Source organism: Talpa occidentalis, unplaced genomic scaffold, assembly GCF_014898055.3.
Source record: "Talpa occidentalis isolate TD23 unplaced genomic scaffold, MPIMG_talOcc4v2.1 talOcc4.10, whole genome shotgun sequence".
NCBI lineage: Eukaryota > Metazoa > Chordata > Mammalia > Eulipotyphla > Talpidae > Talpa > Talpa occidentalis.
Window position 1 is genome coordinate 104,138,286 of NW_023600993.1, and position 69,271 is coordinate 104,207,556.

The window sequence follows — 69,271 nt, forward strand, 5'->3', positions numbered from 1 at the left end:
CAGCTGCAAACGCCCCAGACACCTCCACCCACCAGACGTTGCCCTCCCACGGGCCAGCCAGGCCCATAAAACCCAGGGGCTGAGGTCAAACCAGTCATTTCTACCATCAACTGTTTGGGTTAGTTGTTAAAAAATGTCAATCAGACATTAAAGGTGGTTCTATTCCAAAAAATGAATATCTTTCTGTAGTGGACACTGGGGGGGGGTCCCTCACTCAAACCCTGGGATCCCCACTGCCAAGCCTTGCTGCTAATGGCTGCACCTGGAAATGTTTTCAGGTGGGTTTGTGGGACCCCCTCACTACTCCCCTCCTTAAGTGCCAAAGAGAGAACATCTGGGAGTCAATCTCCCAGTGCAACTTGTACCCCAGAGCTCCCCAAGTGCCCTTGGGAGCAGCTGATGTCAAGACTCTGCCTAACCCCCACCCCCACCCCCTGCACATCTCCACTGTCCTCTTCCCAACTCCCTGGCACTGCCTCCACCCCCCAGGTGCCTGCCTCAGTGCTTCCTGTGGAAGAGACCCTCCCCCCCGCCCCATCAAGCCCTGTCCCTGCTGGAGGACAAGTCCCAAGACTTCAGAAGAGGTACAGCGTTGTGCATCCTCTCACTCCCAAGGGGAAAGCCCCGGGTGGTCACTGGCACTGGGTGGTCACTAGAGGGCCACTAGCTGCGGCTGGAACCAGCGCCCTTACCCCCCTTTTATTGGTACTGTCTGCCCGAATTCTCACTGGGCTCCCCAAAGAAGTGAAAAAGCCTGTTCCAAAGAATTGTAAAATTTATTGTATAAGTATTGCAGCTTTTCAGAATGTCATCATTGCCACTAATGATTATTGATACACAACAAGCGATTTCATCAGGCCTGCGATCGGCATCCAGACACAGTCCTGGGCGCGGCGGCGCGGGGCCCCACGCCGGGTTGGCGCGAGTTTAGGGTGAACAGAAGGCGGGGTGCGGGGGGCGTCCACGCCAGGCGACCCCAGGGGGTCAGGTGGGCAGACAGCGCGGCGCGTCCTCCCGAGCTCCATCCAGCAAGATGCGGAGCGCAGGGCGGCGTTGGAGGGTGGGAAAGCCTCGTCCTCGGGATGCTGGATGGATCTGGAAGCTTTGTGTTGCACGTAAAAAAACCCCAAACTCTGAAACGTACAATTCACAGAGAAGACAGACAAGGAAGGGGAGTGGATGCGGTTTGCGGCCCGCCCCGGGACTTGCTGGTCCTGGGGAGAGGTCGCCGGCAGCCCTTTGCAAAAACGACCGGGCTTCTGGGGGCGCATTGGGGCGCGTTTGGCTTAGCGCAGTCGCTGGCTCTGTCTGCTACACCCCGGCTTCCTGGGAGGGGCGGGGAGGAAGTAGGATTGACAAGCAGGGAAACAAAGTGGATCAGAGAAAGCCCTGCCAGGGCCCCCTCATGAGCAGAACCTGGTCCCCCTCCAACCAGCCACGCTGAGGCCCGCCTTCACTCTTTGGAAAAGGGGGCCTCTTGGGGGGTGCACAGGGCTTTCAGAAATAGCGGCATGATAGCCAACTCCCAGAGGCAAGAATGCACCCCAGCGCTCTGGGGTCCAGTGGCAAAACCCAGCTCAGCTCTGGCAGAAGTTTCCAGAACATTCCCATCAGCTTTTGTGAGATGGCCTGCTCCCGGTGAGAGGCCGCTGGGCCCTGGCCTTCTGCAACTGTCATGCACTGAGCACGAAGCTGGGGGTGCTGCAGCCCCGGGGCCTTGGCACTGGGTGGTCACTAGAGGGCCACTAGCTACGGCCGGAACCAGCGCCCTGCACACACAGGCCACGGGCGAAGCTATGAGACGCAGCTCAGCTCCAGAGGACACAGTGGTCGGCTCGGGCCGGCTTCTCACACAAATGAGGTTCTAGGTTTTCGACCCAGATGGCTGAAGCACAGTACCTGCCGAGAGCTGGGGCGAGAGGAGGTGGCCGGGCAGGGCGCGAGGGCCGTGGGGACGTCTGAAAGGAGCCAGGGCCCCCTGTCCACCACGCGTGGTGAGCAGGTCCCGGGGGAGCGAGACACTGTCCAGGAGGACCCCCGCGGGGTGACACGAGGGTCACCGGCTTCCTTAGTAAGGCACTAGGGAGACGCTTCCCAGCTAGGGGAGATCCGTTTTTAAAATTTTATCTATAAATGTGTCCCTGTACCTTTCAGGACAAACTGCATGGATTTATCTGCACGACCTTCTCAAAGCATCCAGAGCTTAGGCTGGAGGCCCCACGGGAGACGGGACGGGTCGGGCACCCGCGCCCTGGCCGCTGGCCGCAGTCACCGGGACGCCCGCCCCTCTGCCGGCCGCTGCCTTCCCCTAAGGTCTGTGCGGTCCAGCGCTTCAAAACTGTCCTCAGGCTTGTGTTTTCAAGTAATAAAGAAAGCTGCTTCCGAACAAGAGTTATTGCCTCTCAGGCCTCTTCGATGCGAGTCCCCAGGAGCATCCTGCTGGAGACAGACCCCCCTGGGGGGGGAAGGTGCTGGGGGCTCGCCCTTCCCGCTGGGAGGATGACCGGCTCCGGCCACTCCCCCGGTGGGTCCCCAGGCCCCACGGTCTCTGTGCACTCGCGTGTGCCTCTCACACCCCTCTGCCTGCACGCCACCCCCCCGGGCCCCAAACCCAGACCTGCGCAAGAGCGGCCGGGGCGCCAGCCTGGGGCGGGGCGAGACGCTCGCGAGGACAGACGCGTGGACGGGCGCACACAGCTGTCCCCACGGGCCGGGGCGGGGGGAGGCCACAGACTCTGCTTCTGAAGCACAAGCACGCGGGGGCGTTGGGCTGGCTCCTCACGGGCCCCTTTGTGTGTTCGGGGCAAAGCTGGACCCGTCAGCTTCGCATCCCTGGTCTTCTGGTGACCGGCCTGTTCCGCGAGGCTCTCTCAAGAGACAGACAGGGCTGAGGTCAAGCTCCTAATACTGCGGGCCTCGGGCAGGCGAGGGAGCAACCTGCCGCCTACAGGACCGTCCTGGTCCCAGGGAGGGAAAATGGTTCCTGCGGCAACAGCTTCGTTGCACTTCTGGGCAGGCCGCCCCGGAGCCAGGCGCCCCGGCGCTTTCCTACTCGTTTGGGATCCAGAAGCTGCTCGGGCCCAGAGGGGGAAATGTTTCCTTCGGAAGGGAATGTTTAAGGAGGTGAGAGACCCATCGCCCGCCCGGCAGGAGCAGCGGCGCCGCGGGGAGCTCCAGACCCCGGGCGCGCGGCCCCGCCTGGCGCTGGCGGGGGAGCCGCCATGTCTCCCTTACAGTCTCGACAGACATGATAGAAGTTTCCATCAAACAAGCACTGACATATTTATATTAAAAAATAGTGCAAAAGCTCAACATTTATATAAATAACTCTAAACCCCTGCTTTGTCATTTTTTTTTTTCTTTACAAGGTAATACACACTTTCTGAGTTGGCACTCAAAAATTGCCATTTTTTTTCTCTGCTAGTTCAGAAAACAACTTTTTTTTAATAGGCCTCTTCTAATACAAAAATACTCCTGCCCTCGCACATACAGTTTCTCTTATTTTATATATATTTATATATAATATTGCAGATCTTTAAACAAAGGTTTTGTGCAAATATGTCTTTAAAGTTAAGTGAAATCATAAACAAACGAAAGAAAAGAAGCATTCACGCACGCAGCTCAACTAGGAACAGAGACTAGTGGAGAAGGGTTTGTTTTCTCTTTTGCCTTCAAGACACAGCTCAACAAAGAAACGTGGTTTCTGCGAGTTTCCTTAGCTTGTGCATCCAGACCAGACAGAACACGTAAATATTTATACAGAGAGGCGGGGAGAGGTTGATGCGCTGCATTTTCGACTCGCCCGTCCTCTCTCTCTTAAGAAGTGCTTGAGTGTTTTGCTTTTTACCCGCTGCCGGCCCAGCCCTGCCCCCGGGATCCTAGAGAGGGTGTCCTTTCTGTTTCTCCTTCTCTTTGCTCCAGGCGGCCGTGGTCTCCAGGGGGGCGATGTGTGCGTGGTGGAGCCGGGTCCCCTCCAGCAAGGGGGGCGGCCCGCCGCTCTGCTGGTGTTGGAAGGAGGAGGACCCGGGGTAGTGCCCGATGACCTCACTGTAGGTGGGGGGCGGCCCCTCCATGCGCCCACCGCCCCCGTAGCACGTGGCGCTGATGCCCGAGTTACTGCTGGGGGGGCAGGGGCCCCCCAGCATGGCGCTGTCCATCAGGTCGCTGTCAAAGATGGTTCTGTTCGGGGGCGCGCGCACCGACTCGCGGTTGAGCTCCAGCTGCTGCTCGGGGTCCCGCAGCTGGAGAGTGCAGGGGCCCTGGTAGGGCGGGGGCTCCTCCCCGTCCGACAGGGAGATGGTGGGCGGCAGGTCGATCTCGTGCTGCAGGTAGGGGTAGGTGGGCTGGAAGCGGTGGAAGCGGTCCCGCTGGGTGAAGGGGGGCACCGCTAGGCGGTCGGTGGGCCGCGGCGGGGCGTACACCTGGGGCTGGCGGGGGCAGAGCAGAGTGAGTTCCTGGAAGCAAGGCCCGGGACACGCCCCTCCCCCCTCGCTGCCCCGGGAAGGGGGCGGGAGAGAGTGGACTCGGCTGAGGTCCGAGCCCGGGCCTGACCTCGGGAGCCCTGCAGCATGGACTTGGTCCCAGAGTAGAAATGGGGGCACTTTCCACCTCGCGTGTTGTGGATACATATTCTGAGCTCCCCCGGGGTCAGGACTGTCCTGGGCAGGGGGTCCCATCAGCCAAGGAAGGGCAGGGTTGTGGCGATTAGCAGCCAACGACCCTCCGGCCTGGTGAAGGGGGCCGGCTGGGCGAGGGGCCTCACTGTCCACCGCCGCCGCCCGGGCAGTGGTGGGGGGAGCAGAACAAACGGGAGGGGACACAAGTGGTGTGGAGGGGAGGCTGTGCCGGTCTCACCTCGGGGATTCCGTTGCCCGACACTGTGCTCTCAGAGGGCCAGAGACATCCTTCCTGCGTGGGGAGGAGAGGGACAGGCAGGGTCAGCGGGGTGGGCAGAGGCGGGGGAGGAAAGGAGCCACTCAGCTGTGACCCCGAGATCTCCAGGTAGAATCAGATCCTGTCCCATCCGGCTGCCCCCGCCAGGCCTGGGTGTTCACACTTTTTAAAGCATCCACCTGATGGGGGAGTCCCCTCTTCTCAAAACCTCCCAGCAGCTTCCTGTGGCCCTGAGAATGCAGCGGATGGCTGGTGAACCGGCCCCGGCTACCACTCTCTGGCTGCGCAGCCTTGGGCGGCGGCTTCTCATTCTCGCTGCAGCTGCCGCATCTGAGCACGCGGATTAATACAGCCCTTAAAGCAGCAGGACATGCAAACACCTGCAGGGCACGTAGCCCTCGGGAGCACCTCGAAGTGCAGGGTGCCCCCCCCCAGTCACATCAACCCACTGCCCAGCTCATCAACCTGGTCAGGTGCACCCCAGGGCCTTTGCACACCCCGTCCTGCCGATGGCCACCTTCTTGCTTTTTAATACCAGTGAACCCTGACACCGTTTTGTGAAAAGTTTGGTCCGCACGAGCCTGCCATCCCCTTATTTCCCTCACGGCTTCTCCCATATCTGTGATCACCTTGTCAACGTATCAACAGTCACGTTGTCACTTAACAGTGGGGATGACGTTCTGAGAAATGAGTGATTAGGTGATTTTGTCCTTGTGCCAACGTCAGGGAGTGTAATTACTCGGGACTGAGATGGTACAGCCTCCTGCGCACCTGGGCCACAGGGCGCGGCCTCCCGGACCCCGACCTCTCAACCACCCGTCACTGCCCAGAACGCAGCCGAGGAACATGGGATTGGCTAGACACGGCTGTCTCGCCCTCTAATCGTGGGCCCCGCTTATGGTGAAGACAGAGAAGAGTTAATAAGCCAAGTCCCCGGTGCAGCTGCTTCACCAGGGACTCACCTGCAGTCACCCACCAGGGTGAGGTATGGAGCCACGGCCTGACGGTCCAGCAGGGCTGCAGTTACCTTGGAGCCGGGGGGGATGGTGCTGGGCCCAACCTGCCCAGGGCGTCCAGGTGGCAGGCTCAGTACGGGGAGTCCCACCCCGACACACCCACCTGCAAGTTCAAGCCACACTAGAGGGCCCCTCATGCCTCCTGCCACCTATGGCCAGTGCCTAGCCTGCTCCACCCCCGGACCTCAGCCTGGGCTGCAGACACCACACCCTCACACTTCGGGGGCCCCCGGCACATCTCCTCCCACCAAGACCCCCATTTCAAGGGGCAGAGATCTGAGGGACAATGGAACCCCACGCTGGGATCAGCTCTTCTGAGGGGACCCAGATCCTGCTGCTATGCAGGGGTGCCCTGGGCCTGGGGTAGAGACGTCTACTTGTAATTTCATAGTTTTACTGACATGTAGCTGAGTAAGCCACACATATCCAAATATGAAAAGTTTGGGCATATGTATATACCACAAACCCCTCACCACAATCAAGATAACGGTGATTACCCCCTAGTTTCCTTGACGGGTCACAGGTAAGCTGACGGCCACCTGCATCCGAGGGGTGCAATTTCTTATGGTGCCACTAGGGGGCTCTCTGGCTCTCAAAACTGTCCCATCGGGCATGACTCGCCTTGTAAGCTCATCAGGGTCTAGCATGTTCCAGGCGTGGGGATGCAGAGCGCAGACACGCATCCTCGCTGTTAACACGGTCATCAAGGGCCATTTTATTACTGATATTAGCAACTGGGCAGTTGCTGCTCACACACAGTAACACGCGCTGCCGCTTGCAGAGTGCTCTCAACTCCCACAGCCCTGCGAGGCAGGCTCGGGTGGGCCGGTGCGGCTGGGAGAGGCAGCAGTGGGACCATCCCCCAGCCGCCGGTCTGCAGACCCTCTTGGGCCCAGGGCCAGTCCGGTGGGGTCCCTGTGTGTGCCAGGAGCAGAGAGGACACCCATCTGCTCCCCCAAGTAGTCAGGAGCTGGGGTGGGGTACAGGCAGCCAAGGCCAGCCTGGACTCAGCCCAGCCCAGGTCCTGCATAACAATGTCCCTACCGGGGACCCCAGGGCACCCACAACCTCATCAGCTGCTTGTCACTGCTGCACCCGAAGGTCACAGCCTCCTCCAGGAAGGCTTTGGAGGAAGAGCTGGATGTCCCCCTACCCCCACGGGCTCTCAGCCCCTCCTGCATCAGACCCTTGTCCAGCCCCCGACATCCTGCTGACTGCAGCTCCAGATGAGCTGCTCCTGCACAGAAGGGGGGTCTGACTCATCTGCTCCTGGTTCAGTGAGGCCTGACCCCTCCCCCTGCAAAGAGCCACACCAGGGGGCATTCCTGACACACCCGTTCCACCCCCAATCCCAACCCCGCTCCCCTGAGCCCCGCAGGATTCTCCCTCCAACATACAGTCCAGCCCACCCACTTTCTCCACCAACTTAGCTGCCAGACAGGCTCGGGGCCCCCTACGCCCCTCTACACCCGGTGAACCACACTTAGACCTCGTGGAAGAGCTCCTTCCTCCTCAGAAGTCGGGGTGGTCTCCTTCACCTGAACCCCACCTGCCGCTCCTCCTTTAAACCCTGTCCCCAGAAAATCCCCTCTCCAGACCAAGCTTCCCGGAGCACAGACGCAGCGTGGAGGCCTCTCTGGGGCTGACCCAGCGTCTGGCCCCACCGACGCGTCACCTCACCTCTGCACCAACCCCCGAGCCTGCATCATTTGCCCCCTTCCTGCTGAACTCACATGGGAGGTATGCCCGTTGGGGGCTCCCGGGCCCCTCCCTCTCAGTGCCTCCCCCCACATTTGGCTTTCCCTGTGGGGCTGCCGGGCTGTGAACCCAGGGCCGTCAGGTCTGTGCCCAGCTTGGGTGAGGCATGCAGTAGGCGCTCAGCTTAAGGGCATACGTTACTGTGCGGCCCCACTTCTGGGGGTCCAAGTGTGACCCCGGCTAGAGTGACAGGAACCCCTGCCCTAGTGGGGGACCCTCAGCTGTGGTCCCTCCTGCAGCAGCAGAAGCAGCAGTGCACGCCTCCCACCACCCCAGCTGAAACTGAACCCCAGGGGGTCACCCTGAAAAGGGACCAGGACAGGACAGCCTCAGCAGGGGGGCTCGGCCCAGGCAGACAGCGGCAGCTCTGGTCTGAGTCCCCTGGGGAGTCACCACGCCTCAACACTCCTCAGACGCACCCCGCCCTGTCTGGCTGGGGCCCCCAGGGAGCTGCCATGCCTGCTTCAGGCCTCCTAAGGCTGCACCGTGTTTACCCATCCAGGCGCCCCTGGGGGCTGTGCAGGTGGCTGGGCAGACAGGGCGGCGGGCGGGGGAGACTGCCACTACCCTCAGGTGTCCAGGAGCCGGGCCCGAACCCTCCGTCTGTCTGGGCAGGGAGTCCCAGGGGTTACCCACGGGGCTGTCGATCCCCCCCCCCCACTAGTGAGGATCCATACTTGGCTGACGCCTCTCCCCGTGGCCGGTGGAGGCGGGAGGAAGGCCAGGCTCACCCGCCGCACACTTGTGGGCACTGAGGCCGGAGGGCAAAGTCACCCACCAGGACGGCGCAGCCGCAGACTGGGGCGTCCGGGTGAAGCAGAGGCTGGGCCAGGGCTGGAAGGAGGAGCGGAAGGGGGCTCTGCCCCTGCCGTGCAAAGCTGCGTGTCCTCAGGCAACTGTTCCCACCTCTCTGAGCCTCGGTGCCTCCCCTGCAAGATGGGCTCCCGGGCCCCCACGGAGCGGGGAGTCGCCAAGGGCAGGCAGGGAGCGGCGGAGGCGCGGTTGCTGGGGCAACAGCTGCAGCAAATAAACAGAGGCGGGCGAGGCCTGCACTCCAGACGCCCTGGGGCCCTCCCGGGCCCTCTGGAGCCCTCCGGACACGCGTGGGGCCTCGGGCTGTGGGTGCCCCGAGTTCCCGGAGATGCTCCTTGCCCTGGCAAGCTGGTGACACCTGGGACTGTGGCCCGGTGCTGGGGAGATGCCCGGACCTGCGCTGGACGGGCTGCCGGCCAGGTCTGAGGGTGCAGCATCAACTCAAGTCACCAGGGGGGCCTTTGTCCAGGTGGCCGGCTGCCTCCACGGCGGAGTCCCTGGCTCAGATGCCCCCAGGTCTGTGGCACGAGGGGAGGGCACCTCCCTTCTGTCTGGGTCACGTTGCAGGATCACGCTACCCTCCCTCCAGCCCAGTGTCCCCAGGCCTCTGCCTGTACTCGGGGCAGCCCCCCTGTCCCGTGAAGCCACCGTCCTGCTCCCCGAACCTCCACCCCATCAAGTCTCGCCTCTCGGGCCCGGCCCCACTCGAGCGCCCCTCCCCACCTGAGCTGGACAGATCATGGACCCCAGACCCAGTCGGCCACAAGCGTGTAAACCATTGACCCTTCCCTGCCGGCCCTCCACCGCCCCCCCCCGCACCAGCTGAGGCCCGCCCTCACCCCTCGGAGGAGGCGCCGGCCACGGTGGGCTCCCGGACCTTCCCACCCCGAGTCTGGGCCCCCGAGCACCTGCTGCCACCAAGGGGGGCACGTACCGAGGAGAGGGCGTCTTCTCTCCGCCTGCCCTGGCTGTGCCGGCCGATGAGGGAGCGCGCAGACAGCTTGTAGTGGCTCAGCAGGCACGTGATCACCACCACCATCACCATCACCACCACCACGATGACCGTGATCTCCACGAACTCCAGCTCCGCTGCGGGGAAGCACACACGTGAGGCCGGCGGCAGGTGCGGGTCGGGGCCCAGCCACCCGCGGCTCCACACCCGCGGCGCGAACACCCCCGCACGCACACCAGCACGAACACCCCCCCACACACACACCAGCACGAACACCCCGACACGCACACCGGCGCAGACGCACCCCAGCCGACATGAACACTGCTCGCATGCACGAGCACAGGCGACACAGGTGACACGCACACCCATCACACGCACGAGCGCAGGCGACACACCCGCCACACGCACACACTCGGCAGGACAGGGGCGTAGGGGCCCCCATTCCAGTGAAGAAGTTTCAGCAAAAGCACGTTCCCGGCGGCCACAGACACCCAGTTCTCATCCTTCCTTTGGCGTCACCGGGTCCCCTGCAAGGTGGCGCCCGGCCAGCACCTTGGCCTGCGGGAGCCGGGCCTTCGCGGACGGCGGCGCGCATCGCGTGGCCCAGCAGCGGCAGGGCGGGGGTCCCGGTGGTGGCCGGCAGTGGGGACAGCCGCCCCCGAGCCCAGGAATGTGCCACCCCAAGCCCTAGGGACAGAGGAGGAGCCCGAGCCCAGGTGCTCCCGGGCGCGGCTCCAGCTGGGGTCACTGGCTCAGCTGCTCCCGCAGGACCGCCACTGGCTGGGCCTGGCCGGCAGGGACGGGAAAGCTGCAGGCAGGGGTGGCCGTGCCAGGACGGCCAAAATCTGCCGGACGCCCCCCTCCTGCCCCACCTGTCCTAGCGGGGGACGTCACTGCCCAGCAGGGGAACTTCTCCACACAGAACCACCCCCCAGAAGCCCCTGGCCTCTGCCTCTGCCGGCACAGCGTCTGCAGGACACCCGCCGTGCCACGCCCCATGTCTGCTTGCTGTCAAGAAATCAGGGTAAGTGCCCCCAGGGGTCACCTGGCAATGTCGGGGGACACTGGTAACCCCCAACCGGGGGTCCTACAGTGTGTACCCTACAGTGTGTACCCTCAGACGCCCCAGGACCAGGACACAGTCCACAGGCCACGGCTGGGCCTTCCTCCGCTCCCCCGTGAGGACACCGGGCCAGAGGCCAAGCGGCAGACCTGGGCTGGCGGCCCTTCTGCCCGCGCTGGCTCATGGGCACGTCCGCACGTCCCTGGAGTGGTCAGGGGGAGAAACTGGCAAGGAGTTCGGTGAGACTGCCCTCGGGTGAGAGGCCCGGGGTCCCGCCTGGCGGGCACGTGGCCAGCCTGGAAGCAGCCGGGTCACCTCACTTTCCCTCCAGGAGGGTGGGGCCCGGGTTGGGTCAAAGCCAAGGCTCCAGGCCCCAGACTGGTTCCTGTGCCCCCCGCCTGCCTCCCACCCATCCCGGCTGGCTCAGGGCCGGCAGCCTGGTCTGATTCCGCGGGCCGAGGCCCCGTCGGTGGAGGCCTGGATAAAGCCGCCCATTCAGAGGACACACAGCTGGCTTTGTGCACGCCCACGCCCCTCCTCTGAGGCCCGCATTCCCCTCCCTCAGCCCGTGCACTCTTCACCCCAGCCCGGCGGTGGCGGTGGGCACCCCGCGGCCCCCTCCCCGGCTGTCCCGGGGCCCTGCCCACACTGGGCCCAGAGGGCAGGCAGTGAGGGGCTGCCTTTGTGCCGGGATGGGGCCCGGTGGCCATCGGGATGTGGCCGGCCACTGCCCTCTTCTGAGTGTCGTCCGGAGCAGCACGAGGGGCGACGGGGGACGGAATGAGGCCCCAGCAGCCCACACAGACATGAAAAAGCCCTCTCCAGCTGCCCTGACCCTGCGGCCCTGCGGGCGGGCCAGGAGCGTGGGAGGGTCTGATTTCTGGGGGCTGTGCCCAGAGAGGAAGACTCGCCCCCAAAAATGGGCCCGGAGCAGCAGAAAGCACGAAGGACCCAGCCTGACCCCTGCAAGGCGGCGACCCCGAAAACTCCCACAGGGTGGGGGGCAATCAGGTTCTGGGCTCCACCCTGGGAGCCAAAAGCCTGGGCATCTGCCAGAGGCTCTGCGAGACCCCGGAAGCCCTCTCCCCTCCCTGCCCACTGCCCGCCCAGTCCCCGTGTTTATGAGGACTCAGGGTGCCTCCCTGTGGAGCTGCGAGTCAGCAGGGGGTGAGCACCTGGGGTGCTGCGGGGTGACTGTGCTTCCTGGGGGCGGCCGGCACCCAGCTACAGCAAAGCAAGGGCGGCCCAAACCCAGAACCTGGGAGAGGGTCAGCGGGCCACGCTGGTTACCCCAGCCCTGCTCAGGCACCGAGGGGCAGGTGGGCCGGGGGTCGAGGGGCACGGGAGAGGCCCCCAGCCCCAGCTGGTTTGCCCCCTCCCCATAAGTCAGAGAAGACCCTGGTCTGGATCTCAAGTCTCCCCCCAGGCCTAAGAGCCAGGGCTTGCCCAACCCCGATGGCTGGGGATCTCTGGCCCTTGGGGAAGGAGGAGGGTGGGGGCCTCTAGCAACTCGTGGCCTTCCAGGGACACGGGCCACCCGGGAACCGCTTCTTCGGGTGAGAATCAAACAAGTGCCTGCTGCGAGGACAGGAACGGGCCCCAGAGGTCACCCCACTCACAGCCTGTGCAGCCTGCTGGCCCACACCAGCGACACCCCTGCCACCCTGGGGCAGCTCAGGCTTCAGCACCCTCACAAGGACACAAGGCGCACCAGCCCCCTCCCTCCAAGTCCCACAACCTCAGCAAAGGCCCCCCGTTGGGGAAAGAGGGCACCATGGCTGCCCTCAAGGGCCTGGGTCAAGTTCAAGGCCCGTGTCCCTAAACTGGCCCCATACCTCTGTCCTCTACAGCACCCACGGATCTGCTGGGACCACGGCAGGGCGGAGCTCACACAGCTGCGCCCCCTGCCCCCATCTTGGCGCTCAGTTATCCTGGAACCACAGGACACAGGTCTGCTCACAAACAAGGGCAGGGGAAGTGGGGGTGGAGCCGCAGCCCACACCCACTGCACCCTCCTGGCAACTCACCGGGACAGCGCTGGGATTCTAACAGGCCTGTGCGCCGAGGTGGGTGGTGCATCACCACCCTGTGGTGCAGGTGAGTTTAGGGAGAAGCTGTCCAAGCACCCTAGGACACCTGGTGCTACCTTCCTCTAGGCACACTGACCTCGGTGAGCCCCAGTTTGGGGAGGGCGTCGTGAATTAGCAGCTATAAAGAGCTCAGAGCAGGGCAGGAGACAGCAGGGCCTGATGTCTCAGTGGCGGCTCCCCCCAGCTGAAGCCCTGGATGCACCTGGCTGCGGGCTGCCTGCAGGCCTGGCGCACTCCGCCTGGCGCTCTCCACCTGGCCTCTGCCCAGTCGCCAGGGTGGCAGCTGGAGCCCAGGAGCTTGGGTCCTGGTCCCTGCCTTTTGTTGCCTTGTCTGCACAGATGCCAGGGGAAGGCCAGGAGGGTCTCGGCCATTTTCCTTCTGAATTTCCCTCTCGCGGTGGGTGATGGACGTGCAGGCTCCTGGGAGCGACCCAGCCCCTCTTCCGCAAGCAAAGTGAGGTCACTCTAATTTAATTAGCGGCCTCTTTCCCGTGAATAATTTCAAAAGAACAGGTCTCCTGGCCCCTGGAGTGGCCTGACCCTTTCGTCTCCTCCAGAGACAGACCAGCCACTGAGGCGGGTCACACGCTCAGCCTAGGCCTGCCGGAGGCAGGGGACAGCACCACCCAACTGCCAGCACACCCCAAATCCTGCGAGCGTCTTCTGAGTTGACCCTCGCCAGCGCTCTGTGACGGAGATGCTGACACCGCCTGCATCGACAGATGCAGAAACAGGCTACAGTGGCCAGGCGCCAGGTCACCGGTGACGGGCCCAGGGGCCAGCGACCACCCACACCCCACGGTGGGAACCAGGAGGCCCCCGAGCATCAGAACCAGAGAGCTTCAAGCAGACGACTCCCGGGTTCCCAGGCTGAGCCGGGCTGCCTGGACACCTCTTGGCGAAGCCCAGGAGACCAGCCTTGTGGCCAGGGGCACCCACCTCCCCCTGTCACTCGGAGGAAAATCACAGGCTGGGAATTAGGAAGCCCTCAGGCCAGGCACTTGGGGAGCCCTGGGTACCCCCATGGCTTTGCGAGCAGACTCCAGTGGCCAGCTGTGCACCCAACGCCTCCCCCTGCCCAGACCGGGGCCCCTCCTCAGCTGCATCACAGGGGTGGGGAGGGGTCTTCCCGGGGCAGGGGGCCAGGCCGGCGGCAAGTTCGGAGCCCGCAGCTGGCAGCTGGACACCGCGGCCCCTTCCTCAGGACACGGCTTTTAACCCAAAACTAGAAGAACAGATGCTGGAAAGGATGCCAACGACTCCGAATAGTCACCAAGCTCTCTCCGGAGGGAGACTTGGGACGGCGCTGCCGGACAGGGGACGCCCGCAGCCTTCAGGTGACAGGGAATCTGTGGTTTCCACCGGCGCCATCAAAGGTCCGGCTGGGCGCGTGGCTTGGGGCCAGGCCGGGTCGGGGGAGCTGAGGGGAAGACGCGCTTCTCCCGCAGGGGCCGAGCCCTGCGCTGAGTTCAGCGGGAGCCCGGGTTCAGATCCGGCGCCCACGCCCGCGCGGGCGAGGGCCGGGGGCGGCGCAGGGGGGTGTTCGTCAGCCGAACCGCAGTGGGGCCTCCCTGACCGCGCAGCTGGAGCGTGGGGTCAGGGCCCACCTGGCTGCTGCCAGCCCCCAGGGGCTTTCCAGACCCGACGACCCCTCGGCCCCCCTTGCGTCTGCTGCGGGGCAGGGGCCGCCGCGATGCGTCCTGGTTAACAAGCAGCCGCGCAGGCGGCCCTGTCTGGCCTCCCGGCCGCACACCGGAGTTAGGAATTGGCACTGTCTGAAATTTATGAAAATCTAATCTTGTTAGGCCTGCCTGGATGAGACCCGCCTGGCGGGCCTCATTGTCATTCCGCGGAGCCCAGCCTGCCTGGGGTTCCAGCCACCTCCATGGCTGCCTCCCCCCAGCCCCCTGCATCTGAGCAAGAACCCAGCTCCGCCCCCTCCCCCCAGGATTTCAAATAAAACCGAACCTGCCGTCAAAGGAAGAACTTTCTGATCGCTCCTGGTGCCGTTTCAAACACCCCCCACTGCACGTTTTTTTTTTTCTTTAGGGCAAGACCATTTATAGGTTAAAAAAAAGAATGGTTTTTCTCCTGAGGTCTCAGAGGTGGGCAGAGAATCTAGGCCAGGTTCCCGGCTTTGAGAGCGGACGGCAGCGTGCGCCGGCCGAGTCCTCCACTGAGCAGGCAGCTGGGCAGCAGTGCCCAGTACCCGACACTGTACCCCGAGAACGGCCCCGTTTTCCGGGGTCCAGGAGAAAACCAGTCCCACGGTGGCTGGCCAGGGGGTGGGGACGGGGCGCCCCGGGCTCCCCGCACTGCTGCTCCGGCTAGAACCCAGGGTTCTGCTGAAGAGCATGGGGGTTGCGCCCCCGCCCAGGTTCCTAGGTTTGGATCCCAGCTTTGGCACTTACTCTGGCCTTGAACAGGAACCCTGACCCCTGAGTCACAGGTGTCTGGGCCTGTGCCAGCTGGATCCTGGAGGCTGGGGAAGGTGGGCACTTCTGAAGGGCAAACGATCCCACATTTTTCAAGGGTGAAGCTCGGATCAGGGGAATCAACCCTGGGACACTGATGTCCACACACTCTTCTCCTGGGGTGTCAAGGGCAGATGCCCAGCTTGACACCCCAACGTGCACTGTCCCTCACCCGGGAGCAGCACTGGAGGCCACTGTCCTCGGCCTGCGAGGTGCTGCGGTACACACGGGAGGGGACAGGATGCCCCCTTGCCTGGAGGCCGCTCCCACCCTCCTGCTCCTTGGTTGCCCACGCACAGGCACACACGTGCACATGCACACCCATGCACACCCATGCACACGCACGTGCCCCCAGCTGGGCTCCTGTGCACGTGGGCACTGCTGGCTGGCTCCCCTCTGGGCTGCGCGGGTCGGGACAGGTCTGCCAAACGCCCGTTCCCTGCCACTGCCTACCAGGGTACCACACTGGTCTGTCCTGGGGTGGAGAGGGGGTGCATTCAGAACCCCAAGCAGCCACGTGGAGCCCAAGGGCACGAACTGGACACTGGGCCCGGATTCGGGGTTTGCGGTTGTGCCATTGACCCCAGCCCTGCTTGAGTGGGGTCTGCTTTTGATGGTGGGTGCCCCGTCCCAGCTGGTGATGGGCTGGGGAATCTAACCTTCCTGTCCCCAAGGGGCAGAACCCCATTCACGGCTGGGTTTCACCCCTGTCTGGAGGTGGCTGCAGCAGGAAGTGCTGGGGACCGGGTGGGAAGCAAGGTCTCCAGGGACAGCGGAGGGCCGTGTAATCATCTCAGAACCTCATGATTAAACGCGCCTTCAATACGGAAAGACAAAGCTGGGCCTTTTATCTTTCTTGCTATTATCCAAATGGAAAGAACTAATGGGATTTTTTTCTTATTGTCACTGACATCGAACATCTTTAAACACCCACTGTCAGCAAAGTATCAATCACCGTTCAGAGCTATTGGCAGATGGAAGCGAATTCGCGGTGAGGGAGCCGTTCCTGTCGATGGCCCCGCTGGAGGCGCGACGGGAAGTTATTTAAAATGAGTCAACTGTGTTTGTTAATTGAGGCGAGTGGAGAACAGAGGCGGAGCGGGCACAGGTGGGCGAGTCTGCCAGGGTAGGTCGATGGCGGGAGCCTGGAGGGCACCTGTGTCAATATCTAACACACGCCAGCCTTCAGCCCGGAAATTCCACCTCCAGGATCGAATCCCACAGCCCGAGTCACAGGTGCTCCCAAAGGACACCCGAATGCGGACACCAGGCAGGGCTGTAAAGGGGGCGATGGAGACCGTCTGCCAGCCATGGGGCCAGGTGACATGGAGGCAGCTGATGGCCCTCAGCACTGCTGGCGTCCTGCGCTGGGTCATTCTGTCGCGGGGCCTGCCCTGTCCACACCCTCCCTGACCTGTCCCCCCACGGAGGCCAGCAGCACCATCACCCTTGATGGCGACCACCTCACTGCCACCCACCAGGCCGTGCGTCCCCTGCGGGGCAGAGCCGCCCCTGGCCCAGCACTGCCGGGTGACGGGCGGATGTCAACAATCACTCAACAGAAATAAAGGGCCTGGAGAGGGACAGAGGACATGGACCGCCGTAGCAAAAGGGGGCAACGAATCACAGGGGTAACGGCGCTCCTTCTGGGACACCGGGTATTGCTATACCATTTGCGTTTTTGTAACGGATCAATCATTTTAATTTTTAAAATCTTCGTGAACGCGCTGCAGAGGTGCGTGGGCGCGTGGCTGAGCATGGCTGACGAGACCCACACTCGCCCCGGCCGCCCCGGAGGCACCATGGGCGCCTGGCAACCAGCAGATGTTTCTCTCAACTAACCACGGATTTCCAAGAGTCGGGTTTTCCCGATGGGAGCCGGGGCAGCGGTGCTGGGAGGGGAGCGAGGCCAGGCTCCGCAGACAAAAAGCCCCGCTAGCCGAATGGGCCCTGTGCACCTGCACTCGGCCACCTCCCGTCGCTCCCGCTCCACGGACCGCAAGCTGGAGCGCCCCGAGGCAGCTGGCGACGGGCCTGGTGGGGTCTCGGCGCTGACCCTGGTGCAGCCCTTCTTCCAGGAGGGCGAGGGGCCCGGCTGCTCTTGGTCTCTCCCAGGGCAAGGTGGGAAGCGGACTGACGGCCAAGGCCAGCTGTCATCGGGGGCGGCAGGAGAAGCTGCTGGGGGCCTGAACAGGCTCCACACCCCCGGGTTCCAGGAGCTGAATTTGATTCAGAAACACCAGGAGTGGGGAAGCACAATGGTCAGCAGGAGCCCTGGCGCTGTCCTGCCCGGTCCCAAATGCCGGCGCCATCAGTGGCCAAGGAAAAGTTGCTTTGTTCTCTGTGTCTCTGCTTCCCCGTGTACAGAAACAGGGTGCTGAGCACCCCACCATGCCATGCAACGAAGCTGGAGGATGAGCACATGCACTGTGCAGACCCAGGCTGGTTACCTGGCCAGAAGCACCAGCTGCCAGACGAGGCAGCCTCTGCCTAGTGCTGGCACCACCACCTCCCACCTTCACTGCTGATGCCTGCAGGTGCCCGCACCTTCTCCAGCCTGCCCGCGAGCCTCTGCTCCTGTGCCTGTGCCCAGGCTGGACCTGCTGTTGCCTGAGACGCCTTCTCTCCCCTGCTGCCCATCCCCAGTGGGCCGACATGGCTTCCCTCCCACAGGACTGGTGGACACCACCTGGGATGTCTGCTAAGATCCCAAGAAAACGCATGCATCCTGGCCTCCCTGGGTCCGGGTGTGGTTCCCACTGTTAGTGTGGCCACTATGCCAGAAGGCCATTCCCTTGTCCTGCAGTGTCCTCAAGCCAGCACACAGCTGCCAAGCCTTCTGCCCCATCTAACCGGTGAACTCCTCTTCATCCCTCAAAGCCCAGTCCTGGTGACCCAGAGCAATTTCTACATCCTACTGTGATGTCAAGCCCAGGCCATCACCATATGGGACTCCCAGCTCCAAGGCAGAGAGTATCCCTTTAGTGGTCTCTCCCCAGTGGCCAGTCAACTGAGGTGCCCTGGCAGCAAAGAAACTAGATTGCGTGGTCAGTGCGTGGTCATACAAGCAGGGAGGAGCCTGGATCCCCTGAGCAGTGCAGGGACTAGAGGTGTAGGCCCGGATACGGGCTTGTTTCCCCACCTTCAGAACCGCGGTGAGATGGTGCCTCTCCCGTGGAATCCCGTGACAAGGCCGGGAAGCATGGCTCCAACGGGCAGGCTGGGGGTGAAGCCCCCAAGTGACAGCTGCTGTGGGTCTGGGGCGACAGACGACTTGGACTGGCAGCTGTCACTGGCCTCCCCAATCCTCCGGGGCGGAAGAAAGGGTCTTTGTGTTAATGGCCTGATGCCTGTGTCCCCCCAAATCCCTACGCTGGGCCTCCCCTGCAGCGGGGCCCTGCTGGAGATGGAGCGCTCAGTAAGTCATCAGGTGACATGAGGCCACAGGGGCCCTTTGGGATTAGAGTCCTTGTAAGAGACACCCTGAACTGCTTTCCCTCTGCGCACACACCGAGGACACCCCGAGAGCCATCCACGGCCAGGCTCCCCAGAAACCGGCCCGGCCACACTTGGACCTTGGACGTCCAGGCTCCAGAACCGTGGGAAATGGACGTCAGTGGCCTCAGCCCCCCAGACGGTGGTCTGAATGCAGCCTAGCCGAGGCAGGGAGAGGGGCTGCCAGCTGGGAGGCAGGACACCGGGCCTGGCTAGGGACAGCCCAGGGCAACACAGATAGCCCCCTGGGGACAGAGGGCAGCCAGCATGCTGCCCCTCCTGCACGTACCAGCCCCGGGCACCACTGGGTGTGTCCCCACAGGTTCCCATCCGCCGCCTACATCCATCTGAGAACTGTTCAGTGCACCCATTCATTCTTTCACTAAAGCAGCACGTGCTTCCTGTGTACCTACTATGTGCTGGGCACTGCAACTGGCGCCATCCACCCACCACACTTTGTGCCAGAGTGATTCAAAATCTGTGCCCTGGAGATGGGGTTATCTGCCAGTGTTGCAGATAACACGGGTGTGGAGAGTGGGGAGAGGGGCGTGCGAGGCAAACCGAGAAGTCAGGGGAGCCCATCAGGACACAGACCGCGACGGGAGCCCTGCGCTCAGCCGCAGACGCCCTGGGGGTGGCTGGCTGGGGTCCTCCCTCCTGCCCCACAGGGCCCAGATGCTCAGAGGGTCCAGCCATGGGAGGGGCACCCCGCACTGCATTCCAGTGAGCTGATTGTCCACATGGGGGGCTCTCCCCAGGCTGGGGCTGGGGGTGTATCCTTCAAGGGCAGAAGGCTGGCCGACATGTCCCCTGTCTCCTGCTTTCTCACACGGGCACTCCCCGAGCCCATCACCTGGCCTCGCTGCTCCCCCGTCCCCCTCCTTCCTGGGCTCCAGGTGCACCTCTTCCACCCCTGGACCTTTGCACACACAGCCTCAACCTGGAGTCTTTGCCATTCATGTCACTACCTCGCGGAGACCTCCAGGGTGCCCCACCCACCCACATGCACTCTGCTCCCCTGTTTGGTCTCCTGTGGCCTTTCTTAGCCACGAGAGACCAAGCCTCGTGGCGAGGAGCCTGGATCATCCGGGTCACTCCTGTCTGGACCTTCGTGTCTCTGCTTTTCTGTCTGCACCACAGCCAGGCTGCAGACTGCACGCCCAAGTGTCAGCGCCGCGAGCGGGCCCTGGACTGGTCAGCTGCCCGCTGATGCCGCTGATAAGCCTCACCAGCAAGAGGCCCCCACAGCAGGCTCGTCTGCCCGGTTCTCACTGTAGCCCTGATGGCTAGAGCCCTGCCTGGCATGGTGCCCGCACTCTGCCCTGGTACATTTGAAGGAGAATTCATGGCTAAGGTCAGGGCCGGGATGCCCATCTCTGCACAGAGGCCACAGGATGAAAAGCAAAGCACCTCCCCAGGGCCAGGCTGGGGTGACACCACGCACCCCAGCAGGCACCCCAGGGCTTCTCTCCTGGAGAGGAAAGCGAGCACACCCACACCCACAGGGGTGAAGAGACTCCCGTTGTTGGGGGGGAGGGCGGTTGGGTGGGAGGTTGGGGGGTTCATGAAGAGTGGGACACGCTAATATCCACGTGTGATAAAACTGCACAGAACTGAACACACACACAATGCACATGCCTGTGTGCACACCTATACACGCATGCACACACTCACTCAAGCCAGAGCATGGACACGGGAAATTTGGAGGCCAGCGGGCACTGGCAAACACCCCTTCGCTGGCTGGGGTCACCCCCTCCAGCTGGAGGATCCCCCCCTTTGGGAAAGAGGCTGGAGGGTCACCCCCTCCAGCGATGAACAATGCCACCCTTGGTGGAAGCTGGGCAATGCGACCAGGGTTCTCCCTGTGATTTCTCACAACTGCATGCGCATCTACAGTTATATAAAAAGTTTTCTTAAAAAAAAAAAAAAACTGAAGTTTTGGGGACCCCATCCTCGGGGTCCCAAGGTCACCCTGGGGCCTGGCCCTGGCTGGCGCGGGAGGGTGGCTCACCGCAGGGGGAGGGTAGGAGCCGAAACAGAAGCTGCTCCCCACTCCCAGCCTCGCCCGCTCGCCCCCCATGTCTCCTGCTCCGAGCATCTGCCAGCTGGCTCTGCAGGCGGCCACACGCACCGTCTCTTGCTGCATCGTCCCACTTGCGGGGCTGGCTCCGGGGTTGGAAAATGAAATTCTAAACGTGCCACTTAGAATTGAGGAACGAAGAATGAGGATTTTAAGTAACCTCCATGCACTGGCTCAGACTGTCCTCCCACCGCCCGCTCCCCGGCCACGAGCAAAGACCCTCCAGCCTCTTTCCCGAAGGGGGGCATCCTCCATGTACAGTCATCGCACCCCCAATGCAAAGCGCTGTGTGCCCGAGGGCAAGTATCAGTATGAGGTCCTCTCAGAGCAGCTGGACCCCTGCTGCCAGGGCGCGTGGCGAGCCGCAGGATCTGAGGGACAGGAGTGTCCCCCACGTACTGCTCCAGTCCACAGGAGCCCGCGCCGGGCTGCAGGTGATCCGCGACGAGGGCCACCATCTGCGCGGAGCTGGGAGGAGCGACGCCTGCAGCCCTTGGGGCTCACACCTACATGCAGCTCAGGCAGCTCTCTGCTAGCAAGACATCCTCGAGGCTGCTGAGCTGGCGAGGGCCAGGAGGAGGCTCATGGGTGGGGTGTCAGGTACACCTCTAAGAGGGTGAGAGAAGCTGGGGGAGACGACTCCTGGTCAAACAAAAGGCAGTGCAAATGTCCTGAGGCACGGACACCTGTCACCTTCAAGGGCAGTGAGAAGACTGATGCTTCAGGAGCCTGGGAGCAGGGATGAGGGAAGTCACTCTTAGGACCAGGCGAACTTGGGGCTCCCCAGGGTGGCTGTCTGTGAGCAGAGGCAGGACAGAGGATGCACGTTTGAAAATGATTCAGGTACTGCCTTCCAAGGGGGTTTCCAAACACAGTCACACGTCGGAAGTGCTGAGGAAGGCCGGCAAGCGGCCCGGGCCCCCGCCCCTCCCGCCCACTGAACGGACCCTTCGGGGGCCCAGGGATCGCGCAGGACCCTGCATTTTTACAAGGGCCGGCTGCAGGGGACCCTCTCTCAGACGTCCTTTCCTTTACCGGGAGAAACTCTTGTTCAAACACGTTCTCACGCTGACGTTCCTGATGGAAAAGCAGAGGCTGGCGTCTCATGTGGAAACCGACTATGGCCGAACCGAGCGTAAGAGGGGAACGCCGGCCACGGAGCCTGGGGAGGCGCCGAGACTGGTGGGTCCGGCCTCTCCCAGAGGCAGCAGCCGGGAAGCCCCCGACTCGGGTCGGATGGCAAAGGATGGACCAGAGAGGAATAGAGCCAGCGGGCACAGCTGGGGGCTGGTGCCTCTACCCCTGTGCGCCCGAGGGCCGTGCCCCTGGCTGCCCTCCACCAGCCCGGGCAGCCCGGCTGGATGACTTGTGCCACCAGACCCACCAGCACGGAAAGTTCCAGCAACCCTGGCTCCACCAGGCTGTGCCGAGAGTGCGCTCTTCCGTCTGCCGCCGCGAGGAGTCGGCAGCATCGCCATGCCTCCGGGAGGAGCGGCCAGTCTGCCCCCAAGGTGGCCTCCCGGAGAGGCTTGGGAGAAGCAGCCTTCTCTGGGGACTCACCCACCTGGGCTCTGGTGCTGTGTGGAGACAGGGTGGCTGCCTGACTGAGAGGGGCATTGTGGCATCTGAGGGGGGGAGGCAGGGATGCCACTGAACTGGCTAAAGAGCATGGGACAGCCCCACCTTAGGGGACCAGTACCCAGGCCAAGAACGCAGACGATTTCATCAGACAAGAGTCCCTTCACCCCCCCACACACAGCACCGTGAACTTGGGCCATAACAAGCCAGTTTTGTCACCTGGTCTGGAGAGAGCCCAGAGGGCCTGGCTGCCTCGAGAGGGCACTCCACATAGCTAAGCTTCCCCTCCGGCTCCCTGAGACTGCATCTTCATTGCCAGCTGTCCAGGTGAAGGGCTTTCCACTGGCCCTGGGCCTGGATCCCCCAGCTACCACCCCCATCAAGTGTGCTGTGATTGATTAGTGATGTCTGCCTTGGGTGCTGGCAGTAGATGGGGGATGTGTTTGCTTCTGACTTGTCCAGCCTGTGCCATTCAGTCAAGCTGAATGCCTTCCAAATCAGCACCTGCCTGGCACCCTCAGGCACTCTGAACCCAGCAAGGGCCTCCTTCCTGCAGGGGCAGCAGAGCTCCCCGCTCCCACTCCTACAGTCTGCAGGTGAAGGGAAGTTGTCCTGAGATACACTAATGACAAGGCTGCTCATACCTGTTGCCTGGCATTTCCCTACACCAGAGCCCCAGGGTTTGGGACCCTCCCAGGCCATTCACTTTAAAAACAAATGCCATGTGAGACACCCGCAGATCTGCTGACAGTGACGAGGAACAACGGGTCCACTGGCCCTTACCCGGGATCCCCAGTGGCACCATCTCCCAGCGTATGCTGGTGACACCCTTGGTGGTATCCCCATGAGCCAGAAACACCCACACTTGCAGTCAATCCTCGTACCATTAAAGCCGAGGAGAGAGACCTGGTCTGTCCCTCCTCCAGGAGCCAGCTGACCCCACCCCTGCCCCCTGAGACTCTGCCCTAGACGGTCCCGGGACTGGCTCCACTTGCCCTAGTCTCAGCACATGTTGTCAAGCCCCCACCCCCAGGCATGGCCACAGGGCCCTGGTTTTGCTCTCCCTGGCATTCCAGCTCCTGGCATGCCAGCTGTCTGCTCCAGGAGGACAGACACGGGTCCCCCCTCGGTCCCCGGCCAGCGCCAGCTCCTTCAACAGCTCCTAGTAGGGGCTCAACTACGGGATGGAGGAACAGGCCGTGGCTGACTCCCCAAACTTGGGGCCCGGGCTCTCTCCACATACCCAGGCACGCTCCCTGCAGCACCACAAAGGCTGTGGTGGGGACAAAGGTCTGGGCAGACCCTGACCGGCATGGCCACTTCTGGACAGTCCCGAGACCAGCTTCGCCATGGATATGGCGCCTGACCTCAGACAAGCTGTTTCTCTGGGTCCATGTTCTCGGCCACACAAGGGAACATGCCACCCAAGCTGCCTGTGACCCTAAGAGCAGACCCCTGCTGGCAGGCGGCAGGGCACGTCAGCTGCTTGCCAGGGTGCCTCCCTCCAGATAAAGAGGTGCTAATAACCGTGATGGGAAAGCAGGGCTCCTTACCCCTGGGTCCCCATGCTCGGAAGATGGAAGCCCCCCTGGTGGGGTGAGTCTCCCTGACCCTTGCAGCCGGACCCTGCACCCACACTTCTCCGTTAAAATTTTTTTTAAGTCTCCGCAAACAGCACCCACTTCCTATCAAGAGTCCGCGTTCCCAGTCGCCAGCAGAAACCAACTCCTCGGCAGAAGCAAAGTTCAGTGGATGAGCTATAAATATTTCTGCTCAGCGCTGCCAGGGAGCTGGCTTTCTGCATGAGCAGGCCCCGCCGAAAAGGAGGGCGCTCACCAGATTTGTTTCGAATTATGAAAATAGATGTTGTCTCCCCACCACATCTGTTTTGCCTGACAAATGAGCTGCGATTCGCCTCCTAAATAAGGCAGCACACCCAGGCCGCCCGCCTGCACTCCGGCTCCTCCAGCTCTTCGGAAAAGAAAGGGAAAAAAAAAAAAGGCCAGGCCTCCAGGATGCAGCTGGAGGAAGGACTTCCCCAGCGGCCTCTCGGGCTCGCACGCCAGGTCTGTGCTCACCTCTCCCCGGCACCCCGGGCGCTGGCGGCACAGGGGGGCGTCCCCTGCTGCTCTTCCTTAGGAAGGAGACAAGGAGACGGCAACTGAAAAACTGCAATAGAGACACCCCCACTCAGGCCAGCGGTGTCTTCTCTGGTGTGCTGAGAAAGGCCGGTTTTGGGGGAAAGAAACATCAACCCGAGGGCCGCTGGGCTCTGCCACACTGGCTTGGTGGCTGGGTTCATAGACTCATTTTCCTTTAATTACTCCAAGGCAGACCCAATTACAGCACAGACCCGTCTGCAGCCCGGGAGCGGAGCCTCAAGGGCCCCGCCTCCCGAGGCCCTTCCTGCAGGGGATGCTGAGTCTGAGGGGGCGCCGGTGATGCCCCGCTGTGATTCTCTCTTTTAAAAATGGCCCCGATCCTAAAGATACTTCATTTTGGGTTTTTGTGTTTAAAGACGGGCGTCAGAGCTACGGGAGTGGGCAGAGCCCCAGGCTCGCCATGCCTGACTGCCCCTTCCAGGGAGGAAGGGCTGTGCTGGCTCTGGGGCCCGGCCTCCAGCTCTGCACTCAGGGTTGGGGGGTGGGAGGGGCGTAATAACCCGTGTCCAGCACTGACCACACCCGCCCGCTGCTTTGGTCTCTTTAGAGGTGAATGAAAGTATCAGGCAGCAACCCCGAGTGTCCTGAGACTGGCAGACGCAAGGTCGGGGTCCCCACCCACGAAGGGTGCAGGTTGGTGGGCTGATCTGCCTGGCCTGGCAAAGCCAGACGCGGCCCAGGGATCCCCGGAGACTTCTGGTCAGCTGCCCCCCTCCCCACCCGTGCCCCGCACCGTGTAAACCCAGAGGGCAGACGGATGCCGCGGGGAGCGTGGAAATTTAGGGTTTGGCATTGACAGCAGTGAGGACAGTTTTCAAAGGGGTGAGGACCGGCTGGGGGCAGAAGCGGGACCCTGTCCCCACCCCTGAACACATAACCGGACAGGGGGCCACTCCATTCCCTCCGTTCACCGGCCTAGGGGACACCCCCTCACACGCACCCACCGCGGGGCCCAACGTGGGCCCGCCGGCCTGGCCGCTGGTGGGGTTCCTGCCGGGGTGGCATCGGGTGGCTGGGGGGGCCACAGACCCTCTGCCCCCACAGCGCGCCCCCTGCCATGCCTGCAAGGATCCCCCCGTCACCATGGCAACGAGGTGAATGAACACATCTATTTCAAATAAGGAACATCTCGAACCCATCAAGTTGCCCTCATGTCTTCATCCTTAAGAAGCCACCTCTGGTGCCTGGGGTGGGAGGCTGGGTCTGTGCCGCCGAAGAGATAAGCAGCAGCACGCGAGCCCCGGGAGTGGGGACGGCGTGCGGGGCGGGGCCCGGCCCCTTCCCGAAGAAAACCTGGAATGTCACTTTCTCTCTCTCTCTCTTTTTTTTTTGGTGATGGTATAAAATTAGCACAGTCAAGTAAATGTGTTATAAACACAAAGACACTGCCAGGAGGCGAAGTGCCTTGGTTGGAGGGAAGGAAGAATCCAGAACCGCTTGGGGGAGGGCGGCCCAGCGCTGGCGGGCAGTGTCTGCAGGTCTTCCCGCCGCGGCCCGAACCCGGAGGGTGAAGCCGGCCGGGAAGGTCCATCTGCGGGGCGTCTAGACACTGTAAAGAGGACAATTAGAGAAAGAAAAGAAGCCGCGAGCCGCCGTCCCCGGCTCCTCCTCGCCGGGCGGCCGCGGCAGCCGCCAGAAGGGCCCAAACAGGCGAAAAATGATGCCACAAGAAAAGCGGGTGTGGGGCTGGGGGGGGGGGACTGGGGGGCTGGGGGTGTGGGGCCGAAAACAGTTTATGAGCGAGTGTTTTGAAATTCTGCTTTAAATAAGCCGGCAAATGAATTCAACCTTGTCAGATCTCGCTCCCGCACGCAGACCAAATATCCCGCTGGCGAGCTGTCTAGACACAGATAACAAAGGACTTTTTACAGCGCCCAGAGACGCGCTGACAAAGTAGCCATTTAAAGATGCAGCGTTGCCTTCTCCGCCTGGAATGATTTGTCAGAGGGACTGAAATGAAAATGCTAAGTTATGGGTCTGGCTCGGGGGTGCCGGCGGCCGGGGAGCAGGGGTGCGGGGGGCTGGCTGCTCGGGAGACATAGAGAAATTATCGTCTCTGATTGGGCTGCGCGCCTGCCCGCCCGGAAAACAGGGCCGGACGTGGCTGACCCGCGGAGGAGGCTCAGCTGCTTGTAAGAAGCCGATGGCTGAAATGGTTCTCACGCCCAAGGGCCACCTCTGTGCAGCCACGTTCCCTAAGGGGGTGCTGAGAGGTGAAAGTGAAAAGCATGGAGAGGAGAGTTTGTCTCCGCTGGCCTCTGGGGGGGCACTGAGAATGTCGGGGGGATAGTTGGGGGTCACTCCCAATCTCGGCTTTTTGCAGGCGGGACCCGACCCCTGGGGTTCAGAGGGCTGTGCCTAATGGGCCGCCCTCCCCACCCCAGGGAAGGACCGTCCTGAGGGTGGACTAACCTAAGGGTGTGTGGCGGGGAGACACTCAGTCACCCCAAGCACCCCCTAAAACCAGGGGCTGTGCCTTTACCTACCCACGTCGGGTCAAAGGATCGAACCGCACTCAGAGCTCAGGGCACGTGCTGAGCTTTCACCAGGTCACCCCTGGGGGGCGGCCAGACAGCGGCAGCTCCCCAACATGGGGGTCTCTGCTCGTTCATTCGGGGTGTCCAGCTTCCAGAGCAAGATCCAAAGCCCAAGTGAGGGGCCAGGCTCAAGCTGGACACAACAGCACCCCACAAACTAAGCACGATAGGCACCAGGACTCCACTGAAGAAACCTGTCCGGGGGGCCACTCGCCGATGACATAGACCCTCAGAGACCTCCCAGCTGTCCTAGCAGGGACCCCAAACCATGCCAAAAGGGGGTACCATGATGACATGTTAGAGCCTAAGGACATAGGGTTCCCCCCGTGCCCCCAGTTTCCATGCCCTCATCTCCCACGGGCAGCTTTGGCGTCTGGAACAGCAGGCTGCAGCCGCCACTGGCCCAGGCGCCCCCAATACTGGGGAGAACTAGCTGCTTCCTGCACTTCCATGGCCTCCTGCACACACCTGGGCCACTGTCCTTAGGTGACCCCATCAGGAGCCCGCTCAGGCCTCGGGAGCCCCCCTTCCCCGCCCCAGAAAGTCTGTCCTGAAGGGAGACAACAGCTCAGGAGCATGAGACCCCGCGGGACAAGACGGGCCCTGTCGGGGCACAGACTGGACACGCCGTCTCCAGTGGAAATGCTGGGGTCCCTGGGCCTTAAAGGAACCAACACAGCAGCCCCCCAAGACAGAAGAGCTGGCTCGGCCATGGCCACCCCACCTCTGCCCAGTCCCCACACTCGCTCTGCCTCCCGACCTCATCTCCGACCCAGAGGGCCTCCGGGAAGGCTCCTGAGGGGGGGCAGATTCTCGCCGTCCAGCACTCCCTGTTCAGGGACTGAAATCCAGTGCCCTAGTCGGGGCGCCTCTGCCCACCCCATGCCCCGCGCCTGTGTCTCGTTTCCTCGTCGAGGTTGTGAGCACTGAGAGGTTGGGCGGGCGCCCAGGGCCCTCTGCCAGCCCTCAGCTTCCCCGTGGCCCTGGAGGCCCGCCCTCTGCTCCCGCCCCGCTGTCCCCGCCTGTCCCCACGGCTCCCGCTCATTCAGCACCCGGGGGGGGGGGAGGACCACTAGACCTTGCGAGCACCCCCATGCCAGACCTCAGACCTGGCAGGGGCCCTGGGAAGCTGGACTCACCTCTTCTAGGACCCCCCCCTTCAGGCTCCAAGGGCCTCCTCTTGGCCCCCAGCCTCAGACCCCCACAGATCGGAGGCCGCCAGCGCGCCTCGTCCCTATGCTCCTGCTGGAATCATCTGCCCTGAGCTAAACTCCCCCCAAAGTCTGGCCCAACGGAGCCCCAGAGGGTGCTGAGCACCATATGCCACCCCAATTCTGGGGGTTCTCTCCAGCACAGCAGAGCTGAGAGGGGCCTTCTGGTGGGCACAGACAGGTGGAGAGGCCAAGCGACTGGCAACAGACACCCAGCAACAGTCACGGGCAGGGCAGAGCCCGTGTGACCCCAGTCCTGGGCGCCCCACCCCCACCCCGCATCCTCACTTTCAGACCCCGTCTTCCTAAATGACACTCCCTGCAAGGGCCCCTGCCCGGGTCTGGAGTCACCAGGGAGGTTCATCCAGGTTCACCCTGGATGTTCCTCCCGACCCCAAGACTCAGAAACATCTGGATCATCATCAGCCAAGAGAGCATGTGCAGGGCACAGGCCGGCCCTTGTGAGGCCCCCCGCTGCTCCTCTCTGTAAGGAACCCCGCCGCCATTCACATCCGCTTCCCAGCTTGGGCAACCGAGGCTCAGGCCTTGCAGGAGACCAAGAGCCGGGCTTAGAACCAGAGCATCAGGCTGGAGGGCCTGCGTTCCCTCCTCGCCAGCGCCAGCCCCGGGCAGCCCACGCCCTAGCTTCCAGCCACTGCCAAGGCCACCTCCATGCTCCCCTCTCCCGGGGATGTGGTTGGTCCTGCCCTTGACCTTGCTGCCATCCTCCGAGCGGGTAGCCTGGGGGAACATCTCTGTGCTCAGGCCTGGCCCAGGCCTGCCTCTGGGCCTTGGACTTGAGCCGGCGCCTGGCCAGACCTACTGGCATGGGCTGAGGGCTTTGATTTGACGGTGTCAGCTGAGCTGCTCCGGATACACGGGCCACATGGGTGCGAACTTGACTTTCACGGGTGTCTGTGTCCAGACGGCCTCTGTCATTCCACACGGAGCCTGCTGCGCTGGCGGGCTGGCCACTCACTGGGCGGGCAGGCAGGGAGACCTGCTGCCTCCGCTAGTGCCGGGACTCCCTCCCCACTCCACCCCCTTTCGGAGAAGATTTCCCCCTGCCTTGGTCCAACCCCATCTCAGGGGCAGCTCCCCAATCCTCATACCTCAGAACAAAGGGAGCGCGAGCATCGAGACCCATGGTCTGGGCTGAGCAGAGGCGCTGTGTGCCGGGCGTGGGCCTGGCCTCCCCAGGCGGAAAGGTTGGGGGCCAGGGGTGGGAGGCAGATATGCCTCTCAGGGCCCCCACACTGTCCACCCTCTGGGGACAGAGAAGGGGCCGGAGCCCAGGGTCAGGACTCTGGCCAGGCTGGTTGGCAAGACTGGGCACACTGTCCTGAATGAAGCATTGGCATCCCTGCAACTAATGCGCAGAAGCCCCTGGAGCAGAGCCGAGTCCAGGCGGGTCTGAGACACCAGTCGCTGACCAGGAGGACCAGTCCAGACACTTCCTGCGTGTTCCAGGCTGAGGTGACAGGAGGAGCGTGCACAGCGGGAACCTGGCCGGGGAGGGGCTGTGGGACCCAGGCCCCTCCTCACCCTCCCTGGGCCTCAGGGGACCCTGTGAACCAGATCTGGGCTCCTCAGACTTGTTCTGCCAGCAGCAGCAAGTTCTGAATGAGAGCCCCGTTCAGGAGCCCGACCCCATCGAGAGGCTGCCCAGCAGCCCGGCCACCGCGCCCAGCGGCCAGCCCACGTCCACACCCCTGCCCTCTCCTCGCTGGCATCAGCCTGTCTGACAGACCAGGAGGGCGAGGCCAGGGAGGGGAAGGCACAGGCCGGCTGCCCGGCTGCAGGGTCAAACGGGCACAGCTGGAGCCTGTGTGTGGCTCCAATCCCACAGCCACCCCGTGGGGAGGCCCCGATGGGCGCTGGACACAGCAGCGGCGGGGACATGTCCTTCCCGCTGGGGGCGGGGGCGCACCTACTCCCAACCACGGCTACCAGCCAGCCCTTTCCGAGCCTTGCCAGCAGATGCCCCGACAGCCTGGAACGTTCCCAGCGGAACAGACCGGCCCCCGTGTGATGGGATCCCAGCACCGGCCTCCAGGCTCTGTCGCTCACAAGTTCTTGGAGTCCTTCTTAAATAAGGGGCACGCGCCTCTTCCGCCGCCAGGAGCCCCAGGCTGGCTTCCCTCGGGGCGTGGGGGCGCTAGTCACCTCGAGGGGTGGGGGCCCGGGCTGGGAAGCCCTCAGAGGGCCGGGGACCCCAGGGAGCAGCACAGCTTCCCCGGGAAGCCCGGGGCGGGCTCTGGACTCGGGGCCGCGGCTCCTGGATCTGCAGTTTCCCGGCCGCCTCGAACCTTCAGGTGGGAACCCGAGGGGAGTCAGAGGTCCTCATTTCCACAGAGGGGTGTCAGCGAGCAAGGGACACGGGGGCTTCCTGGTCTTTGCACTCCTCAGAATCACTGCTGGGGGTCAAGGTCTCTGGGGTTCAACCCGAGTCTAAGCAGAACCAGCCAGGCAGAATCAGGCCCAAAGGGACAGCGCCCGAGCCAGACAGACCCGAGCGGTGGCCCCGCGTCCTCGCTGGCCCGGAGAGCGGCCGGGGCCCCTTCCCGCTCAGGGGCCGGGGCTCACGAACAGGCGCCCGCCCGCGCCCGGGAGTGCTCACACTCCAGCCAGCCTGCAACGCTCCGCTCCGTGGGCTGCAATAAAAATTCCTAGACAGGTAGTCAGAGAGGAGGCAGGCCCAGGATGAGCAGAGCGAGGGCCAGGGAGACGGCGTCCCGCACACACCCGCCCTGCAGGATGGGCGGAGTCTGCACCCGCCCTCCCTGGTTCTCCAGGCCCGGGATGGGGGCTGAGTCTGGGGCCACATGGGGGAAAAGCCTGTCTCCCCCCAGCCAGGCCAGTCTCACCTGTGGGTCCCGGAGGGAGCTGCGGCATCTGCAAAGAGCCCCAGTTCCAGTCTCCCATCTGGAACCTTCAGCCAGTCCCGCCCTCGGCCCACGGTGTGCAAACTGCTATAAAAACAGTCAGGACCAGACAGCTCTCCACACCCCAGCCAGACGGGCGGGAGAACTTCCCCCAGTGCTCTGAGCCCTGGAACTCTCCGGGCAGTAACAGGCGGAGCGGGGATGTGGCCCGGGGGGCAGGAGGTGGGCCCAGAGCTGGACACAGGGCCCGCGCTGCTTCCCGTGGCATCTCCCAGGAGCCAGGCGGGGCGCAGGAGGTGGCCACAGCTCCCTTAGTGGGGCACCGAACTGTTCCAGGCACCGGAAGGTGACTGGACTAAGATTTTTTCCATTACAAAAAAAGAACATAGAGACCTTGCTTAAAACACACCCAAGAACCCAGCAGACGCACAGGTGAGACCAGGGCAGGGCATGGAGGGTCGGAGCCTCAGTGTACCCCAGCCCTGCAAACCACGTGGGGTGAAGGGCTGGCTTCTCCACCACCAGATCACCTGGGAAGAAAGTCTGAGCTGCGTCGCCTGCCGGTCGCCTCTGCAGGAAGGATGAGGCGCCTCCACCACCCTTCCCCGGGGCCCGCAGGGCCACGTGAGCCAGTAGGATGGGGCGAGCCCGCAGGACGGAAGCTGCCACGCTGGAGGCAGCGCGCGGGGGTCCGTAATGGCTTATTAAAGACCCTGGGATCCCTGGGGGCGGGGCTCCCTCACACCACTTTCACTTGCCAATTCCAAATACCCAGGAGAGGAATTAGGATTCCTCGATACTCTAAGTAAATATCCCATCGACCCACTTTGACTACTTCGCCGTGTCTTAAACAGTAACATTCATGAAATCACCGATGTGCCTGCTGCGTAGTTCCTAAGACACGTTTCACATCCATCAAGGCCCCCGAGCAGCTAACTCTGAGGCTGAAACGTGCGGGCTCACGCGTTGCTCGCGGACGGCAGTCTGCTCGGGGTCTGCCTCTCCGCTGCGAGGGAGGGTGGTCATGGCACCACGGTGCCAGATCCAGCTCAGGCAACTATCAGGGCGTGTGCCCGGGGGCAAGTGACTTCTTCCTGGGCCTCAGGGTGACCATCTGAAAAGTGGTTCTGGTCAGAGGCTCCCGCGGGCGGCAGGAGGCCAGAGCCGGCACGTGGCAGGCGTCGTGAGCCAGAAAGGGGCCTGTGTCATTGCCAAAGGCACAGAGCACGTGGGGCAACTGAGGACCTTGGGGACACCAGTCTGGTGAGGGACACAGCCGTGACCCCCAACTCCGAACCACCCCAGGATACGGTGTCCTTGGGACGGAGCCCCCAGAGTGCCAGCATCACCTCGGCTGCGAGGCAGGCCCAATCCAGCGTGACGGCAGCACCATTCCCAGGCCAAGCCAGCCGTCAGCCGGAGGGACTCGGCCTCCGTGCCCCGCCTCTGAGTAACCGCCTCCCCCAGACATGATTCATACCTGTCTGGGGTCACCCACATCCTCATTCCCTGCAAAGGAATGTAGGCCAGGTGAGGCGGGCGGGCAGAGGTGGTGCCCACAGCCTGTCTCAGGTGCTGCCACCACGCTGAGTCCCCTGGCTGGCGCTGGACAGGCGCCCGGGACTCGGGCACCGTGTATGGGACTCAGACTCAGGTTCCTGAACCTTCCTCCCGGGAGGAGCCTGGAGCATCTCCACGAAATGTTCCTCCGGGGCAGCGTGCACTTCCCCACGCCTCTGCCGTCTGTGACGGCAGCCCATGGGCCCCAACACGGAGTGCGCCTTGGACGTAAGGGAGCCACGGCTGGCGCACACAGGCGGGTCCCCGAGACCCCAGACGAGCGAGCACGGGCCTGCACCCCGATCTGGACCGCTGTCACCCACACACCTTTGCAAAACTCACCCTAGTCTACACTTACTTCTGTGTTTTACGTCTATAAATTACACCTCACGGCAGGGAAATGTGCAAGAGGAAGCTCATCAACTTGGGGAAGGGAAGAGACAGCTGACGGGGCCTTTGCAACGGCTTCCTCCTCAGGAGCCCTGGGGTCCGACAGTGCCCATTTTACAGAGAAGAAAAACGAGACCAGAGGAGAGGGGAGGACACAGCTGGGGCAGGAGAGGCGCACACGTGGGCTCACAGGGGCCAGGGCACTTGGCACTGGAACATTCTGCCTTGACCTTGGGAGGCCAGTGCCCGTTTCCTGCCTCCAATGTGACTCTCCCCTCCCCCTGGTGCCAAGATCCCCCTTCCAAGAAGTAACGGCCAACCCCGTGAAGCAGAAAGGCACATGGAGGTTGCCAAGAGGCTGGGACCGCCGCACCTGATCCAGGTTCAGGGTCGAGTCCGGACAGCCCCAGGGGGCAGGAAGGGACTCTGAGCCAGTTCTGATCCCCGGTGAAGGCGGTGCCCACCCTGTCTGCTCCCACCTCGGACCTGAACTGCAGACCCAAGGCCAGCATGACACCCACCAAACCCCAGGAAACCCCCCACGCCACGGCCGGCAGGCGGCCTCGGGGTCGCTGGGCTGTTACAGGAGCAGTTGGGAACACAGGAGGGCAGGGGAGCTCGGCTCTGGGTGCCAGCACTGGGGGCACCGTGGTATCGCCCCCCGACTGGTGCAGGGACAGTGCAGTGAGAGTCTGGTCCTGCAGGCAGAGCCCGGCCAGCACGGGCGCCCTGTGATGACATTAGGGGGAGCAAGACCCTCTGATAAGCACGAGGACTTGGGGCTGAAAGCGGCCGAGTGCCCTCCTTTTGACCTCATGTCTCCATGCGCAAGCACCGGCCTGGGGCCAGACAGTGAGGCTTCACCCCAGTCGCACCCTGGAATTACCCGGGAGTTTTAAGAAGCCCGGCTGTCCCGCCCCATCCCCAGTAATTAGCCTGGGGTGTGCCCGAGGATCAAGGTGCAGGACCCCCCACCCCCTGGCTTTCATGTTCAGCCAGGTGGAGAACGGCTGAGTGTGGAAGGAGCCCCCCAGCCCTGCCCGCTCCTCACCCCCTCATGAGGCAGCTCTCTTGGGCAGTCCAGGCCCTGCCCAGCACCCGCCGGTCAGTCACCCCTGCTCCCCTCAGCTGCAACCCAGCCCTGGACAAGTGCCTGCCTCTCTGGCCCTGAGCCCGGGGAACGGCTGCAGGCGGCTGTGCCAAGTAGCGGAGCGTGTGCAGAGGGGGCCGTGCAGGACGTGGCCCAGGGGCAGAGGAGCGAGGCCGAACGGGCCACACCCTCAGAGCCTCACACCTGGGGAGGGGAGCTTCGGCTTCATGGGCGTCCAGCCCCGAGTTCACATCCTGCTCCCTCCTGGAGACTCGCTCTGCTCCTACAGGCAGAGGGACCCCGTGACCCTGGCAGCGCAGGCCAGGTTCGCCAAACCACAGCGTCACGGCGGCAACCCTGGGAAAGGTCAGCAGACAAAGCCGCAGGGCAGCGAGGCTCACTCCCGGATTCTGCAGCCGCCCGCCTCTCGCCTTCCTGGTTCCTCCTCCCGAACGCCCCCCACGGCGGCCTGTCCTGGGGCCCAGGCTTGCACGGCGTCAGGAGGGCCCAGCAGGCTCGGACAGAAAGAGGCCACCGAGGCGAAAGGGAGGCCTCTGTGCCACTTGTGTCCAGGACCCCGGTTTCACAAAAGCCCAATACAGTGTCAAGGGGAGACCTCGAGGGGGTGGCTTCAGATTTCCCCAGGCCACCTGGGAGGGACCCAGGCCCGGGGCCGCAGGTAGGAGCCAGGTCACCCCATGGCAGACGCACGTCCTCAGCATTTGTGGGGACTGCCCGTCGGGTGAGGCGGATCCCAGAGCCTTTGGGACACGGGGCGGGGTGGGGGGCAGGCAGGCTCCCGGGCTCTCAGCCCCCCGGTTCTCCCAGCAGGCTATCACTTTGTACAACTTCCAGATGTCCTCTGTAGGGTCACCTGCACCCCACAGTCATCACTCAAACCCACTCTGAGCCCAGGCCCGGAGGGGAGGTGGCGAGCGTGGATGCTGCAGCCGGACAGGAATGTCTGCCGGGCAGGAAGGGGTCGAGTCCGGCCAGCCCCAGGGGGCAGGAAGCGACGCTGACCAGTTCTGATCCTGGTGAAAGTGGTGCCCACCCTGTCTGCACCCACCTTGGACCTGAACTGCAGAGCCGAGGCCAGCACGACGCCCGCCAAACCCCAGGAAACCCCCCACGCACACCCGCAGCGCCAAAAAGTGGCCGGATTCTTCTCTCACGGATGGCAGCTGGGCATTCCAAGCACCCAGCCGGGCCCTCGCACGGACACAGCACGCAGGAGGGGGACTCAGACCCTCAAGGAGGCGGCAGGGGGAGCCACCTCGGGAATAAACACCCCTCAAGTGAGCCTGGGAACCTCGGGACTATGCGCTGGCAGGCAGGGCCTCGATTTATTCGGACAACTGGAAGAGGGACTCCTAATCACACCTCTGGGCCACGCAGCCAGCAGCTCTCATTACCCTCTAAACAGGAGGACGGCCGCAGTTTCATTTAGGGCCAAAGTGACTAATAAAATTAGGCAAAATCAGCAGCTCCCTGGGTCAGTCCAGAGGCTTCGCAGAGGAGCGCACACATCTGCTCCCATGCTGGTTAGATTGTGCGGGTGAGGGAGAAGCCCCTGGTCCCCGAAGACCAGAGATTTCAACGTCCCGGGTGGACCTGGTGCACCGGCTTCTTAAAAAGACAACATTCTCGGCATCCGTGGCTTCCACTTGAAACTGCTCCAGGTCGGACGAGGGTGTCCCCACAAGTCAGTCTGCCCGGAGATCCGCGGGCATCAACACGCGAGATGCACCCGAGATAGGAGTGCACTTGGCTGCGATCTGCCCCCGCGTTCCACGGCGGCAAACGGAATGGCGTCGAAGGGCTGGTGGGTGTTATTCAATCGGCTCTGCTCACCAATGTAATTGACACCCCTTCCATCACCTCAATCCACCCACCCATTTCTCCCACACCATAAATAGATTAGAAAAAATAGTTTCCTCCTATGGCCGTGACCCCAGCGGCTGCTAAGCTCAGCCCCTATGAATCACTCCTGGCTCACCGCGACAGCATTCTGGAATGACTGCGTGATAACGGGCGGCTCAGACACCAATAAATGAATCATGCCTTCCGCAAGACCAAACCTTTGGCTTTTACAGACACCAATTACAAAGCAGAAAGAAAAGAACAAAGAAATTACTGAGGGTGTTTGCGCAAAGTTGATTCATAGGTTTACAGAATTATTACCGACTAAATTGTTTTTAGGAAGGCAATTAGGGCCATGACCAGCTACTGCCCGTCAGCCAGGTGACTTGGGAATTTGCAAACGGGGGCAGGGGGCAGCACCAAATTCTTGAAACGGACTGAAATGGACCGACCCCCCCCCCCCAAGCTTCACTCTCTCCTTTCTCCTGAAGGCTTAATTTGAGATCTTAGTTCAGTCCTTAAAATGCCGAAAATAAATACCTGTACAAGCAGTGTTAGTTAAAGTCTTGGTATTAACTTCTTTTTTTTTTTTTTATTCCTTAAGCGTAGCAGTTGTAATAGAACACAGATAACCTCCCTCTGTTACGGGGTTTTGCAACCTATCACCTACAACCACCAGACTCTCACGCCATCTCAACTGACATGGACTGGAGGTATTTCACATCAAAGCAACTTTACCTGCTATAAAACTTTGGCTGATGAAGAAATAGCGTTTGCTGTGGCCACATGCAAATTCTGAGCCTCCCTAATGGACGTGTGGTCTCTGGGATGAAACACCGCCCCCCCCACCACCACCCTGGATTGAGCTGGTTTGACCCCAGCACCTGAGCCTCCTGGGGGGGTGGCGGGGGAGGGGGGCAGGCAGACAGCTTCTGCAAGGCTGGAAGCTTCTGCGAGGCGGGGGCAGAAGAGGCAAACAAACACAAGAAAGAATAAAACGAGCTTCCCACAGCTCACACGCTCAGGTAGCACTCCCACTGGGCTCAATGAGCACCTACTACGTGCTGCGGCCCGCACAGTCGGTGTAAAGGCCTCGGTGGTGCAGGTGTTCCCCTGGCAGGTAAGCGTGGCAGCTAAGCCGAGGGAGGGGCTGTGACTTGCTGAAGACCACGGTGGGGCTGGGAAGAGACTGAGCAGCACCAACACCCGCTTTCCCCACACAGCTCCTTCCCGACAGGGCCTCTGGCTGCCGGACAGTCAAGCGCAAGTGCGGAGCGGAGGGTGGAACCTGCTCCAGATGAGTCCCAGGAACCAGGTTAACGCTGGGCTGAAACCTCTGGGGAGAGGCCAGGGGCTTTCGCCTCAGACTCGCTAGAAAACAGACTGTTCCCCACTTCTCAGGCTCCTGAGGACAGAGCCTGGGAACCTTGATCTTACCTGCCTGGGGGCGCCCAGGGCTCAGGCCCAGACGGGCCTGCAGGAGATGGGGTCTCCGCTGTGGGTTCCATGGGGGGACCTCAGCGGTGCCTTGCGGGAGGGACTCCCATTTGAAAGCACTGCGCTCACGGCGCGCACACGGCGCACACGCATCTGGCCTCCACACGCCGCACTGGATCACGTGTTTCTAGCCTTGGCCACTGGCACCCAAACCCACCCCACTTCAAAGCCCCTGGAGACCTCGGGGAGCCACAGAGAAGCTCGCCCCGATCACCGCGTCTCCGTCAGAGGCATCAAGGGTGACGGCGGCGTGGACAGACCCCACCCTGTGCTGGCGGTTCAGAGATGCCACTGCACGCCCCCCGCTGCCACGGGGAAACGGAGGGACACCCCAAAACTCTCATCCTTTACTGAACATCCGCTCCTTCGAGGCCATTGTGAAATCCCAGTCACCCCTGGGACTTGGCACAGCTGCGCCCCCGGCCAGGCAGGGACAGAGACCAGGCGATCTCTCCCGATGTACACGGCGAGGCGGTGTCCCAGCCCCCACGACCGTCCAGAGGGCGAGCCTGCAGCCCGATGCTGCGCCTGTCCAGAGGACACGGGCCTTTCAGAGCCACTGGCGGAGGCCAGAAGCAAACGCCGCCCGGCATTCAGAGCCCGGAGCCTCCGAGGGCCTCGCCCGGTCACCCGAGCATCAAAACTCTCTTCTGACCACGGAGCCACTTCCCGCAGCCACCAACACGAGAACTGGTTTTAGTTAAAATATAGCTGAAGGCAGAGAAGACCAGCTGCCGACACCCCAGTGAGTGTCCTGTGGGCTCAGATGCTAAGCCAGGAACCTGCCTGTCTTCCTCCACCCGCCCCCCCCCCCCCCACTGAGAAACAAATGCCTGGTGGAATTGGCTGGAACATCAGGAAGATCCCGCCGTCATGTGCTACCTCCGGGGCCGGCCACAGAAGCTCCCTAACCCCTCAACTGCGTGGGGGAGCAAACGCAAGCTCTACCCGCTGGTCCCCGACAGGCAGGGGAGCGACCCAAACACCAGCGTGGGGCACGTGAGTGCAAAAAAGAATTGCGCTAGAAATCCCCTTCCTGCGGTGAAGGGGCTCTGGGTGATTGCTGAGAAACCTCCCTCTCCCTGGTCAGCGGTGGGCAAGACTGGGGCGGGGCGGCGGGGGGGTGAGGAGCGGGGAACGGCCCCGCACTTGACTTCTGCCCTGCCCCTGGGTGAGGCTGACATTTCTGGAAGAGGTGGCCGGCAGGAGGCTTAGCCCCAGCTTCTGCTGGGGAACGTCTTTGGAGTGTTAAGGACAATAAAACAATTTAAATAATTAAACAGCTATTTAAAATAACAGTTTGGGCAAATGTGCTTTTCACTTAGGCCACCATCCTGGAAACCCTGCAGGCAGTGGGGGTTCTCCCTTGGGCCCCCAAAGGCTGGTTTTCAGTGTCCACCTTGACAGAGTCCTGCCCTGCCTGGAATCCTCAAGCCCGCCCTCCCTCTCTGCCCCTCCCTGTGCACAGGGGAACCCACGGGCTTGGAGGATGTAATAAGCAAAAGGACGTGGCCCCCACTCCTCGGTGCTGGGTGAGCAGGGGGGACACAGAGGACACCAGCAGTTACACCCCATCGGCTACCTCGCCACGGAGAGAGACAGGGGAGCTCTGGAGCCCAAGCGGGCTGCCCAGCCAGGGGAGCGGCGAGGGGGCTCCCTATGTCCTCACCAGCCAGCAGTTCCCAGAGGGCAGGGTGGTGGCCGTGCTGTTCCCTGATACTCCAAAGTGCCTGGAACAGCACCTGGAACAGAGTGGCAGTGCGCGCAGTGCTGAATGACTGAGTGCCCGAAGGATGCTGTGTGTCTAGATGTTCTTAACCTTGCTCTGGCCACAGGGTGACGGCACCTGGACCCGAGGGCCTGGAAATCACGCGAAGGTAATAATCATCGCCCCAACAGCAACAGCCCTGCCCCAACAGCCAACAGGGCTGGTGCTGCTGAAGCAGAAAGGAACCAGAGCTGGGGACGTGGGCTCCTCACGCAGCCTGACAAGGGTCGTCTTCAGGGACGACCTTTCCAAGAAGGACAGAGTGGTCAGAGTGGAGCAGCCACGACCATGTGCTCAGAGCTCGCGTGTTCGTTCCTCCCTGAGGAAGGGCCGCTCGTAGGCCACCCCGGGGAGCCTGGTCCGAGCCCCAGCAGAGCACCAGCCCCTGGCTGTGCGGCCAGAGCAAGCGCCTTCCCCTTTCCAGCCACGATTCTGCACCTGCAAGCATGTGACAGCGCCTTCCCTCACAGCTGTTTTGAAGACCGAGGAGAATGTGTCACCGTACCTGGCACCTAACAAGCTCTCCATCTCCAGCTGGCGAAGGGAGTGGGAGCAAACCCCCCCATCACCCTGAAAACAGGCGAGAGAAGCTGTTTGGTGGCTCTCAGAAAGCCCGGGGTGCCCCACACCTTTCCAGGCTCACCCCGGGGCGCGGAGGCCCCGCTCCGTCGAGGAGGCGTTCTGAGCAGCTTTCCGTTTGGTGACAGACGCCTCTACCCGTGCTGACACTGACGAGACCCCGGCGTGTCAGGGTTTGCCTGTCGCCGAGGGCAACGCCAGGTCGGCTGCCAATGTGCCTCGTTGCCATGGCTTCACGAAGGGGTGCACCCCCTCGGGAGGGAGGGCAGGCGTGCGGGTACAGGGGCTGCGGGAGCCAGGGAGGACAGGAGCCCCACCCCGGCCCGGGCCACCCTTAGGGAGAAGAACAGAGAGGTCGAATTCACTTTTTGAAAGTAGTTTTCAGAAACAGGGAGCCTCGGCCGTCACTCACACGCCTGCCTGGGCCGGGACCCGCGGGCACCCGCACGTCAGTGGGGTGCTGACATCGTGGCCGGAGCCTCGTGCCTCGCATCCCAGACTCTTTCTCTAAAGCTGGTGGTGGGGGGACCTCAGGTGGGGTCGTCAGAGCCACTGCGGCGCATGGGCTGCTGTGCTGGGTCTGCGGTGGCAGGGACGAGGAAGGTCACGCGAGTCTTCAGTTACCTCCAGCATCAGGGTCACGGTCCCCACCTGGACCTCTCACTCCGACACTGTCGGCCAGTGCTGGCCCCAGCCCCAGGTCGGGAAGGCCTTGCCTGGTGAGCGCCAGACGGGACAGTGGGGGAGCAGCACACAGCCTCCCGGTCAGAAACCGGCCCAAGACCACAGAAACATGCCAGAGGCTGGGCCTGCTCCCGTGAACCACCCCAAACACGCACGGCACCCCAGCACATGGAGCTGCTGTCACCCCCCCCTTCACAGACAGGTCAAGTGACAGCAAGAGGACATAGTCAGCCAGCCTTAAAGAGGCCAGAGCCCACCCTCTTGACCAGCACAAACCACACCACAGACCAGGCCCCACAGGACCCTCAAGGTGAGCCAAGAACTGCCCATACCCAACATGCAGGTATGTGACGTCAAATTTCAGCCGTCTGGGCCCTGAGACAAAAAGATCAGGCCACACGTGACCAGGGAGCCACAGGGGGCAAAACCTGTGCCCCCAGCCCCTGCAGCTGACCCCCAGAACCTTCGCCACCCTGAAACATGCTCTGCAGTTTTGGAGAGCCCAGCAGAGTGGGGTGCTCCAGACATGGGGAAGAGCATGTGAGCCAACACACATAGCCCACGCGTGCCCCCACCGCACGCGGGCACACACCGCCCAGCACACCCCACCTCGCCAACGCAAAAGTGGGCAGTGGCCTTGGAGCGCCTCTGCCAGCGCATGTGCCGGGCAGGGCCAGGCTGGCAGCAGACAGCCCTCAGCGGCATGCTGGTGACTTCCCCCGGCAGGCCCGGAGCCCAGGCGGCCTGGTGCCGACCCTGGAAGGGGAAAAGCCACATGGCCCCTGGCTGGGATCCACCGTCACCCGCCTCCAGAACATTCCTTACTTTCAAAAAACGGACCACATCGTAAAGTTTCAAACCCTGGCCCTGGGAGACACAGGAGAGGAGGTGGGGCGAGCTCTCTGGGGCGCCGGACCTGTGCTGCAGGGCCTTGGGGGGTGGGGGGTCATCCTGCTGCGTGGAGGCTGCTGACAGGCTCTGAGCAAGTCAGCCCCGCGGCCTCCCCTCCCGGCACCCTCACTCACGCCGCCACTGCCCAGAATGCTCTTGCGCAGAGGGTGCACCTACGGGCCAGGATGCGCCCTGTGTGCACTTTGCCCCCTTCCTGACTGGCCCAGCAGACGTGACCATGCCCAACCAAAGCCGTGGCAGAGGCGGCGGCGGTGTGTGCACACCTAAGGACGTGTGCACGCTCCGGGACCCAAGCTCACGCATGTGTGCAAGGGCGGGTGTGTTCGAAAGGAGGATTCGTTATTCTGCACCTTTTGCTGCAAACACGAAGTTCACCCATGGTCACATCGGGTGGTGGAGACGGCTTCACTCGAGCCTCCGGGGAAGCTGCAGCCAGCTGCCTGCCCTGAGATTCCGGTCGCAACTCAACCCCAGGCTGCACCCCAACCTGAAACCCAGACCGGCAGGAAACACATGGCTGCAGTCCCAGCTGAGAGGGCCCTCGGGAGGAAGCAGCTGGCACTTAACATCCACAGAGCTTCAGCCCGCGCCTAACCTGCCAGCTCTAACGGTGCCCGGGTCTCTCCTTCTCCTTCACACCAGCCCCAGACAACAGCAGCAACCTCACCGCGAGGGAGCCCCGATCATTCCGATGGGGCACCCCCGGGCGCTCAAAGCCGGCTGAGTGCGCAGGCGGCGGGTGCCAACGCAGGGCGACCACAGGCCTCAACGGGGCTCTGATTTCCACAGGAGCCAAGGGACGCCTCCTGGCATTTCCAGTTCCCTGGAGAAATCAACAATTGATTAACGGTTGGTCTCTGCTCCAGGGTACAGTGGCCCACAGGGGACATCCGGGAATGTCTGAAGACACCCTGAGTTGCTGTGGCCTGGGGGAGGGTCCTACTCCCATTGGCACTAGTGGGCAGAGGCCGGGGTCGCTGTGAAGGCCAGCACTGCAGCTGAGACACCCTGGGTCTGAGCATCAGAGGGGCAAACGCCAGAAAACGGGGTGTCGGGTAGGTTTCAGGAAGCCAGGCTCCGTGTTTGGGAACATCTGGATGGAGAAGAGGAGGCAGAGGCCCAACGCTGGTGATCTTAAAAAAAAGAAAATGCCACTGTAGGGGCTGCCCACAGAGGTGCAGGGCGTCGTCCATGGCTGGGGCGCCCCAGGGCCCTGGGGCGGCTAACCCGGCCGGAGGAGTGGCAGTCTGGCGGGAGGCAGCGAGCCCCCATCTGCTTGCTCCGCCCCCGCCTCTCCAGCGAGCCAGAGAAGAAAGGGGGGCGATTTCTAAGAGACGGGGGCACCACCGAGCTCCACAGAACACCGGGGCCTCCCTCCTTTCCGCTGAAGTAGCCGCAGTGAACTGGGGGGAGAGGGCGTCACCTGAGCGGCTGTTCTCCATGCCAAGCCCTGGCACTTTTCAAGAAGAGTCTGCTTCCTCAGGGTGTGTTCTGGGAATTCCCATCAGACAGCCTCTCGCCCCTTGGCTCTCAGAAAAAAATGGGGGACCCTTCTGAGAGTGTCTTGTGAAAGTCAAGTCAAGCCCACCCCAGGTACCTGGGATCCTCGGAGCCCGGCCAGGGCCCACCCTCCTGGGTGCAGAGGCTGCTGCTGCCTCTGGCCAGCAAGTCCCGTGGATCTGCTCTGGAGACCAAGCTCCAAGTTCAAGAGTCAGTGTGTGCTCCACCAGCACCCCCCACCCCCACCCCGGTCCAGCCTGGGGTGCAGAATGGGGGCAAAGCCTGAAGGCCCTGGATCCAACCTCGTCTGAAATCGGAGGCAACGAAAGACCACACGGGAGACCCAGCAGCACTGGGCGGGGGCAGGGAGCCGTCCTGGCACTGACCTGTGCCCAGACCTCGGAGGGCAGAGGCCCCTTCCGAACTGCCAGGATGCCGTGGTGCCACTTTCAGACGAAGAAACCGAGGTCTGGGGGGCTTACGGGACACTACCTGGCCGCTGCCCTGCGGCCACCTCCAAAGCACCAGTTGCAAACAGCCCGTGAGGGCTCAGCGGTGCCACACAAAGGGGCCGCTACTAGCTTCTTTCTTCCCTCCTGGGTGCCTATCTTTTGATATAAAGAAATGCCAGGCGTGAGGCTGCCTCATCCTACCCCTTCCGGGAAATCTGATTAGCACTTGCAACAAACTGTTACATTATACCTGCCTTTTAAAGCTCGCTTTCCCTGCCCTGGGCTTGCTTCCAGTAAGTGAGGGCGTGGGTACCAACTACTACCTGGGCCAGGGCGGCCCAGATGCAGCGGCCAGACACTAGCCCGGGGGCCTGACTCAGGGCCCTCTGCGGGGCAGCGCAGGGGCCGGCGCGGGATCTGGTGCCGGCCGGAACAGGATCAGGGCCGATGAGCCGAAGGGGCAGAAATAAGAAGGGATGATCTTACAAAGTCCCGCGCACAAAGGCCCGGAGCAGCCCGTCCACCGTGCGCAGCCTGCGGGGAGGGAGGTGCACCCCCACGGTGGCGAGGACCCCGGGCTGGGAGGTCCCCCGGGGCGCTTTCCGAGAGGAGGAGAGAGGCCCAGAGTGCTTAAGCAGCAATCCATTTAGCAGTGGCGAGACTCTCCAAACATGTGCGAACACATTTTAATAATATCTTCGTGCATTTCATTAGCCTCCCGAGTTCACAAAGGGCCTTTGGGAAGCAATCTGGTTTAATGCAACTCAATTCCGCAAACGCTAGCTCTGGGCAGGTTCTCCTGGCACCTCGCTGGCCTGGCTGGGGGGGGGCGGAGAGGTGAGGGCAGCAGGGCTCCCCGCGCCAGGGGAGGTGGCAGGACCCACCGCTGCAGCGCCTGCTGCCCCAGCAGGGCCGGGGGTGGGTTATTTTTACCCCTTGAGCCTCACTGTACAGGCGCGGGGCGCACACGGTGGCAGCCGCCCGCGGAAACTGGCTCATGAGTCACCCAGGGCGGCCCTGCCCTGGCGGCGGCCTCGGGCTCCGGGTCCCAGCCCCGAGAAGCCTGGCCTGGCAGGGAAGGGCTGTGTCCCCTCGCCTGGGGCGCACAGGGGTGAGGATGGGGAAACTGGAGCCCCGAGTGGCAAGAGGCCCCCCAAAGGACCTCTGGAGGAGGAAGTGGGGCGAGAGGAGCCTGGGGTGGGGGAGCAGGTCCCCACCCCGCCGGACGGCCACCTGGGTGGGCTCTGCCGGACGCGAGCGGAGGCTCATTGGTCTCAACTTCCCGGGGCACGGGGCAGGCAGTGCCAAGCTGCAGACACCCCCTCCCCGGCCCCGGCCCCCCTCCGGCTGCAGGACAAGGCCGTCCGGAACGCAGACGGCCTCAAACTTTGACTCATTTGTAACCACCATCCCGGCCAGACTGAGCCAAGCGTCCAGACAGAGGCTATTTATAGGTGCTTCGGGGACAGACACACAATGACACACGCTCGCGGTCCACGTCTGGGCAGCCCCGCCAGCCCGAGCCCCGGATCCAGACACCTGGGCGCAATCGGCCCCGAAGCCCCCAGAGATGCGCGGGCTCCAGCGAGGCGCCAGACGGCGGCCCCGACTCGGGGCGCGCGGCCGGGACAGACGGCGACCCACGCGCGGAGCCCCAGACAGACCCGGGCGCGCCCCCGCCGCAGACGCAGGGGAACCCCTCGCCGGCCGCGGCCGCGCCCCGCGCACCCCCGGCCGGAGCCCGGCCCCCGCGGCCAGACGGCCCCGCGCCCTCCGCGCCCCCGCGCCCCCCCGCGCCCCCCCGCCAAAGTTGATCAGGGCGGCCTCGCCGCCCGCCGCGACCGCCCCCCGGGAAATGAAGGGGAAACTTCGCGCGCGCGCCCGCCCGGCCCTCCGCGCCCCGCGCCCTCGGCCGCGCCGCCCGCCCGGGGTCCGATCCCGGCGGGCGGGCGGGCGGGGCCCGGGGCGCGGGGCCCGTGCCAGGCTCCCAGCGCCGCGGGACAAAGCCGGGCCGGCCGCCAGCTGCCGCGGCCGGGAGGGCGCAGCCGGGGCGCGGCGGGCGCGGGGCGCCCCGTCCGAGGGGCGCGCGCCGCCCGGGCCCGGCCCGCAGCTGCGCCGCGCCGCGGGGTCGGGGCCGCGGGGCGTCGGGGAGGGGCGCGGGGTCACTCACTGATCTCCATGCTCTGGAACAAAGAGCGCTTGCAGTTGCACGTGCAGGAGACATTGGGCTGCCCGGCGGCGGCGGCGGCGGTGCTGTTGACCCCCATCAAGCGGTGCATGGACGGCGCGGCGGCGCGGGGCGCGGCGCGGGGGGCTGGCGGGCGGCCGCGGGGGGCTCCGGCCGGCGCCCGGCGCGCGGGCCCCGCATGCAGGAGGCGCGCGGCGGGAGCGGCGCCCGGGGGCCGGGCTCGGGGCCGCCGAGGGCCCCGGCGCGGGCTCAGCGCGCGGGGCCGCGCTCCCCTGCGCCCCCCGGCCGCCCCTCGGCCGCCCCGGGCGCGTCGGCGGGGCGCGCGGGCGGCGAGCGGGCTCGGGGCTGGCAGCCGGGGCGCGCGCGGCCGCCGGGGCTGAGCCTCCGCCGCTGGCTTCCCCCCGCCGGGCGCCGCCGCCGGCTCATTCAAGTCCAAGGAGATCGGGTTTCGCCGCGAGACCGCGGCCGGAGCAGACGGTCTGACGTCAGCGCGAGACGGGGCCGCCGGTTCCCACCGCGCGGGGGCCGGGGAGGGGGCGCGCGCTGCGCCAATCCCCGCCGCGGAGCCCCGCACCCCGCCCGGGCCGCGGGGCGGGGAGACCGGCCGGGGCGGGCTCTTAAAGGGCCCGCGGGCGGCCCGCGGCGGCGGCCCCGCGCGCGGGGGGGGCGCGCGCACCCCGCCCCGGCCCGGCTCCCCCGCGGCGCGGGGCGCGCCCCGGCCCCGCCGCTCCCCGGGCGCCGCGAGCGCGTGTCCCCAGCCGCCCCCGGGGTCCCGACCCGGCTGCGGGGCGCGCCGGCCCCCCGCCCCGGGCGCGGGAGACTCCCCGGGCGCGGGCCGGGCAGCGAGAGAAGGTGGGGGGTCCTCGGGATCGCCCCGGCCGGATTTCGCGGGAAACTCCCCGCCCCGGGCTCCGCGGCCCCGCGCGCCCCGGCGCACTTTACCCCGACCCGGGGAGGTCGCGCGGGGAGAGGCGCCCGCCGAGACCGCCCGGGGTGGGGGGGCCGCGCCGGCCGCGCGGGGCCCTCGTCGGGTAAATGCGCGTCGGCAACTTGTGCGGAGTCCGGCCGGGCCCAGGGCGAACCCACACCCTTTGTCTGCAGCCCTCGGGGCCGCCGGCTGGGGGGCGCGGCCCGGAGTTCAAACGCGGGGGGAGGAAGTGCGGGGGTGCCCCTTTATTTCATTAAGTTTTAATTACACGAGCGCGACAAGAGCACCTTCTCCCAGTTTGAAAAGACATTAAACCATTGCGTAAGAGGCCCCCTCCCTGGCGCGTCTCCAGCCCCCCCACAATTTGGTGTATTCCCTCCTAATCCCTTCCCTAATTGTCTCTCTTTAACAGGCCCTCACGGAGCACCTACTGTGAGCAAGAAACTCCCCAAATAGAACTCAACCCCGGCCTCCCCGGAGAGCAGGGAAGGTCTGATCCCACCTTACAGGAGCAAGAGGCCTGTGGGTGGAGTCCGGGGAGCCCAGTCCCCCCAACCCCGGTGACTACCCCCCACGTAGATTTCCAGTTCTTTACATACCCATCAAGTCCTGTAAGGCCTGGAGCTGCAGTAATGAGCAGGGACTCCTTTGGGATTCAGGGGAATGTAGTTCTAAAAGTTCTTGTCGTGTCCTCCAATGACAATTAGAACCAGAACCAGAACCAGAGGCCGCGGCCTGCAGAGCCCAAGCCACCCCCGTAGGTGGGTGAGCTGCAGCTTGCCCTGGGCACTGTCGTGCCTCTTGCTCTCCTAGGAGGGCAGGTGAGAAACTTTTTCTGGAAACTGTTCGACCTCTGGGCTTATTGGCTGGCCACAGATTTTGGGGGGAGCCCAAGAGGGTCCAGGACATAGGGAGGGTCAAAGGGGTGCGTCTTCACTTGTCAGGGAAGGGAAGTTTACTCTTAGAACTCTGGGCTGTGCCAGCAACCAGGCGGGGTCATCCCGGGGTCCACCTGCCGTGGTCTGCAGGGGCTCAGCCGCCGAGAAGGGTGGGTCGGGATGACCTCATTTCCTAAGCTGAAGGAAATCGCCTTCTGTCCCTCCTTCCAGCCTACCCTTCACTTCCAATCAACAAATTCCTGCGCTCCAGCCCCGAGTGCAGGAATTCAGGAAAGCCAGATGCCACCTCTGCCCTCTTCACAGTCTCTGGCAGGCATCTGGCCACGTCTAGCAGCAAGAAAGCACACTCACTGATTGTCTTGGAAATGAGGGAGATTTGCACAATCCAGGTTAAAATAACCAGGCAAAAATATCTAGTTAATTCAGAGCATTAAAAAAAATAAACCCACCCACCCATGGCCCGCTGCTGGCTTGGTCCCGGACTACAGCTGGACCTCGCTGGTTGACACCAGGGTTCTGATCCATGCACTGACCACTGGTTAGCAGGCTCTGCCTTGGCTGCAAAGCTGGCTCCATGCGGGGGAGAAGGCAGCACTGGCTTAGCAGTTACGCACGTGATGCCCCCAAGCAGGGGGTGCTGGCATGGTTTTATTTTTCGTTTTATGGAGGGCAGGAAGGACCAGGGCCCCTGGCGAAGGTGGGTGGTAAGAAAGGACACACTTGCTTTGGGAGAAGCGTGGAATTAACTATCACCCTCCTGGGAGGCCTCGTGTGTGCCTAGGGCACCAGATAAATGCGGATTCCAGATAAACCACGAATAATATTTAGTGTGAACATATCTGTGCAAGATTTGGGACACGTGCACACTGAACATTTAAGAGTTGCTTATCTGCCATTCAAATTTAACTGGACTTCTGTATTTTTGTTTACTAAACCTGGCAGCCCAGGGTGAGCTGGGCACCGCGGTGCCGGGCAGTCTGGCCATGTGGGGCCCACACAGGAAGGGGAGCTAGAGAAGCAGGGACGTGGCCCAGCGTGCACAGCAGCTTCCGGTGTTCATGAGCCAGGGCGCGAGGGCTGGTTCTGCTGAGACCGACATCCTGGGGGGCCACCCGCCTCTGCTGGGCCAGCCTGGGGCCCACCGGAGGGGGAAGCTGGCAGGGCCCTCCTCCCGGCACCAGGCTCTGTGCTGGTAGCGGGCACGGGCACTGTCGTGTGTCACGGGAAACAGGGGAGACCACGGACACGTCAGCCCTGGAGGGCAGTTAGGCTGGCTCAGATAGGACCACGAAGAGTGGAGGCGGGCTTGGTTGGTGACTGGGGGAGGTCTCAACAAGGAGGGGGTGTTTCCTGAACTGGACAACGCAGGTGTCAGCATTTAAGTCCCTGGGTGGCTTCAGGGAGTGACCTTAGTTTGCAGGAGGTAGGACCCCAAGGGGGCAGGGTGGACACTTGGGGAGGTGGGAGCCAGACATACTAGGGACAGCTGACACGGAGCCAGGCTGAGGACAGAGGGTGTCTAGGCCAGTGGCTTCTGTGGGCCTAGGAAGCCTGGGGTTTGGGGTGTATTTCCCAACCCGGTGACAGGTCATGGGATTGTGAAATGGGTGTGTGTCCCCGGGCGACTGCTCAGGACAGGCCTTTCAAGGCCCAGACGGCGCGCGCCTCCTCTGCGCTGAGTTCAGGTTGAATCTGTTGTGGGGGCATGTTTGGAGGGAAAAGGTCCCTTCCCAGCCAGTAAGGAGGCCCTGCTCCCCACGGCACACCCCTGACAGGACGGGCTGTGACTAGGCTGGGCTCATACAGCTCTGGCACCAGGGCCGCCACGGCCCCCTGGGTGGGGTCCTGTCCTGGGTTTAATATTCCACCATCATCCTCTTAAAATTCTTGATGATGAATAATTCTTGAACGAGGAGCCCCAAGAATTCTGTAGTCAGTTCTGCTCGGGTGCCAGGCGCCGTTGGCAGCCGGTCGGGACACAGGGAAGCCAATATGGGTTTTGGCCGCAGCCAAGGGTGGCTGGCCAAGTCCCGACGGTGCCCACTGGGCATGGAGAAAGTGCCCGACTAAGTCAACAAAAGGCCTGCGAACTGCGGGCAAGGCCCGTGGGGCCTCAGAGGCCCGGCCCTGCCCTCCCTCCCACCGCCCCCAGGCTGGCCGGCCAGAGCTCCTTTTCCAGTCCCTGCGGAGGCCACCGGCAGCCAGAGCGCTTGGACAACCCCTCCTCCCGCCTCCGCTCCCCGCAGCGGCCCCAGCTGAGTCGTGCCCCCATCCTGCGGTGGTGTCACCAGCCGCCGCCGCCTCCCCAGGTGAGCCCCTTGGACTCCGTGGTTGTGTTTACTTGCCTTTGTCCTGCTTTGCACACGCGCGCGCCCGCTGGATGCTGTGGCCGGGCCCTGTTCTACCCACTGCAGAGTCGTCCATGTCATCACTCAGCAAGTGCCCCTCGGCGCCCCACGTAGCCAGGGGCTGCCCACAAAGTCCAGGCTCGTGTGACTCCCTTGGACGGCCGCGACCAGAGGAGCTCAGGGGCCTGAGGGAGCCGCGGGCGGGGCGTGGATGCGGCGGCCTCGCGCCTTGATCCCCTCCTGGCCGCCTCTGCCGTCTGCCCTGCCATCCCCTGCAATGGGGCCCCACGGGCCCCCTGGCTCCCTGGAGGTTCCCTGGCTCCCCTGGGTGCCACTACCTGCGCAGAACCTCCCCCCCAGAAGGAAGAGCGACCTCTGCGGGCTGGGGCAAGCGGGGTGGGGGGCACAGAGGTGAAAATCAAGCTTAGGTGAAACTACACTGGGCGCCACATGCATGGCCCCCCACATGTGTCTCCCCCGCCCTCTGTGGTGGGGGGGGCGCAGTAACTCACAGTGTGGGGCAGAGCAGCAGGTACTTACTGCTCATGGTGTGTCTCCCTGCACCAGTGACCCCTCGACCATCTGATTTGCCCCCTCCCCCCCTCCCCAGCCCCATCACTGGACATGTCTCCCTGCCACAGGCGCTGGGCACACTCATGGGGCGAATGTGAGCCAATCCACACAGAAGCCAGAAACATACAGGGTCCCGTTGGGGCAACCTTACCACTTGCTGACCCTTCTGTCTTCCCTGCTCCCCCCTCCCCGCCCCCAGCAACTCTCTCACTGTGCCCTGGAGGCTCACCTAAGGCCATGCCCTGGACACGTGCTGGAGGCCGGAAACCTGGGCCTTAACCGTAAAGCTGGGAGGGGAGTGTGTGTGTGTGCGTGTGCGTGTGCGTGTGTGTGTGTGCACGCGCGCATGCTGCAGGTGCCCGGCTGTGTGCTGCATTTGTGTGGAGTGTATACTGTGGGCACTTCTGCTGTGCGTGCATGTGTGTGTGCATGAGTCTGGGGCTTGTTCTGGGTTGTGGTGGTGTCGGGTGTGGGTGCCAACACAGTCTGGGAGCTTGGCTGCCAACAATCGGCACATGCTCGATCTCTCCAGCAGCAAACCCAAGAGGCGAGGCTACCCAGCCCAAGATGCCACCTGCTCACCCCCCAGGGGGTCACCGTGCCTGCCCAGCTTCTCATTTCCAACAAGGAACTGGTATCAACCAAGAAGATGGGGCTCCCGGTGCAAGGCAGGGAGATGAGGCCTGGACGAAGGAAAGGACAGAAGGAAACGTTAGACTGTCATCCTGACTTCTGACAGGTGGGTAAACTGAGGCCTAGACAGGCACATGACTTACCACGTGAAGCTGATGAAAATGAGAGATGAGCCAGATCCTGCTCCCCGCCCAGCTGAGCTGAAGGGTCTTCGTTACTTTAAATAGCTTAATCTAAGGCCCTCACCACCAGACTGAGCCTGGAAGGGTTTGGAAGATTCCAGATGTTCAACGCATGTCTGAAACACTTCCAGAAAGAACTGCGCATCATTCAAGCTGATTTCACGGACCAGAAATACTCAAGCAGAACTGTCTTGTGTTTCTGTTCTCATGGACAGTACATTTCACTGTTGTCAGGAGCAATTAATAATGTAAAACCGCGATTCTCAAAGGCGTAAAAGGCATCTGGGCCAGGCTGAGCCCTGGCAGGCTGCTGTGGATTTGAGGGGGACTGGTGAAGAAGAAGGTGGGTGAGGGCAAAGGCCAAGCAATCCACAGAGGGGGCGGTGAGGGCTGTGTCCTCCTGGCACCACATCAGGCTCTCAAACACTCTTCCTAGCTCATGCCAGGTGTTGCCCCAGGCCCTGGGGGCACCCTCAGCCATGGCAAGCCGGGCTCTGCCCTCACAGAGTTTGCCTCCTGGGGGGCTCCCTCAGTTCCTGGTCTGTTCCCCAGACACTGAATTCTGTGCGCCATAGGCTGGGAGGTCACACAAGTAGATGGCACCACTTCTAACTGTGTGGCCCTGATGGGAGAGTTAATTAAAGACTCTGGGCCTCAGTTTCCACATCATTAAAACGGGGAGCATGAAGGCGCTTACTCAGAGGGCTGCTGGGAGGGGTGGAGGGAACACTCCTATATAACATGGAGCAGAGCGCAGAGCGTCTGCCGGGAACATGCTTTTGAAAACAGTGAGTTATCACCACGGCTGCCCTGCTCCCGGGGCCCCACTCCCGGCCCGTCCTGTCCTCCCTTCGGAGAAGTTTCTGCCAGTCGCAGTTTCCCATGGGTCTGCGAGGGGCTTTGTCTGGTGTCTCTCACACCAGCTGTGCCTGCCCTGCATGTCCCCAGCGTCTGGTCCCAGGAACAGATGCTCAGATGCCCCCAGGGCCCCTAAAGTGCCAGACAAGCCCTGTTGGAATCCAGAGGAGTGGGGCATCCTAGGGCGTGGTGCCCAGAAAGTGCCCTGTGCCCCCGATCTGCAGCACCCCCCGGCCAGAGGTGGGGATGTGGCGACAGCCCTCTGCACAGGGCGCCCCAAGCTCAGACCGGGGTCTGGGGACGTGTATCTCAGAGCTGACAAAGAAGATGGAGGGTGCGCGGTTTTGCAGGGGGCATGGCTGCCCGGTCTTATTCTTTGCTGTGCTCCCAGCTCCCAGCATCAACCCTTCAGTGAAAGCGGCTGCCTGAATGAACGACGCATGAGTGCAAGACCCTTTGGCAACAGCACTGGTTCACAAAGCCTGAGTATTCCCACTCTCGGTCCATTGTATGACGTCTTTTAAAGCAATAATCAGAGACCTGATTATTTAGGACAGGACTATCCTATCTTCATTCGTAAAAGGGAAACTGCAAAGAAAAAAAAGGGGGTGGGCCGACTAAACAAGGTCGAATTTGCAATGCAATGGCTAAAAATCGTGTTTGCAGAGGCTATTATTTGGTCGCGGAGAAAAATTCCTTTATAAAATAAATCTGCAATAGACCGCAGAGCTCATCCTAATTTTGCAGACGCCCAGCTGCCCCGCGAGCAGGCTGGGGTGACCGGGGTGACCGGGGTGCAGGGGCAGCGCGGGAGGAAGCCCAGGCCCGGGCCGGCCGCGCGCTGCCCCCGAGGGGTCCCCGCGGCTCCAGCGCCTGCCGCGACGCGCGCGTCTTCTCCCCGGTGGCTCCTTTAACTGGAATCGAGACACCGACGAGGCGGGGGTGCCAGACACAGCCGACATCACCGGCGGCCCCAAATGACACGGCGCACGGGCCAATCGCAAGTTCGGGTTCCGGGAGGCGCCCTCCGATTGGGCCCGAGCGCGGGCGGCCGCCCCCAATGGCGCGCGAGGGGCAGGAGCCCCGCGGCCGCGTGGGTTTTAAATCCACGTGGTGGCGGGAGGGCGGGGCGGCGGCGCCCCGACTCCGGGCGCTCCCCAAGGGCGCGTGGTCGCGGCCCCCGCTCCGGGCCGGGCCGGGCGCGCAGCCCGTGGAGCCCGCGGGGCCCGGCAGGCCGGCCGAGGAGCCGCGCCCTTCCCTCTGCCCTGGGCAGCCGCGCCCCGAGAACCGCTGTGGGCCGGGCGGGGGCTGGGAGCCTAAGGTAGGCCCCGGGGGAGATGCGCCGCCGGGGAACCCGCGCTCCTGTCCGTGGAGCCAGGACACCCTCCCGCCACCCCAAGCCTCCCTGTCTCCCCAGCGCAGGGGGGAGCTGCTCCCCGAGGAGGGGGTGGGGAGACGCGCCCCAAGGGTGAGAGTCAATATGCAGGTGCTGAATCATCGTATTGGAGGCCAGGGCCCGTCACGTGGAGGGTGTCTGGGGAACAGGAACTGTCCCTGCAAAGAACTGCTGTGCTCGTGAAGTGCTTCTGGGTGCAAAGGGCCGTTCTGGGGTTTTACGCGACTTTTCTTAACAGTCTCTGAAATTCCAAGTTTTCTCTCCTATCCGCAGAAGCGAGAATAAAGCACGCCCGGTGATGCTTGCATTATTCCCATTTCACAGATGCCAGCGGCTGCGGGGAGACCACTTGTCAGGTTTCCTGGGGGAGGGGGAGCGAGGGGGGCTCCATTCAAAGCAGGTCTGTTTCCAGACCCTGAGGCCGAGCTGTGCCACTGGGGAGAGACGAGGGAGTCAAGCCAGGTGAGATACGAGCAACTGGGCTGGGGCCGGCCGCCCCTCACTGCCCAGTCCTGCGGGGTGGCAGCGGCCGGAGGGGCGACTAGGCTGGGCCTCTGGGGCGGGCCGGGTCCTGTGCTGGCCGAGGGTGGGGGGCGCTCCCGGACAGGACAGGCCTGGCGTGGTTTCGGCGGCTGGCTCTGCCGCAGCCAGTGCTTCCTGGTCCCTGCCTGGGCGCGCCGGCACCCCGGGCACCCCGCCAGGCCCCGAGGTGCTGGGTCGGAGGTCGCTGACGTTCGGCTTTCCTAGATCTTGCCCAGCAGCTGTCTCGGTGGCAGTGCCAATGCACACTCCCTCCCGGAGGTGGCCGAGCCTCTGAGCTCACAGCCTCACCCCAGTGGGTTGGTGACTCCCTCAGGGTGGCTGTTCCCGTGGGTGTTGCCCCTGACCCTTGGAGCTGACCCGAGGAAGCGGCAAGCCGGATGCACACTGGCTGCTCCTCACTGACCGCTGTTGAGACCTTCCTCACCCGGGGGGCCTGCCCACTCGCCCGCGCCCCCCACTCCGTGAATTTGAGTCCAGGCTCTCCGGCATCATCTAAAGGATGGATAGAAGCCTCCTCTCCCAAGGTGGGCACCCACACTTTGTGTTCCCCTACTTTTCACCTGGAAGTCGCTGATCTTCTTGAAGTCACAGGATCTGCTTACAAACGACTCTGGAAGGGGGTGGGCGGGGAGGGCAGAACAGGTGCCCGGCTGTGTCAGTTGGACAGTGGTTGTTGGTGGCAGCCAAAGGCGTGAATGGTTAAAATATGCAAGAAATGCGCCTCAGAAACACAAGGACCATGACCCCCACCCCTGACAGCTCGTTCACCTCGTGGGTCCTTTGCCCCATTTTACGGCCACGGGAACTGAGGCCCGGCACTGCAGCATCGTCAAGTCCGCGGTCGGGGAGGGATGAGTCGGGCGCCGGGTCCCTCTGTCCCCAGAGCCTCAGCTGCTGACCTTCCTCCCTGACGTTCTGGGGAGACCTGCCCGGGGATCGGCGGGTGCTGCAGAGTGGGGCCTGGCGGCCATTAACTGTGTCAGATGTGAAGACAGTTTTACACTTTTTAGATTAGTTGCTTATTTAACAATAGACTGTCTTACGTGAACCCACCTGCATTTCTGACTCTTGATAAATCAAGAGCTCAGACCTCCCAGGGGGGAGCTGGGGAGGTTCTGTCCCCTCCGGGCGGGGAGTTCAGGCACTCGTTTGCCTCAGTTTCCCCACCGCTCACGCTTTCCTGGACTTTCCCGGCTGGACTGGGGAGCAGTGTCTCCCAGCCCTCGCAGCCGGGGCTCCGATGGGAAGGTACAGCTGCCTTCCCCACTAACCTTTGCCGGCTCCCAGGGATCACCATTTTCTTTTCTGGGCCGTGGTGAAGCAGGACCTCTAGCACAGATTGTTCCAGAATGTTTCAGGGCGGGGCCTTTGATGGGGATGACAGCTGGACGCCCGTTCAGAAGATCACGCACTTGTCAGTGAAACAGCCCGAGTTAAAAGTTCACGGTAGCTCCTGAGGCCGGGGGCGGCCAGCGCCAACCTGCTCCTTTGTGTCTGGACGGATGTAGCTCGGGCCCAGCATGGGATTTACCTGTTAAATGGCTGGGAGAAGACAAAAAGACCAATATTTTATGACACTTAAGAAGTATATGAAATTCAGAGTTCTGTGTCCATAAATAAACTTTGGTTGGGACACAGATGTCCCCGGCTCACACGCGGTGTGGTGGACTCCCTTCCAGGACGGGGTCAGTGCTTGCTTTATGCCTGGGACACCAGATTTACTCACTCTCTGGCCCTTTAAGAAAACAACGGCCACCTCTGGACCTCAGGTCTCAATCTCAAGGGCACACCGGAGTCCCAGGAACTTTGAGACTCCCCAAGTGCAGGCCCAGCCACAGATTGTGACTGGTCATGAGTGTGGCCTGGGCATGGGATGTGCAAGGCCTTCCAGAAAGTTCTGATGGGCGACCCCTGATTTAGGTGCTGCTGCTGTTGGGCGCCTCTCTTGCTACCACAACAGCCCGAGGACTTGCAGAACCTGGGAGCAGCAGGGTGAGGGCAGTGCCAGCTCCCCAACCCTGAGCGCAGGCCTGTAGACTCTTGTGCTAGGGGTGAGTACGGACCTGAAGGGAGCAGATGTGGGTGAAGTGGGCAGCTGGGGGAGTGTAGGCCTGTCTATGGGCATTTTCTTGGGTTCCCAGAGCGGGCACGGAGGATGCAGGCTCAGGGATGGGTCTCCCTTGCTGACCAAGGTGCCGGTGCGTGGCTGAGGTGCCCTGTTGGGGAGCCGCCCCCCAATGGAGGGGTTCCCAGTAGCTCCAGGCCTCATGCCTCCTGATCACTATTCACATGCCCTCGGAGGTAGGAGGCATCTTCCCTTGGCCTAACAGAGAAGTCGACACCTCCGAGGCTCAGGGAGGCTCCACCAGGGTGGATCTGAAATCAGATGGGCCGGCTCCATAAGCCCGCTCTGTCCCCACTGACAGGAAGAAGAGACGGTTAAGCATGACCCTGTCCCAGGGGCCCAGGGTGTGTGGCTTTTCAGATGACAAATGTCACAGCAGCGGTGGCTGCAACGTCCCATGGCTTCTTTCTTGAAATCTTTTATTTTTGGCCTGAGACAGCTAATGTGTGGCCAGCGTAGCCAAGGAAACCAGAATGCTTGGACCAAACTGTACCGAATCTCCATGCTGAAGCCACCAGCTGGCTAATTCCGGCCTCTCGGTTATTTTTTTATTTTTGGGCCCCTGCGATCGTCTTACCCCACCCCTGTGAGAGTGTGGCCATCAGTGTCGGGGCTGCGGTCCTGTCTGGAGAGCAGGGGAGGGGTGCTCTCGGTCCCTTACCCACAAGCTTCCCAAATGAGGCTGGACCTGGCCCTTCTCACCAACAGCAGCAGATCCAGAATTGCTACCCCCGTGTCTAGCTGGAGCTCAGGATTTCTTAATCTGGTCACTCCTGACTCGGGGCCAGGCAGCTCCCGGCCTGGTGGTCAGCAGCAGGTCCGGGTGTCCCTACTCCGTGTCAGCGCTGTCATCTCAGATGTGACAACCCAACTCTCTCTTGGCGGCATCTCTTACCTGAGTGGGCTGGCGCTGCCTGACAAAATACAGGACAGCAGTTACATTTGCATTTCAGAAAAGCAAGCTCCCATTGTTAGTTGAAGTGTATCCCAAATATATGCATTAGTCTATCCCAGACAACATTTGGGACATGCTTATACTAGAAAAATGATTCCTTGTTGATGGAAATTCAAAGGTCACAGGATGGCCTGCATTTTAACCTGCTGACTCCACCAGCCCTAACCAGGGGGCTAAGTCACTCTGGGTGGGGATCCCCAGTCGAGAATTTGGTCTCTTAACCACCATGCCTGTAAACAGGGCACAGTATCCCTTTCAGGCCCTCATGGAACCGGGTTGGGTGAGGGCAGTCTGTGTGGAGAGCCCACCACATGCCAGCTGCTGACCTTCTCCAGGGGACATTGCGGGGTCCTGGCCCTGAGGGCTGGCCCTCTGCTGCCTCCCACTTTCTTTGATGCTCTGCCCTAGATCTCCGGGGTGAACGCACACGGGCAAGCCCACGCCAAGCACGGCTGTGGCAGCCAGCCCTGCACCCGCGTCCATCTTCAGAAGACACCAGCTTCCCTTGGGAGCCAGTGGTCAGCGGGCACTCGCTGCATCTCCTGGCACCCGCCTGTGTCAGGTCCCCCGGGTACAGCAGCACCCAAAGACAGGCCCAGGCCCCCCTCCAGGAGCTGCGTCCCCTGGGGGCAGTAATGACAGCTGGGGCGAAAGAGAGGCTCCCCCTTCTTTGGTCTGTGAATCTGGGGTCCCTCTGACACCTTCCCCCCCTTCATCCCCAGTCCCATCGTCAGCAAATCCTGAGGTTCTGCCTGTTGTAAATAAACGGCTCTCGAGGCGTTGACGCATCGCGCTCTGGCGCTCACCCCTCACAGCGTCTGGGCCCGGCCCGCGCGTCGGAACCGGCACCGCCTGCAGCGCACACTGCATCACCCCGAGTTCCCGGGCCCGCCACCGCCTCTCCCTCGCCCCGGAGCACCCCCTCATCTGCTTCTGTCGCTGTGGCTTGCTGCGCATTTTCTAGAGTTTTATATAAACGGCATCGTACAGTATGTGCTTTCTTGGGTCTGACTTTTTTTCTCTGCGCATAATTATTTCGAGCTTTGAGCACGCGGCTGTGTCTGGGGTCGTCGTCAGTCGCTTTTATTGCTGGGGAGTAGCGTGTGCCGCAGCTCGTGGAGCTAGTTACCTGTTGGGAAGCCTGCCTCCCTCCCCCGTTGGTCAGCCACCCTGAGTGATGGTGCTGGGAGAACTGGACAGATAAGTGTGAAAGATGAAGTAGGAACACTCTCTAATCCCAGACACACACCAAAAAACAAACAAAAACCCCCCAAATGGATTAAAGATGTAGATAGGAGACCTGCACAACAACTATGGAGAGGAGGGCCTTCCTGGAGGCCTGGGGGTTGCGGCCTGAGTTCAATGCCCTGCCAGGTAGCTGACCCACATAGGGCAGGACAGACCTCTCCTGTCTCTCCGCTGCTGCCTTCAGCTGTGTATTTCAGTGGATGCGCCTGTTCTGCGCCCCACTCTGTCTCTGGTGAATCCTCTCACGCCACGTACCTCTGGCCTGCACCCAGTTCTATGCAAAAGTAAATTAAATAAATTCTTAAATAAAATAAAATAGGGAGAAGAAAACCTTGGCTATATGTTCCATGATGTCAAGGATAAGGATGCTTGACCCCCAGGTCAAGGGCAGTGAAAGCCGAAGCAAACAGCTGGGACTGCGTCAAGTTAAAAGCTTGAACACAATGAGAGAAAATATAAGTAGATTAAAAACATCTCCTACTGAATATGAGAAGACCTTCATACGCGACACAACCAACAAGGGGTTCATATCCAACATATATAAAAAAAGCTTATATCATTTACAACAAAAACCCAATTTATCAATGGGCAGCAACTCTGAATAGGCGGTTCACCAAGGAAGGTGCCCAGAAGGCCAGCAGATTGATGGGGCATGTCCCCTAGCACGTCTCATCAGGGAGGGCCGGAGCCAAACTGCCCCGGGACATCATCTCCGCCCGCGAGGACGGCCTCTGACGGCCTCTCCCGCCCGCGAGGACGGCATGCACTAGAAGGACGCCCAACAACAAGTGCCGGAGAGCAGGTGGAGAAAGAGGAGCTTCATTATTTTGTTGACGGGGAATGTAAACTGGTGCAGCCATTTTGGAAAGAGATCTGCATTTTCCTTAAAAATCGAAAAGTGGAAATACAGCTCCCCCCCCCCCCAGCTGTCCCAGCGGGGGGCATCTCCCTGGAGAACAGGAAGCACCACAAACACCCCTGTGCCCCAACCACAGCGTTTGCTGCTGCACTGTGAGCCCGCGCAGGGCCCCAGCGCCAGGGGCTCGCCCAGGAGCGTGCGGTTGATGCACCCCACGGAGAGCTATTTGCTAAAGGGAAGACCAAGTGTCCCCATCACCAGCAGAATGCAGACAGCTCGAGGGAATTATGTGTAGTAAAGCAGGTCAGAAAGATAAAGACAAATACGGGGCCTTTTTAACATCGATGACTAGAGCAGAGTACGTGACAGATGAGTCAACAGAGCAAAATAAATATAAACTAGTGGACACGAAGTGAGTTTGCTGAGGTCAAGAGGGAGGCGGGAGGGAGAAAGGGCCAGAGGGGTGCAAGGGATGGCGGTGGGGAAGGAAGGGTGGTTTCCCTCGTGGGGGTGGGACTCATGACACTCCCTTCTTTAAAGCTCATAAGGAGAGAAGACTCCGCAGCCTGACCTGCTGGCCGGATGCGGTCTGCGTCATCAGCTTTGCCACGTAACAAAATGGCAGTCACGAGGGACAACCGGTGCCCTTGACCATGCCCAGGGGAATGCCTGGAGCACGACCCCCTCCAGACTCTAGAAGGTTCTCGGCAGTGATGAGGGAGGGCGGGGCTGCAGTCTATGGACCGAGAAAGGGGCCGGCGGCTGATCCTGAAGTAGGAAGTGTTGCACATTCTTCGCCGTGAAAGGAGCTAAGTTGTTTTGACATCTCCACTGGCCCTGATTATAGAAGCGGTACATGCTCATGGGAAAAATAAAAAAAGAGAGAAAAAGAAAAAGAGAAAACTATAAACAGAAAAAGTGGAGAGAAGCCAGACTCTCACTACCCAGAAACCCTACTCTTTTTCTGTGGTGATGCCTTTGGCCCAGTGTCATTCCTGTGCATATGTGCACACCTGTGGGGTTAATAAATATCTGCACTTAAATATATATTGCAAAAATAGCTCCCCATGTGGGAGCCGGTGAGCGGCTTGGCTGCTTCCGCTCCACTGCCACAGCTTTCCAGGCTCCTGAGCCGGGTCCGAGCGCGGCTGGGAGGCAGCATCCCCCGCCGGGGGTGTCCCCACGGGCTGGGCCATTTGGTGGCCTCTGCCTTTCATCACTGTGCACGCCATGCTGGACCCCCAACAACACACCCGCAGCGCCCTTTGTGCCTGATGCTTGCCTTGCTCATTTCCCACCTGGAGTTGCTGCTTCCAAAGTGTATCCCAGCGGCGGTGCCTCGTGGGCATGACTGGGTTGTAGCCTCAAGGGTGCGCGGGGGCCTGGAATCTTCCTCCCAGCAGCCCTCCTTGCTGGGACACTCTCCCTGGCCTCCTGGGACGGTGGAGGAGCGCATGGTGGGAAGGTGCTTAGAAAGGCGTTGGACGACCCCAGCGGCAGCCCGAGGTCCGACCGGGACTTGCCCTTGGGAAAGGTGCTTTGGGCTTCTGGGTGCCTGCGGGAGGAGAAGGCTTAGGACAATGCGGCGCTATAACACTCCAGCGCCCTGCTAGCCCGTCACAGCTCACCTGGTGGGGACAGGCCAGGAGCTGGCCACGGTCATGCCAGAGAAGAAGAGAGAGCAGGACGCACACTCAGCTGCGGTGCGGTCCAGAGGTGGATCCCCATCACCCCTAGAGGAGGGCGTGGGCAGTGGGGGAGACCGCCCTGGACACAGCACCTGGGTTCCCATCCCGGGCCTGCCTGTCAAGGGCAGCTGGGTTGAGAGGCGGAATGAGGCTTTATGGGGCGGAGGGGGGACAGGCGGCAGAGAGGCCGCGGCCGACACGAGGCCATCTCGGGTCGGTGCTGTGGAGGACGCAGGCATGCTAAGCGCCGGCGGTCGAGAGCTTGGCGGGCCTGGAAAGGTGAAGCCTGACTTGGTCTCACAGCTCACTCCCTCCCATTCTTTCCTGCGCGCGTTTTCGGGAGGGTCTGCAGGAGAACCCGCTGGCCGGGTCTGCTCTGGGGCCAGGTGCTGGGAATCTGTGGCGTGGAGGGGGCGGTTCTGGGCTTCCGGGTTGGAGAGGCACCTCCCTTCCAATTTGCGGCCTCCAAGCCAGGGATGCCTGTTTGCCGGGAGCTGGGAGATTTGCCTGGAGTGTTATCAAATGGTGGCATCGCGTGTTCAAGTCGCGGGGCTGTTGTTAATACTGATTTAATGGTGTTAAAATGATTAAGCATGGCAGGCTTTTAAACAATGAGGTTCATAAAAGGTGTTAATAACCTCTTAAGTGCCTTAATAAATATCCCGCCTATCATAAACTGCTCCCAATTAGGGCTCTTCACTTCTTTTTACCCAAGGAATGAGTGAGGAGTTGGCTGCAAGAGTGGCTGGAAACTTCTGGACTCTTCTGGAACAGAGGAGGAGCTGTGGCCAGAAAGCCTGTTCTAACGGAGCGTCCGTCCACTTCGGGGTTTGGGGACTTGTTTATCAACACTGCACTTGCATCACGCCAGGGAAAAGAGGGTCGTGGTGAAGGGGGCGGGGCAGGTCACCCTTCTGATGTGACCTTCTGATCATCAGCAGGAAATGATCAGTGAGATCTTTTATGTTCTTTCTCCCCCTTCGTTTCGAGCTGCGCAAAGCCAGCCAATATTTTACACTCGGGGTGATTTCTTTCCAGACCAGTCACATTTCAAGTGCTCAGTAGCCACATGTGGACAGTAGCCACATGTGGCCTGGCTGGACAACACAGGTCAGATAAAGGGGACCCCCCCGCCCCCCAGTCTCAGGCCCTTGGCACCCGTCCTTCAGACTAGCGTTCATCTGTTCCTCCCGCGTCCCGTCTCCTGGGCCGCCAAGTGCCTCTCATGATGTGGGTCTGGCAGGGCTGCTGGTGGCCCCTTGAGACCATGCGGGACGCTCAGGACATGGCCCTTGCCAGGTGGCCCACCACGGCCATCGCATGGCTGCCTGCCACGTGCCAGGGGCCCTGGGCGCGTCTCGGACCCATCCTCAACTCAACACGCAGAGGGCGTCTACTAACGCCACCTCCCCTTGGGCTGCGGTGCAGAAGAGGGAGCCCAGCGGCCCGCATGCCTGGGAGAGGCCAGCTCCCACTCTCTCCCCCGCAGCACCCACCGCTCCCGCGAGGCCCCGCTCTGAAGGCGGAAGTCACGGGGTGTTCTCCTGAGGGTGGCAGTGCTGGGCCTCGCAGGTCTCATTACCCCTTCTGCGTTTTCAGCGCCTCCAGCATTTCCCCCCCGCTCCTGCCCTGGAACCGCCGCCGATGACCCAGTGGAAGGGCGCATGAGAAACGGGTGCCCGTGAGGAGGCAGGATCTGGCTGCCATTGGGGTTTGAAGTTTGGGGCTGGAGACTTTCTTGGGAGGGCGCCTAGGGGTGAAAGGTGCAGATTTGGGACTCGGGTGGGGACTCTGGGGACGCTCACCCTCGTGCCTTTGTCTGATGGGCTGAAGGTCCGTGGTCCCTGGGGTCTGCTCCCACGCCCCGAGCCTCCGGCTCTGCCCGCACTGTGGGGCGCCCTCCTGCTCCATCTGCAGTGCTGAGCTGAGGTCCCCGGGTGGGGCCCACAGCGTGGCCTGCCAGTGACCCCAGCACACGCCCGTGGGCCAGGCCTGTTGGGTCCTCATGCGTTTGGAGTTCCAGATGGGAATCATTTGAGCAATATTGCCCTTCTATGTCATCGAAGAGACAAGACAAGAAGACTTCCCTCCCCCCAGCCCCGTCCTCCCTCTCCCGGCCTATAGGAGGACACCCCCACCACAGCCTGGCGGGCCCAGCCTGCAGCCCGTCCGGGGTGGGGGCGCCCTGGGTGGGGCACAGCCTCCCTCTGCTTCCCCGGGGGAACAGCATTTTCAGTGCGGAGCGGGTGGTGTGCCCGTTCCACACACCTCGCTTGCATGTCTGGATGCAGCTCACACTATTACATAACCTCCTTGTAAGCCGCGTACTTAAAAAATTATAGAGCATGAAAAAAAATCTAAGCACATGCACAGGTGGCCCGAAGAATACAATCAAATGTGCCCATAATCTACAAGACGGCTGAATCTTGAACAGTAGCGGGGTTGGGGTCCTGACCGCCCCCACTTCTTCACCCCCACAGTTAAAAATCCTTGTATAACTTTTGATCTCCCTTAAACTTAAATTCCATTAACACATATCTTGAATATCATATACTGTGTTTTGCAATAAAGTAAGGGAGAGAAAACGCATTTATTATACTTACTGAAAAAAATTAACGTATACGGGGTCCAGGGAGGTCAAAACCCAAGTTGCTGGAGCACCAGCTGTGTATAATGGATGTCAGCTGTTGCAACATAACCTCAGATACAGTCGTTTATTATAATAATTAAAATGAATTTTATGTACTACGTAATTACATATGTTAGGATCTAATATAGAAAATTAAGTACGAAAATTACATATAAAATCATCCCTAGGATGTGTAGGGTCCTGAAGTGATATCTAGTATAATACCCGCCGTCTGAAGCACTTCAGCCCTTGGCCGGTCTCGCCTCCTCTGCTCCTGCTCTCTGCCTCCACTGCAGATTATTTTGAAGCGAATCCTAGACATCATGTCATTTCTTCCATAAATATTTCAGTATCTGTCTCTGAAAGATTCAGCTTACTTTTAAAACCGAGTTTATCTTAAAATGAGCTCTGTCGCTGCCTCGATCGGACACGGGGCCGCTCTGTGGACATGGCCTGGAGGAGGGGCTGGCCTGCCCCCACTCGAGAGGCGCCGGCCCTCCCGGGGGCTTTTGAACCAGCCAGGCCCAGGGAGACCCCCTCCCGGCCCCGCCTCCTGCAAAGGCGGAGAGACCGTGTAGCTTGTTGCTGTCCTGTCCTGGGTCAAGGGCCCCCGACCTGGGGACGCGGCCTTGGCACCGCGGCTCTGCCGGAGGCAGGTGGTGTTGGGGTGCTGCTGTCTGTTTGCATGCAGGAGGCTGTCTGGGTTCCGATGCTGGGGTTCTGTTCCCGAGCATGGGGCCTTTGTCTTGAGACCAACTCCCCTGGCCCCACCTTTCTCATCAGTGGAATGGGCCAACAGCAGTCGGCCCCCCACGGCCACCACGGGGCTCAGGGGGGTATTTCAAGTAAGTACCGAGCGCCAGGAACCCAGTCAGGGCCGCCCCGCCGCTTGGGCTTGCTGTCGCTGAAGCGAGCCGCCCCTGAGTGTCTCTGGGCTGGGGCCTCTGGCTTCCTTCTCTCTTTTGCCTTCCTCGTGGGGGTAGGGGTGTCCCTGACGGCGGGAACCTCATCCCCCCGACCACCCTCTGCACATTGGGGTCCTGAATTCCTGGAAATCTGTGCCATATGTGGGGCTCCCAGGACCCCCCCCAAGCCCGGCCTGCAAGCCTGTGAGTCACTTCTGCCTCCGGGGGAAACCAGCCGGCCCAGAAGCAAACCCAGACTCCCCTGGGCGTCCCCAGCTGCCTGCCCTGCAGAGCGGCGTCCCCACCCCCATCTCGCCAGACAGTGGGCAGGGTTCCAGGCTCACACCCAGGGTGGCAGCCGACAGCCCACGGGCAGGGCTCTGGGTGCGCCTGTGCGTGTGTGTGTGCGCGCGCGTGTGGCTTTCTCGCCCCTCTGCTCAGCTGGGTTGTTTTACTCTGGGCTGCAAATTCATTTTTAGATCCCAGCCTCCTCCCGCCCCATCTCCCGCTTCTATTCTTAGAAAGCAAACTGGGATGTGCTTGGGCCTCGCAGTGAAGCCAGACAGGAGTTTGCCCACGTGCTCGGCCGCCTGAGATATGGAGTTAATTAAACAGGAGATTTGAGCGGCAGGTCCACGGCCGGAAACGCAGCTGGCGGGGTGCTGACTCTGGGGGCACCGGGAAGGCGGCGCCAGCAGGCCCGACCTCCCTAGGTTCACCGGGCGAGGCTCCGGATGGGGCTGCCCGTCTGGGATGGGTTGGGTCGGTGGTGTGTGCTGGTTAAATATGAACTCTTCCGCATGCTGCGCTGCTGAGAGATGTTTAATTAGATAAATAAATTGTAAAGAGTTTGAGGGGCGGGGAGGCTTCAGGAACCCAAGTTGCTGAAATGAGCTTTGTCTGCAGAAGGCCTTCTCCATGCTGGCCTGGCAGAGGTAGGGGGAGGGAGGGCAGGAGAGAGGAAAAAATGTGGGGGACGAAGAAGGACTTGGGGATTGGGGGAGACTGTTGGAGAGTGAACCCCTGGAGGCACAAGTACCTCAGTGAGAGGGAAGGGGGTGTCTTTGTGGGTGAAAATTCTTGCTGTGCCCCTTTGCAGCTGTGTGACCTCGGCCAGGTAGCTTAAACTCTCTGAGACGCCTTCCTTATCTATAAAATTGGAACATCGATGATAACAGTTCCACTCTGGGGTAAGACTCGGTTTCCTCAGCACTTGGCACAATGTGGTGATTACTAATTAATCTGAATTCACTGTTATCATAAAAGAGATGAGTGCCCGGAGCAGGGGAAAGAGAAGCGGGGACTCCCATGCTCACCGGCCTGGCAAACCCCGGGGCATTGAGTAGAGGAAGGAAGGGCGTCCTACCAGAAGCTGCTCGGTGGAGAAGCAGAGGAGACCACGCAGAGGGGTCCCCTCTAGGCCTGCTCCCCCTTAGACTGAAGGAGAGGCAGCACCATCGGGAGCTCGGGTGCCTTCTACTCCAGGAAGCCTTCCCTGACCACCAGCTCCCCTTTGCCGCCCTCCTCTGTCCTCTTGCCCCAGGCTCTGTAAGTCACGATAGGTAATGATGCCTCTTGTTCAACGCTAGGTTTTCCTGCCTAAAGCAGTGGCATATGTGTTTGCAAACACATCTCACTATAAAACCTTGCAGAAGCTTGGGGAGTAAAGTGGAGAGGTCTCACTGCACTAATTGCTCCCCTCCCCACGGCCTGTTAGGGCTTCTCTGACTTACTCTTTTATTTGTAAGTTTTGTCAATGTTTTCCTCGAACCTATGAGACAGACACAGAGTGAAAACATTGTGCAAAAGGACAGAAAGCAAAAACCACGCGTCTCCCTTGCCTGCCAGTGCCCAGCGGCCATTTGTCTCCCCAAGCCCAGCCTGCCGCCTCCTCCTGGAGCAGTTCCAGAACACGGCGGGTGCTGGCTTTCTGGGTCCCATCTCTGTACATTCGAGGTGGCACACGTTGAACTCGCTGCTCTGCCCCTTGCTTATTTCCTCTTAAACCTGCTTGTGGATGGCCATTTCTTCTCAGCGCACGATACAGTGATCTTGTCCTTTTGACGGCTGAATAGTATTCCGTGGTGTCCGTGGACCACTGACTGTTTAACACCCCAGTTACTTAACACCCTGGGAGTTTCCAAACACATCACTAAATTCTTGGGCCTACCCCCACGAGAGGCAGGATCCATGTTCCCTCCCTAGGGTGTGGGTGGGCTTGTTTGTAATTGGTCTCCTTGCAGCTCAGTTCCCAGTGGGGGTATGGGGAGGCCTTCTCACCCCAACGAGCAGCTCTCAGACGCCAGCAGTGTGCCCAAGGATTCAACCCAACACTGACACCTTTGCCGGGAGACGCCTTGGGTTCCACAGGCTCAGGGCTCAGACCTCCCTGGCCGCCCTCCCTCTCAGATGCCCGGCTTGAGCCCCAGGCAAGCCTCGCAGTTACCTGGGCTCCTGAGCAACCAACTCTGGATCAAAGGTCCCCATGATCCCTTCCATAGATTTCGGGGTGCCTGTTGCAAGCCCAGATTATTATCTGTGCTTCTGACCGACTGCCTGTAAATCAGAGGCTCCTAGGACAACTTCAGAACTCAGGAAACCTGTTTACTTACTACAGCACAGATTGATTACAGAGGATACTAAAGGATACCAGTCAGTGACCACAGGGGAGAGGAAGGAGCTACGCTTTGCAGCCTCCTCGCCCTCTCCAGGCACCCCCTTCTCCTGACCATCACATTACCCCACCAGAAGCTCTTGGAAGCCCCTTCTCCTTGGGCTTTTATGGAGGCTTCAGGCATGAGAGATTAAATCATTGGCCACAGCTGTTGAACCCCACGTCATTGCTATTTACCAAAACATCGTGAACTTAACAAGAGACACCTTGCACACGCAATGCTTAAGAAATTGCAAGCAGAGTTGTGAGCCTGGAACTGTGAAAAAAGACCACATGCTCTGAGGAATATGTTTTGGTCGGCTCACAGGTGCTATCTGACATTGATGCCTACTGTTTACACATGGTGTATTTCCTGTGTGTTTTCTTTCCTCCATGGCAGCTCATTATGCCTCCTGAGGATAGCATGCAGTATGACCCATTTTTTCTAACCCATTCTGTGGTCCTGCCCTTTAATTTGAGTGTCTAAGTCACAGTGTGATGTCAGTGCTGGTCCAGTAAGATCCGCGTGCCCCGTGTCACCTTCTCTCCTCTGTTTGTTGTTGGTTTGATTTTTGCTCTTTGTTCCTCTGCTTCTCCCTTCCTGCCCTTTGTCTGGACTGTCTGAATTTTTGTTTAGAATTCCATCTTCATTTTCCTGCTGATTTTTTTTTTTTTTTAAAGATCCATTCATTTATTTATACAAGCACTGGGCACAGTCAGAAGTGCAGGAGGGCAAGAGAACCCACCAGAGCCAGAGTGGGGGACAGAACAGGCAGACCAACAAAACACACTGCTGAGGGGAGCAGCGGGCGGCAGGAGAGGTCTGCTGCGCCATGTGGGACCAAATCGGCGCCGCAGAGGCTGCGGGCAGCCCCGCAACCCACCGCTCAACCGTTGCGTCACCAGGGGAGGCCCTTCCTGCTGATTTTTTAAAAGGCTACATACACTTCTATGCATTCTTCTTTAGCAGCTACTATAGAGGTGAGAGTAAACATCCTTAACTTTTCATACTCTGCTCAGAGGGACTATTGTACAACTTCGTATAAAATACAGAAATCTGCAATTGTGTAAGTTCATATTTCCACATTTTTATGTTATATATACCAAATACACACATTAGAAACCCCACAAAGCAATATTATACTTTTTTCTTTTAATAGTTCCATGGTTGTTAAAGAAATTAAGTGGAAAAAGGAATTTGATTCCTATTTTCTGAGACTCCTAGTTTCCATCTGTTATTATTTCTCTCCAGGTTAAGGAATGTCCCTTCACATGTTTGTAGAACTGTGGCAACAGATGTCCTTGGTTCCCTCTCATTAAAGAGAGTCTTTATTTTGTCTCCATTCTTGAAGGGTATTTTCCCTGGATGTATAATTCTCGGTTGACAGTTTTTTCCCTCTTTTCTCTTTCCCCATGATTTCTGCTTGAAGTCAGCCATCCACCAGCTCACTGTCTACTCACGTGTTGCGCCATAATGTCCCGGGTTTTCAAGTTGCATTGCTTCACTGGTTGACATTTCTTGACTTGGTCTGTGAGTCTTTGACTTTTGCATGGTGTTCACTGAGTATCCTGTATTTGTACATTTCTATTTTTCACCAAATTTGGAAAATTGTTGACAATTATTTTCCCAAATATAATAGTGTTTCTCCCCTCTTCTCTCTCCTCCTGCTCTAAGATCCCACTGACCTGTGTGGGGTGTGCTTTTTTATCATTTAAATGAGCTCCCTGTCTCCATTCATTTTTTCTTAAATCTTTGTCACCTCTGTTCATCCCATTGGATAATTTCTATTAACCTATTTTCAACTCACTTGCTTTTTCCTCAGACTTCTCCATGGGCTGTTAAAAACACAATCAGTGAGTTTTAACAATATTTCAGATATTGTTTTTTTCTGTTCTAGAACTTCATTTTGATTTTTGGTTGTTGTTTCTAATTTTCTGCAGCGATTTCCTGCTTTTTGCTAATTGTGTGTGTGTGTATCTTTATTGGAATAATTTTAATAGCTATTAGAAAATCCTTGTCTTCTAGTTCTCACATCTGGTTCATCTTGGGGTTTATCTCTACTGACTTCAATTTCTTTTGAGAATTTCTTCTATTTTTAAAAAATAGGTGGGTAATGATGACAATATACCAGTGCCCCCTCCAGCTTCAGCTTCCTGCACTGAGCCTGAGACTCAGGGTGTGAAGACAAGCACGTGCTTTGTCTTCCCCTTCCCGGGAGCCCAGCCTGGGCCCCACTCAGCACCTTCGGGTGGCCCCTGTCCCTCACTGACTGGGCTTCGTGCTCTGCGAGGGGCTCGCTCAGCGACTTGGTTAGTAACCCCGGCGTGAAAGCCTGGCCGAGTCTCAGGCACCTCGAGC

General features: G+C 61.4%; 1 protein-coding gene and 1 long non-coding RNA gene across 2 annotated transcripts; one reads left to right on the forward strand and one right to left on the reverse strand.

The window, feature by feature from the left end:
- Positions 1-3,704: 3,704 nt before the first annotated feature.
- On the reverse strand, positions 3,705-45,581 carry PMEPA1 (prostate transmembrane protein, androgen induced 1). The gene is made up of 4 exons (XM_037500794.1): positions 45,473-45,581; positions 9,415-9,569; positions 4,855-4,908; positions 3,705-4,427 (listed from the first exon to the last, which is right to left on the reverse strand). The coding sequence occupies exons 1-4, from the start codon at positions 45,579-45,581 to the stop codon at positions 3,879-3,881; spliced, it is 867 nt and encodes a 288-aa protein (XP_037356691.1). The 3' UTR covers positions 3,705-3,878.
- LOC129146389 (uncharacterized) lies at positions 9,502-10,581 on the forward strand. Its single transcript, XR_008553047.1, has 3 exons — positions 9,502-9,603; positions 10,355-10,456; positions 10,553-10,581. It is a non-coding gene; the product is annotated as an uncharacterized LOC129146389 (long non-coding RNA).
- Positions 45,582-69,271: the final 23,690 nt, after the last annotated feature.

Coding starts and splice junctions, on each gene's coding strand:
- PMEPA1 (XM_037500794.1), bottom strand. CDS start 45,581: ATGCACCGCTTGATGGGGGTCAACAGCACCGCCGCCGCCGCCGCCGGG. Junction 4,909..9,414: donor GAGAAGACGCCCTCTCCTCG/GTACGTGCCCCC, acceptor CTCCCCACGCAG/GAAGGATGTCTCTGGCCCTC. Junction 4,428..4,854: donor CGGGCAACGGAATCCCCGAG/GTGAGACCGGCA, acceptor TGCCCCCGCCAG/CCCCAGGTGTACGCCCCGCC.